Source organism: Camelus dromedarius, chromosome 11 (genome assembly GCF_036321535.1).
Source record: "Camelus dromedarius isolate mCamDro1 chromosome 11, mCamDro1.pat, whole genome shotgun sequence".
NCBI classification, from domain to species: domain Eukaryota; kingdom Metazoa; phylum Chordata; class Mammalia; order Artiodactyla; family Camelidae; genus Camelus; species Camelus dromedarius.
This window is the reverse complement of record NC_087446.1, coordinates 70,356,697-70,428,785: the sequence shown is the minus strand read 5'-3', so window position 1 is coordinate 70,428,785 and position 72,089 is coordinate 70,356,697.

Here is a 72,089-nt window from a genome sequence, read left to right as displayed (position 1 = left end):
TCCATACATATATATGGGTAGGTACTAGCTCCAATTCTGTTTTACATTGAAAACTGCAGGAATTTCAAAACGGCACTAGGAAACAGACTGAGAAACCAGAGTAAAAGTTTCTCCTGCAACCCGATCCCTTTGTGCTAGATGAACGAACGTCTATCCACATGCTCAGTTCTGAGAGATAATTGTGTTTGAAAGCCTTCCTTCAACTAGCTTGTTGGGAACACAAAGTTTGTTTTCAGTTGCAAACTCCACTCCATAAATGTATAAGGGGAGGTACTAGCTCCAACTCTGTTTTACAGTGAAAATTGCAGGAAATTCAAACAGGCACTAGGAAACAGACTGAGGAACCAGAGTAAAAATTTGTCTTTGAACCCGTTCCTTTTGTGCTAGATGAACGAACTTCTCTCCACATGTTCAGTTCTGAGAGATAAGTGTGTGTGAAAGCCGTACTTCACCTAGCTTGTTGGAAACACAAAGTTTCTTTTCAGTTGCAAACTCCACTCCATACATATATATGGGGAGGTACTAGATCCAACTCGGTTTACAGTGCAAACTGCATTAACTTCAAACCGGCACTAGGAAGCAGACTGAGAATCCAGAGAAATATATTCTCCTGCAACCCGTTCCCTATGTGCTAGATGAACGAAGGCTTCTAGACATGTTAATTTCTGAGAGATGAGTGTGTGTGAAAGCCGTCCTTCACATTGCTTGTTGGGAACACAAAGTTTCTTTTCAGTTACAAACTGCAATCCTTACATATATAAGGGGAAGTACTAGCACCAACTCGGGTTTACAGTGAAAACTGCAGGAAATTCAAACCGGCACTATGAAACAGAGTGAGAAACCAGAGTAAAAATTTCTCCTGCAACCCGTTCCATTTGTGCTAGACGAACTCACGTCTCTCCACATGCACAGTTCTGAGAGATAAGTGTGTGTGTATGCCGTCCTTCACCTAGCTTGTTGGGAACACAAAGTTTCTTTTCAGTTGCAAACCCAAATCCATACATATAAATGGGGAGGTACGAGCACCAACTGTGTTTTACACTGAAAAATGCAGGGACTTCAAACCGGCACTAGGAAACAGACTGAGAAACCAGAGGAAATTTTTCTCCTGCAACCAGTTCCACTTGTGCTAGATGAACGAACGTTTCTCCACATGCTCAGTTCTGAGAGATAAGTGTGTGTGAAAGCCGTCCTTCACCTAGCTTGTTGGGAACACAAAGTTTCTTTTCAGTTGCAAAATACAATCCATACATATATAAGGGGTGGTACTAGCTCCAACACTGTTTTACCGTGAAAACTGCAGGAACTTCAAACCGGCACTAGGAAACAGACTGAGAAACCAGAGTAAAACTTTCTCCTGCAACCCGTTCCATTTGTGCTAGATGAACGAACGTCTCTCCACATGCTCAGTTCTGAGAGATAAGTGTGTGTGAAAGCCGTCCTTCACTTAGCTTCTTGGGAACACAAAGTTTCTTTTCAGTTGCAAACTACACTCCATACATATATATGGGGAGGTACTAGCTCCAACTCCTTTTTACAGTGAAAACAGCAGGATCTTCAAACCGGCACTAGGAAACAGACTGAGAAACCAGAGTAAAATTTCTCTTGCAAACCGTTCCCTTTGTGCTAGATGAATGAACGTCTCTCCACATGCTCAGTTCTGAGAGATAAGTGTGTGTGAAAGCCGTCCTTCACCTAGCTTGTTTTAGAACACAAAGTTTCTTTTCAGTTGCAAACCCCACTCCATATATATATATGGGGAGGTACAAGCTCCAACTCGGTTTTACAGTGAAAACTGCAGGAAATTCACACTGGCACTAGGAAACACACTGAGAAACCAGAGTAATAGTTTCTCCTGCAAACCGTTCCCTTTGTGCTAGATGAACGAAAGTCTCTCCACATGCTCAGTTCTGAGAGGTAAGTGTGTGTGAAAGCCGTCCTTCACCTAGCTTGTTGGGAACACAAAGTTTCTGTTCAGTGGCAATCTCCACTCCATACATATATATGGGGAGGTAATAGCTCCAGTCGGTTTTACACTGAAAACTGCAGGAAATTCAAACCGGCACTTGGAAACAGTCTGAGAACCCAGAGTAAAATTTCTCCTGCAACCCGTTCCCTTTGTGCTAGATGAACGAACGTCTCTCCACATGCTCAGTTCTGAGAGATAAGTGTGTGTGAAAGCCGTCCTTTACCTAGCTTGTTGGGAACACAAAGTTTCTTTTCAGTTGAAAACTCCACTCCTTACATATATATGGGTAGGTACTAGCTTCAACTCGGTTTTACAGTGAAAACAGCAGGAACTTCAAACCGGCACTAGGAAACAGACTGAGAAACCAGAGTAAAATTTTCTCCTGCAAACCGTTCCCTTTGTGCTAGATGAACGAACGTCTCTTCACATGCTCAATTCTGAGAGATAATTTTGTATGAAAGCCGTCCTTCACCTATCTTGTTGGGAACAAAATGTTTCTTTTAACTTGCAAAATCCACTCCATACATATATATGGGTAGGTACTAGCTCAGTCGGTTTTACAGTGAAAACTGCAGGAAATTCAAACCGGCCCTAGGAAACAGACTCAGAAACCAGAGTAAAACTTTCTCCTGCAACCCGTTCCATTTGAGCTAGATGAACGAAAGTCTCTCCGCATGCTCAGGTCTGAGAGATAAGTGTGTGTGAAAGACGTCCTTCTCATAGCTTTTTGGGAACACAAAGTTTCTTTTCAGTTGCAAACTCCACTCCATACTTATAAATGGGGAGGTACTACCTCCAACTCGGTTTTACAGTGAAAACTGCAGGGACATCAAACCGGCACTAGGAAACAGACTGAGAAAAAAAGGAAAATATTCTCCTGCAACCCGTTCCATTTGTGCTAGATGAACGAACGTTTCTCCACATGCTCAGTTCTGAGAGATAAGTGTGTGTGAAAGCCGTCCTTCACCTAGCTTGTTGGGAACACAAAGTTTCTTTTCACTTGCAAAATCCACTCCATACATATATATGGGTAGGTACTAGCTCCAATTCTGTTTTACATTGAAAACTGCAGGAATTTCAAAACGGCACTAGGAAACAGACTGAGAAACCAGAGTAAAAGTTTCTCCTGCAACCCGATCCCTTTGTGCTAGATGAACGAACGTCTATCCACATGCTCAGTTCTGAGAGATAATTGTGTTTGAAAGCCTTCCTTCAACTAGCTTGTTGGGAACACAAAGTTTGTTTTCAGTTGCAAACTCCACTCCATAAATGTATAAGGGGAGGTACTAGCTCCAACTCTGTTTTACAGTGAAAATTGCAGGAAATTCAAACAGGCACTAGGAAACAGACTGAGGAACCAGAGTAAAAATTTGTCTTTGAACCCGTTCCTTTTGTGCTAGATGAACGAACTTCTCTCCACATGTTCAGTTCTGAGAGATAAGTGTGTGTGAAAGCCGTACTTCACCTAGCTTGTTGGAAACACAAAGTTTCTTTTCAGTTGCAAACTCCACTCCATACATATATATGGGGAGGTACTAGATCCAACTCGGTTTACAGTGCAAACTGCATTAACTTCAAACCGGCACTAGGAAGCAGACTGAGAATCCAGAGAAATATATTCTCCTGCAACCCGTTCCCTATGTGCTAGATGAACGAAGGCTTCTAGACATGTTAATTTCTGAGAGATGAGTGTGTGTGAAAGCCGTCCTTCACATTGCTTGTTGGGAACACAAAGTTTCTTTTCAGTTACAAACTGCAATCCTTACATATATAAGGGGAAGTACTAGCACCAACTCGGGTTTACAGTGAAAACTGCAGGAAATTCAAACCGGCACTATGAAACAGAGTGAGAAACCAGAGTAAAAAGTTCTCCTGCAACCCGTTCCATTTGTGCTAGATGAACTCACGTCTCTCCACATGCACAGTTCTGAGAGATAAGTGTGTGTGTATGCCGTCCTTCACCTAGCTTGTTGGGAACACAAAGTTTCTTTTCAGTTGCAAACCCAAATCCATACATATAAATGGGGAGGTACGAGCACCAACTGTGTTTTACACTGAAAAATGCAGGGACTTCAAACCGGCACTAGGAAACAGACTGAGAAACCAGAGGAAATTTTTCTCCTGCAACCAGTTCCACTTGTGCTAGATGAACGAACGTTTCTCCACATGCTCAGTTCTGAGAGATAAGTGTGTGTGAAAGCCGTCCTTCACCTAGCTTGTTGGGAACACAAAGTTTCTTTTCAGTTGCAAAATACAATCCATACATATATAAGGGGTGGTACTAGCTCCAACACTGTTTTACCGTGAAAACTGCAGGAACTTCAAACCGGCACTAGGAAACAGACTGAGAAACCAGAGTAAAACTTTCTCCTGCAAACCGTTCCATTTGTGCTAGATGAACGAACGTCTCTCCACATGCTCAGTTCTGAGAGATAAGTGTGTGTGAAAGCCGTCCTTCACTTAGCTTCTTGGGAACACAAAGTTTCTTTTCAGTTGCAAACTACACTCCATACATATATATGGGGAGGTACTAGCTCCAACTCCTTTTTACAGTGAAAACAGCAGGATCTTCAAACCGGCACTAGGAAACAGACTGAGAAACCAGAGTAAAATTTCTCTTGCAAACCGTTCCCTTTGTGCTAGATGAATGAACGTCTCTCCACATGCTCAGTTCTGAGAGATAAGTGTGTGTGAAAGCCGTCCTTCACCTAGCTTGTTTTAGAACACAAAGTTTCTTTTCAGTTGCAAACCCCACTCCATATATATATATGGGGAGGTACAAGCTCCAACTCGGTTTTACAGTGAAAACTGCAGGAAATTCACACTGGCACTAGGAAACACACTGAGAAACCAGAGTAATAGTTTCTCCTGCAAACCGTTCCCTTTGTGCTAGATGAACGAACGTCTCTCCACATGCTCAGTTCTGAGAGGTAAGTGTGTGTGAAAGCCGTCCTTCACCTAGCTTGTTGGGAACACAAAGTTTCTGTTCAGTGGCAATCTCCACTCCATACATATATATGGGGAGGTAATAGCTCCAGTCGGTTTTACACTGAAAACTGCAGGAAATTCAAACCGGCACTTGGAAACAGTCTGAGAACCCAGAGTAAAATTTCTCCTGCAACCCGTTCCCTTTGTGCTAGATGAACGAACGTCTCTCCACATGCTCAGTTCTGAGAGATAAGTGTGTGTGAAAGCCGTCCTTTACCTAGCTTGTTGGGAACACAAAGTTTCTTTTCAGTTGAAAACTCCACTCCATACATATATATGGGTAGGTACTAGCTCAGTCGGTTTTACAGTGAAAACTGCAGGAAATTCAAACCGGCCCTAGGAAACAGACTCAGAAACCAGAGTAAAACTTTCTCCTGCAACCCGTTCCATTTGAGCTAGATGAACGAAAGTCTCTCCGCATGCTCAGGTCTGAGAGATAAGTGTGTGTGAAAGACGTCCTTCTCATAGCTTTTTGGGAACACAAAGTTTCTTTTCAGTTGCAAACTCCACTCCATACTTATAAATGGGGAGGTACTACCTCCAACTCGGTTTTACAGTGAAAACTGCAGGGACATCAAACCGGCACTAGGAAACAGACTGAGAAAAAAAGGAAAATATTCTCCTGCAACCCGTTCCATTTGTGCTAGATGAACGAACGTTTCTCCACATGCTCAGTTCTGAGAGATAAGTGTGTGTGAAAGCCGTCCTTCACCTAGCTTGTTGGGAACACAAAGTTTCTTTTCAGATGCAATCTCCACTCCATACATATATATGGGGAGGTACTATCTCCAACACGGATTTACAGTGAAAACTGCAGGAACTTCAAAGCGACACTAGGGAACAGACTGAGAAACCAGAGTAAAAGTTTCTCCTGCAACCTGTTCCATTTTTGCTAGATGAACGAACGTCTCTAAACATGCTAATTTCTGAGAGATATATGTGTGTGAAAGCCGTACTTCACCTAGCTTGTTGGGAACACAAAGTTTCTTTTCACTTGCAAACTCCACTCCATACATATATATGGGGAGGTACTACCTCCAACTCGGTTTTACAGTGAAAACTGCAGGATTTTCAAACCGGCACTAGGAAACAGACTGAGAAACCATAGTAAAAGATTCTCCTGCAACCCGTTCCCTTTGTGCTAGATGAATGAACGTCTCTCCACATGCTCAGTTCTGAGAGATTAGTGTGTATGAAAGCCGTCTTTCACCTAGCTTGTTGGGAACACAAAGCTTCTTTTCAGTTGTAAACTCCCCTCCATACATATATATGGGTAGGTACTAGCTCCAAATTGGTTTTACAGTGAAAAATTCAGGAAATTCAAACCGGCACTAGGAAACAGACTGAGAATCCAGAGAAAAAGTTTCTTCTGCAACCCTTTCCCTTTGTGCTAGATGAACGAACGTCTCTCGACATGCTCAGATCGGAGTGATAAGTGTGTGTGAATGCCGTCCTTCACCTAGCTTGTTGGGAACACAAAGTTTCTTTTCAGTTGCAAATTCCACTCAATACATATATATGGGAAGGTACTAGCTCCAACTCAGTTTTACAATGAAAACTGCAGGAAATTCAAAACGGCACTAGGAAACAGACTGAGAAACCAGAGTAAAAATTTCACCTGCAACACATTCCCATTGTGCTAGTTGAACGAACGTCTCTCCACATGCTCATTTCTGAGAGATAAGTTTGTGTGAAAGCTTTCCTTCACCTATCTTGTTGGGAACACAAAGTTTCTTTTCAGTTGCAAACTCCACTCCATACATATATATGGGGAGGTACGAGGTCCAACTCGGTTTTACAGTGAAAACTGCAGGGACTTCAATCCGGCACTAGGAAACAGACTGAGAAACCAGAGTAAAAGTTTCTCCTGCAACCAGTTCCCTTTGTGCTAGATGAACGAACGTCTCTCCACATGCTCAGTTCTGAGAGATAAGTGTGTGTGAAAGCCGTCCTTCAACTATCTTGTAGGGAACACAAAGTTTCTGTTCAGTTGCAAACTCCAATCCATACATATATATGGGGAGGTACTAGCTCCAAATCGGTTTTACAGTGAAAACTGCAGGGACTTCAAACCGGCAATAGGAAACAGACTGAGAAACCAGAGTAAAATATTCTCCTGCAACCCGTTCCCTTTGTGCTAGATGAATGAACGTCTCTCCACATGCTCAGTTCTGAGAGATTAGTGTGTGTGAAAGCCGTCCTTCACCTAGCTTGTTGGGAACACAAAGTTTCTTTACAGTTGCAAACTCCAATCCATATATAAAAATGGGGAGGTACGAGCACCAACTCGGTTTTACACTGAAAACTGCAGGGACTTCAAACCGGCACTAGGAAACAGAATGAGAAACCAGAGTAAATGTTTCTCCTGCAACCAGTTCCATTTGTGCTAGATGAATGAACGTTTCTCCACATGCTCAGTTCTGAGAGATAAGTGTGTGTGAAAGCCGTCCTTCACCTAGCTTGATGGGAACACAAAGTTTCTTTTCACTTGCAAACTCCACTCCTTACATATATATGGGGAGGTACAAGCTCCAACTCGTTTTTACAGTGAAAACTGCAGGAACTTCAAACAGGCACTAGGAAACAGTCTGAGAAACCAGAGTAAATGTTTCTCCTGCAACCCGTTCCCATTGTGCTAGATGAACGAACGTCTCTCCACATGCTCAGTTCTCAGAGATAAGTGTGTGTGAAAGCCGTACTTCAACTAGCTTGTTGGGAACACAAAGTTTTTTTTCAGTTGCGATCTCCACTCCATACATGTATATGGGGTGGTACTAGCTCCAACTCGGTTTTACTGTGAAAACTGCAGAAACTCAAACCGGCACTAGGAAACAGTCTGAGAAACCAGAGTAAAAATTTCCCCTGCAACCCGTTCCATTTGTGCTAGATGAACGAACGTCTCTCCACTTGCTCAATTCTGAGAGGTAAGTGTGTGTGAAAGCCGTACTTCACCTAGCTTGTTGGGAACACAAAGTTTCTTTTCACTTGCAAAATCCACTCCATACATATATATGGGTAGGTACTAGCTCCAATTCTGTTTTACATTGAAAACTGCAGGAATTTCAAAACGACACTAGGAAACAGACTGAGAAACCAGAGTAAAAGTTTCTCCTGCAACCCGATCCCTTTGTGCTAGATGAACGAACGTCTATCCACATGCTCAGTTCTGAGAGATAATTGTGTTTGAAAGCCTTCCTTCAACTAGCTTGTTGGGAACACAAAGTTTGTTTTCAGTTGCAAACTCCACTCCATAAATGTATAAGGGGAGGTACTAGCTCCAACTCTGTTTTACAGTGAAAATTGCAGGAAATTCAAACAGGCACTAGGAAACAGACTGAGGAACCAGAGTAAAAATTTGTCTTTGAACCCGTTCCTTTTGTGCTAGATGAACGAACTTCTCTCCACATGTTCAGTTCTGAGAGATAAGTGTGTGTGAAAGCCGTACTTCACCTAGCTTGTTGGAAACACAAAGTTTCTTTTCAGTTGCAAACTCCACTCCATACATATATATGGGGAGGTACTAGATCCAACTCGGTTTACAGTGCAAACTGCATTAACTTCAAACCGGCACTAGGAAGCAGACTGAGAATCCAGAGAAATATATTCTCCTGCAACCCGTTCCCTATGTTCTAGATGAACGAAGGCTTCTAGACATGTTAATTTCTGAGAGATAAGTGTGTGTGAAAGCCGTCCTTCACATTGCTTGTTGGGAACACAAAGTTTCTTTTCAGTTACAAACTGCAATCCTTACATATATAAGGGGAAGTACTAGCACCAACTCGGGTTTACAGTGAAAACTGCAGGAAATTCAAACCGGCACTATGAAACAGACTGAGAAACCAGAGTAAAAATTTCTCCTGCAACCCGTTCCATTTGTGCTAGATGAACTCACGTCTCTCCACATGCACAGTTCTGAGAGATAAGTGTGTGTGAAAGCCGTCCTTCACCTAGCTTGTTGGGAACACAAAGTTTCTTTTCAGTTGCAAACTCCAATCCATACATATAAATGGGGAGGTACGAGCACCAACTGTGTTTTACACTGAAAAATGCAGGGACTTCAAACCGGCACTAGGAAACAGACTGAGAAACCAGAGGAAATTTTTCTCCTGCAACCAGTTCCACTTGTGCTAGATGAACGAACGTTTCTCCACATGCTCAGTTCTGAGAGATAAGTGTGTGTGAAAGCCGTCCTTCACCTAGCTTGTTGGGAACACAAAGTTTCTTTTCAGTTGCAAAATACAATCCATACATATATATGGGGTGGTACTAGCTCCAACACTGTTTTACAGTGAAAACTGCAGGAACTTCAAACCGGCACTAGGAAACAGACTGAGAAACCAGAGTAAAACTTTCTCCTGCAAACCGTTCCATTTGTGCTAGATGAACGAACGTCTCTCCACATGCTCAGTTCTGAGAGATAAGTGTGTGTGAAAGCCGTCCTTCACTTAGCTTCTTGGGAACACAAAGTTTCTTTTCAGTTGCAAACTACACTCCATACATATATATGGGGAGGTACTAGCTCCAACTCCTTTTTACAGTGAAAACAGCAGGATCTTCAAACCGGCACTAGGAAACAGACTGAGAAACCAGAGTAAAATTTCTCTTGCAAAACGTTCCCTTTTGCTAGATGAATGAACGTCTCTCCACATGCTCAGTTCTGAGAGATAAGTGTGTGTGAAAGCCGTCCTTCACCTAGCTTGTTTTAGAACACAAAGTTTCTTTTCAGTTGCAAACCCCACTCCATATATATATATGGGGAGGTACAAGCTCCAACTCGGTTTTACAGTGAAAACTGCAGGAACTTCACACTGGCACTAGGAAACACACTGAGAAACCAGAGTAATAGTTTCTCCTGCAAACCGTTCCCTTTGTGCTGGATGAACGAACGTCTCTCCACATGCTCAGTTCTGAGAGGTAAGTGTGTGTGAAAGCCGTCCTTCACCTAGCTTGTTGGGAACACAAAGTTTCTGTTCAGTGGCAATCTCCACTCCATACATATATATGGGGAGGTAATAGCTCCAGTCGGTTTTACACTGAAAACTGCAGGAAATTCAAACCGGCACTTGGAAACAGTCTGAGAACCCAGAGTAAAATTTCTCCTGCAACCCGTTCCCTTTGTGCTAGATGAACGAACGTCTCTCCACATGCTCAGTTCTGAGAGATAAGTGTGTGTGAAAGCCGTCCTTCACCTAGCTTGTTGGGAACACAAAGTTTCTTTTCAGTTGAAAACTCCACTCCTTACATATATATGGGTAGGTACTAGCTTCAACTCGGTTTTACAGTGAAAACAGCAGGAACTTCAAACCGGCACTAGGAAACAGACTGAGAAACCAGAGTAAAATTTTCTCCTGCAAACCGTTCCCTTTGTGCTAGATGAACGAACGTCTCTTCACATGCTCAATTCTGAGAGATAAGTTTGTATGAAAGCCGTCCTTCACCTAGCTTGTTGGGAACAAAATGTTTCTTTTAACTTGCAAAATCCACTCCATACATATATATGGGTAGGTACTAGCTCAGTCGGTTTTACAGTGAAAACTGCAGGAAATTCAAACCGGCCCTAGGAAACAGACTCAGAAACCAGAGTAAAACTTTCTCCTGCAACCAGTTCCATTTGTGCTAGATGAACGAACGTCTCTCCACATGCTCAGTTCTGAAAGATAAGTTTGTGTGAAAGCCGTCATTCACCTAGCTTGTTGGGAACACAACGTTTCTTTTCAGATGCAATCTCCAGTCCATACAATTATATGGGGAGGTACTAGCTCCAAATAGGTTTTACAGTTAAAACTGCAGGAACTTCAAACCGGCACTAGGAAACAGACTGAGAAACCAGAGTAAATATTTCTCCTGCAACCCGTTCCATTTGAGCTAGATGAACGAATGTCTCTCCACATGCTCAGGTCTGAGAGATAAGTGTGTGTGAAAGACGTCCTTCTCATAGCTTTTTGGAAACACAAAGTTTCTTTTCAGTTGCAAACTCCACTCCATACTTATAAATGGGGAGGTACGAGCTCCAACAAGGTTTTACAGTGAAAACTGCAGGGACATCAAACCGGCACTAGGAAACAGACTGAGAAAAAAAGGAAAATATTCTCCTGCAACCTGTTCCATTTGTGCTAGATGAACGAACGTTTCTCCACATGCTCAGGTCTGAGAGATAAGTGTGTGTGAAAGCCGTCCTTCACCTAGCTTGTTGGGAACACAAAGTTTCTTTTCAGATGCAATCTCCACTCCATACATATATATGGGGAGGTACTATCTCCAACACGGATTTACAGTGAAAACTGCAGGAACTTCAAAGCGGCACTAGGGAACAGACTGAGAAACCAGAGTAAAAGTTTCTCCTGCAACCTGTTCCATTTTTGGTAGATGAACGAATCTCTCTCCACATGCTAATTTCTGAGAGATATATGTGTGTGAAAGCCGTACTTCACCTAGCTTGTTGGGAACACAAAGTTTCTTTTCACTTGCAAACTCCACTCCATACATATATATGGGGAGGTACTACCTCCAACTCGGTTTTACAGTGAAAACTGCAGGATTTTCAAACTGGCACTAGGAAACAGACTGAGAAACCAGAGTAAAAGATTCTCCTGCAACCCGTTCCCTTTGTGCTAGATGAACGAACGTCTCTCCACATGCTCAGTTCTGAGAGATTAGTGTGTATGAAAGCCGTCTTTCACCTAGCTTGTTGGGAACACAAAGCTTCTTTTCAGTTGTAAACTCCCCTCCATACATATATATGGGTAGGTACTAGCTCCAAATTGGTTTTACAGTGAAAAATTCAGGAAATTCAAACCGGCACTAGGAAACAGACTGAGAATCCAGAGAAAAAGTTTCTTCTGCAACCCTTTCCCTTTGTGCTAGATGAACGAACGTCTCTCGACATGCTCAGTTCGGAGTGATAAGTGTGTGTGAATGCCGTCCTTCACCTAGCTTGTTGGGAACACAAAGTTTCTTTTCAGTTGCAAACTCCAATCCATATATAAAAATGGGGAGGTACGAGCACCAACTCGGTTTTAAACTGAAAACTGCAGGGACTTCAAACCGGCACTAGGAAACAGAATGAGAAACCAGAGTAAATGTTTCTCCTGCAACCAGTTCCATTTGTGCTAGATGAACGAACGTTTCTCCACATGCTCAGTTCTGAGAGATAAGTGTGTGTGAAAGCCGTCCTTCACCTAGCTTGATGGGAACACAAAGTTTCTTTTCAGATGCAATCTCCACTCCATACATATATATGGGGAGGTACTAGCTCCAACACGGATTTACAGTGAAAACTGCAGGAACTTCAAAGCGGCACTAGGGAACAGACTGAGAAACCAGAGTAAATATTCTCCTGCAACCCGTTCCCTTTGTGCTAGATGAACGAACGTCCCTCCACATGCTCAGTTCTGGGAGATTAGTGTGTCTGAAAGCCGTCTTTCACCTAGCTTGTTGGGAACACAAAGTTTCTTTTCAGTTGTAAACTCCCCTCCATACATATATATGGGTAGGTACTAGCTCCAAATTGGTTTTACAGTGAAAACTTTAGGAAATTCAAACCGGCACTAGGAAACAGACTGAGAATCCAGAGAAAAAGTTTCTTCTGCAACCCGTTCCATTTGTGCTAGATGAACGAACGTCTCTCGACATGCTCAGTTCTGAGTGATAAGTGTGTGTGAAAGCCGTCCTTCACCTAGCTTGTTGGGAACACAAAGTTTCTTTTCAGTTGCAAATTCCACTCAATATATATATATGGGAATGTACTAGCTCCAACTCGGTTTTACAATGAAAACTGCAGGAAATTCAAAACGGCACTAGGAAACAGACTGAGAAACCAGAGTAAAAATTTCTCCTGCAACCCTTTCCCATTGTGCTAGTTGAACGAACGTCTCTCCACATGCTCATTTCTGAGAGATAATTATGTGTGAAAGCAGTCCTTCACCTAGCTTGTTGGGAACACAAAGTTTCTTTTCAGTTGCAAACTCCACTCCATACATATAAATGGGGAGGTACGAGGTCCAACTCGGTTTTACAGTGAAAACTGCAGGGACTTCAATCCGGCACTAGGAAACAGACTGAGAAACCAGAGTAAAAGTTTCTCCTGCAACCAGTTCCCTTTGTGCTAGATGAACGAACGTCTCTCCACATGCTCATTTCTGAGAGATAAGTGTGTGTGAAAGCCCTCCTTCAACTATCTTGTAGGGAACACAAAGTTTCTGTTCAGTGGCAATCTCCACTCCGTACATATATATGGGGAGGTACTAGATCCAGTCGGTTTTACAGTGAAAACTGCAGGGAATTGAAACAGGCACTAGGAAACAGACTGAGAAACCAGAGAAAAACATTCCCTGCAACCCGTTAATTTTGTGCTAGTTGAACGAACGTCTCTCCACATGCTCAGTTCTGAGAGATAAGTGTTTGTGAAAGCCGAACTTCACCTACCTTGTTGGGAACACAAAGTTACTTTTCAGTTGCAAACTCCATTCCATACATATATATGGGGAGGTACTAGCTCCAACTCTGTTTTACAGTGAAAACTGCAGGAAATTCAAACCGGCACTAGGAAGCAGACTGAGAAACCAGAGTAAAAATGTCTCCTGCAACCCGTTCCCTTTTGTTAGTTGAACGAACGTCTCTCCACATGCTCAGTTCTGAGAGATAAATGTGAGTGAAAGCCGTCCTTCAACTAGCTAGTTGGGAACACAAAGTTTCTTTTCATTTGCAAACTCCACTCCATACATATAAATGGGGAGCTACGAGCTCCAACTCGGTTTTACAGAGAAAACTGCAGGGAATTGAAACAGGCACTAGGAAACAGACTGAGAAACCAGAGAAAAAGATTCCCTGCAACCCGTTAATTTTGTGCTAGTTGAACGAACGTCTCTCCACATGCTCAGTTCTGAGAGTTAAGTGTGTGTGAAAGCCGTCCTTCAACTAACTTGTTGGGAACACAAAGTTTCTTTTCAGTTGCAAACTCCACTCCATACATATAAATGGGGAGGTACGAGGTCCAACTCGGTTTTACAGTGAAAACTGCAGGGACTTCAATCCGTCACTAGGAAACAGACTGAGAAACCAGAGTAAAAGTTTCTCCTGCAACCAGTTCCCTTTGTGCTAGATGAACGAACGTCTCTCCACATGCTCAGTTCTGAGAGATAATTGTGTGTGAAAGCCGTCCTTCACCTTGCTTGTTGGGAACACAAAGTTTCTTTTCAGTTGCAAACTCCACTCCATACATATATATGGGGAGGTACTAGCTCCAACTCGATTTTACAGTGAAAACTGCAGGAACTTCAAACCGGCACTAGGAAACAGACTGAGAATCCAGAGTAAATGTTTCTCCGCAACGCGTTCCCTTTGTGCTAGATGAACGAACGTCTCTCCACATGCTCATTTCTGAGAGATAAGTGTGTGTGAAAGCCGTCCTTCACTAGCTTGTTGGGAACACAAAGTTTCTTTTCACTTGCAAACTCCACTCCATACATATATATGGGGAGGTACTACCTCCAACTCGGTTTTACAGTGAAAACTGCAGGAACATCAAACCGGCACTAGGAAACAGAATGAGAAACAAGAGTAAAATTTCTCCTGCAACCCGTTCCCTTTGTGCTAGATGAACGTACGTCCCTCCACATGCTCAGTTCTGAGAGATAAGTGTGTGTGAAAGCCGTCCTTCACACAGCTTGTTGGGAACACAAAGTTTCTTTTCACTTGCACACTCCAATCCATACATATATATGGGGAGGTACTAACTCCAACTCGGTTTTACAGTGAAAACTGCAGGAACTTCAAACCGGCACTAGGAAACAGACTGAGAAACCAGAATAAAAGTTTCTCCTGCAAACCGTTACCTTTGTGCTAGATGAACGAACGTCTCTCCACATGCTCAGTTCTGAGAGATAATTGTGTGTGAAAGCAGTCCTTCACCTAGCTTGTTGGGAACACACAGATTCTATTCAGTTGCAAACCCCACTCCATACATATATATGGGCAGGTACTAACTCCAACTCGGTTTTACAGTGAAAAGTGCAGGAACTTCAAACCGGCACTAGAAAACAGACTGAGAAACCAGAGTAAAAGTTTCTCCTGCAACCCTTTCCCTTTGTGCTAGATGAACGAACGTCTCTCCCCATGCTCAGTTCTGAGAGATAAGTGTGTGTGAAAGCCGTCCGTCACCAAGATTGTTGGGAACACAAAGATCCTTTCCAGTTGCAAACTCCATTCCATACATATATATGGGGAGGTACTAGCCCCAAATCTGTTTTACAGTGAAAACTGCAGGAAATTCAAACCGGCTCTAGGAAGCAGACTGAGAAACCAGAGTAAAATTTTCTCCTACAAACCGTTCCCTTCGTACTAGATGAACCAACGTCTCTCCACATGCTCAGTTCTGAGAGATAAGTGTGTGTGAAAGCCGTACTTCACCTAGCTTGTTGGGAACACAAAGTTACTTTTCACTTGAAAACTCCACTCCATACATATATATTGGGAGGTACTATCTCCAAATTGGTTTTACAGTGCAAATTGCGTTAACTTCAAACCGGCCCTAGGAAGCAGACTGAGAATCCAGAGTAAAAGTTTCTCCTACAAACCGTTCCCTTTGTGCTAGATGAACGAACATCTCTCCACATGCTCATTTCTGTGAGATATGTGTGTGTGAAAGCCGTACTTCACATAGCTTGTTGGGAACACAAAGTTTCTTTTCAGTTGCAAACTCCACTCCATACATATATATGGGGAAGTACTAGCTCCAAATCGGTTTTACAGTAAAAATGAAGGAACTTCAAACCGGCACTAGGAAACAGCCTGAGAAACCAGAGTAAAAGTTTCTCCTGCAAACCGTTCACTTTGTGCTAGATGAACGAACGTCTCTCCATATGCTCAGTTCTGAGAGATAAGTGGGTGTGAAAGCCGTCCTTCACCTAGCTTGTTGGGAACACACAGTTTCTTTTAAGTTGCAAACTCTACTCCATACATATATATGGGGAGGAAATAGCACCAACACTGTTTTACAGTGAAAACTGCAGGAACTTCAAACCGGCACTAGGAAACAGACTGAGAAACCAGAGTAACAGTTTCTCCTTCAACCCGTTCCCTTTGTGCTAGATGAACGTACGTCTCTCCACATGCTCAGTTCTGAGAGATATGTGTGTGTGAAACCGTACTTCACATAGCTTGTTGGGAACACAAAGTTTCTTTTCACTTGAAAACTCCACTCCATACATATATATGGGGATGTACTAGCTCCAACTCGGTTTTACAGTGCAAATTGCGTTAAATGAAACCGGCTCTAGGAAGCAGATTGAGAAACCAGAGTAAAAGATTCTCCTACAAACCTTTCCCTTTGTGTTAGATGAACAAACGTCTCTCCACATGCTCAGTTCTGAGAGATAAGTGTGTGTGAAAGCCGTCCTTCAACTAGCTTGTTGGGAACACAAAGTTTCTTTTCAGTTGCAAACTCCACTCCATACATATAAATGGGGAGGTAATTGCTCCAACTCGTTTTTACAGTGAAAACTGCAGGAACTTCAAACCGGCACTAGGAAACAGACTGAGAAACCAGAGTAAAAGTTTCCCCTGCAACCTGTTCCGTTTGTGATAGATGAACGAACGTCTCTCCACATGCTCAGTTCGGAGAGATAAGTGTGTGTGAAAGCCGTCCTTCACCTAGCTTGCTGGGAACACAAAGTTTCTTTTCAGTTGCAAACTCCACTCCATACATATATATGGGGAGGTACTATCTCCAACTCGGTTTTACAGTGCAAATTGCGTTAACTTCAAACCGGCTCTAGGAAGCAGACTGAGAAACCAGAGTAAAAGTTTCTCCTACAAACCGTTCCCTTTGTGCTAGATGAACGAACGTCTCTCAACATGCTCAGTTCAGAGAGATAAGTGTGTTTGAAAGCCGTCCTTCACCTAGCTTGTTGGGAACACAAAGTTTCTTTTCACTTGAAATCTCCACTCCATACATATATAAGGGAAGGTACTAGCTCCAACTCGTTTTTACAGTGAAAACTGCAGTAACTTCAAACCGGCACTAGGAAACAGACTGAGAAACCAGAGTAAAAGTATTTCCTGCAACCCGTTCCCTTTGTGATAGATGAACGAACGTCTCTCCACATGCTCATTTCTGAGAGATATGTGTGTTTGAAAGCCGTCCTTCACATAGCTTGTTGGGAACACAAAGTTTCTTTTCACTTGAAAACTCCACTCCATACATATATATGGGCAGTTACAAGTTCCAACTCGGTTTTACAGTGCAAATTGCGTTAATTTTTAACCGGCTCTAGGAAGCAGATTGAGAAACCAGAGTAAAAGTTTCTCCTACAAACCGTTCCCTTTGTGCTAGATGAACGAACGTCTCTCCACATGCTCAGTTCTTAGAGATAAGTGTGTGTGAAAGACGTCCTTCACCTAGCTTGTTAGGAACACAAAGTTTCTTTTCAGTTGCAAACTCCACTCAATACATATAAATGGGGAGGTAATAGCTCCAACTCGTTTTACAGTGAATACTGCAGGAACTTCAAACCGGCACTAGGAAACAGACTGAGTAACCAGAGTAAAAGTTTATCCTGCAACCCGTTCCCTTTTTGCTAGATGAACGAACGTCTCACCACATGCTCAGTTCTGAGAGATAAGTGTGTGTGAAAGCCGTCCTTCACCTAGCTTATTGGGAACACAAATTTTCTTTTCACTTGAATACTCCACTCCATAATTTTATATGGGGAGGTACTAGCACCAAATCGGTTTTACAGTGCAAATTGCGTTATCTTCAAACCGGCTCTAGGAAGCTGACTGAGAATCAAGTGTAAAAGTTTCTCCTGCAAACCGTTCCCTTTGTGCTAGATGAACCAACGTCTCTCCACATGCTCAGTTCTGAGAGATAACTGTGTGTGAAAGCCGTCCTTCAACTAGCTTGTTGGGAACACAAAGTTTCTTTTCAGTTGCAAATTCCACTCCATACGTATAAATGGCGAGCTACGAGCTCAACTCGGTTTTACAGTTAAAACTGAAGGGACTTGAAACAGGCATTAAGAAACAGACTGAGAATCCAGAGAAAAAGATTCCCCTGCAACCCGTTCCCTTTCTGCTAGATGAACGAACGTCTCTCCACATGCTCAGTTCTGAGAGATAAGTGTGTGTGAAAGCCGTCCTTCACCTAGCTTGTTGGGAACACAAAGTTTCTTTTCAGTGGCAAACTCCACTCCATACATATAAATGGGGAGGTACGAGCTCCAACTCGGTTTTGCAGTGAAAACTGCAGGAAATTCAAACCGGCAATAGGAAACAGACTGAGAAACCAAAGTAAAAGTTTCCACTGCAACCATTTCCCTTTGTGCTAGATGAACGAACGTCTCTCCACATTCTCAGTTCTGAGAGATAAGTGTGTGTGAAAGCCGTCTTTCACCTAGCTTGTTGGGAACACAAAGTTTCTTTTCAGTTGCAATCTCCACTCCATACATATATACGGGGAGGGTCTAGCTCCAACTCGGTTTAACCGTGAAAACTGCAGGAACTTCAACCCGGCACTAGGAAACAAGCAGAGAAAACAGGGTAAAAGTTTCCCCTGCAACCCGTTCAGTTTGTGCTAGATGAACGAACGTCTCTCAACATGCTGAGTTCTGAGTGATAAGTTTTTGTGAAAGCCGTCCTTCACCTAGCTTGTTGGGAACACAAAGTTTCTTTTCAGTTGCCATCTCCTGTCCATACATATATATGAGGAGGTACTAGCTAAAACTCGGTTTTACAGTGAAAACTGCAAGAACTTCAAACCGGCACTAGGAAACAGACTGAGAAATCAGAGTAATAGTTTCTCCTGCAACCCGTTCCCTTTGTGCTAGATGAATGAACGTCTCTACACCTGCTCAGTTCTGAGAGATAATTGTGTGTGAAAGCCGTCCTTCACCTAGCTTGTTCGGAACACAAAGTTTCTTTTCAGTTGCAAACTCCACTCCATACATATATATGGGGAGGTACTAGCTCCAACTCAGTTTTACTGTGAAAACTGCAGGAACTTCAAACCAGCACTAGGAAACAGACTTAGAATCCAGAGTAAAGTATCTTCTGCAAACCTTTCCCATTGTGCTAGATGAACGAACGTCTCTCCACATGCTCAGTTCTGAGAGATTAGTGTGTGTGAAAGCCTTCCTTCTCCTAGCTTATTGGGATCACAAAGTTTCTTTTAACTTGCAAACTCCACTCCATACCTATATATGGGGTGGTACTATCTCCAACTCGGTTTTACAGTGAAAACTGCAGGAACTTCAAACCGGCACTAGGAAACAGACTGAGAAACCAGAGAAAAATATCTTCCTGCATTCCGTTCCATTTGTGCTAGATGAAAGAACGTCTATCCACATGCTAAGTTCTGAGAGATAACTGTGTGTGAAAGCCGTCCTTCAACTAGCTTGTTGGGAACACAAAGATTCTTTACAGTTGCAAACTCCAATCCATACATATATAAGGGGATGTACTAGGTCCAACTCGGTTTTACAGTGAAAACTGCAGGAAATTCACACCGGAACTAGGAAACAGACTTAGAAAACAGAGTAAAAGTTTCTCCTGCAAACAGTTCCCTTTGTGCTAGATGAACGAAAGTCTCTCCCCATGCTCAGTTCTGAGAGATATGTGTGTTTGAAAGCCGTCCTTCACATAGCTTGTTGGGAACACAAAGTTTCTTTTCACTTGAAAACTCCACTCCATACATATATATGGGCAGTTACAAGTTCCAACTCGGTTTTACAGTGCAAATTGCGTTAATTTTTAACCGGCTCTAGGAAGCAGATTGAGAAACCAGAGTAAAAGTTTCTCCTACAAACCGTTCCCTTTGTGCTAGATGAACGAACGTCTCTCCACATGCTCAGTTCTTAGAGATAAGTGTGTGTGAAAGACGTCCTTCACCTAGCTTGTTAGGAACACAAAGTTTCTTTTCAGTTGCAAACTCCACTCAATACATATAAATGGGGAGGTAATAGCTCCAACTCGTTTTACAGTGAATACTGCAGGAACTTCAAACCGGCACTAGGAAACAGACTGAGAAACCAGAGTAAAAGTTTATCCTGCAACCCGTTCCCTTTTTGCTAGATGAACGAACGTCTCACCACATGCTCAGTTCTGAGAGATAAGTGTGTGTGAAAGCCGTCCTTCACCTAGCTTATTGGGAACACAAATTTTCTTTTCACTTGAAAACTCCACTCCATAATTTTATATGGGGAGGTACTAGCACCAAATCGGTTTTACAGTGCAAATTGCGTTATCTTCAAACCGGCTCTAGGAAGCTGACTGAGAAACAAGTGTAAAAGTTTCTCCTGCAAACCGTTCCCTTTGTGCTAGATGAACCAACGTCTCTCCACATGCTCAGTTCTGAGAGATAACTGTGTGTGAAAGCCGTCCTTCAACTAGCTTGTTGGGAACACAAAGTTTCTTTTCAGTTGCAAATTCCACTCCATACGTATAAATGGCGAGCTACGAGCTCAACTCGGTTTTACAGTTAAAACTGAAGGGACTTGAAACAGGCATTAAGAAACAGACTGAGAATCCAGAGAAAAAGATTCCCCTGCAACCCGTTCCCTTTCTGCTAGATGAACGAACGTCTCTCCACATGCTCAGTTCTGAGAGAAAAGTGTGTGTGAAAGCCGTCCTTCACCTAGCTTGTTGGGAACACAAAGTTTCTTTTCAGTGGCAAACTCCACTCCATACATATAAATGGGGAGGTACGAGCTCCAACTCGGTTTTGCAGTGAAAACTGCAGGAAATTCAAACCGGCAATAGGAAACAGACTGAGAAACCAAAGTAAAAGTTTCCACTGCAACCATTTCCCTTTGTGCTAGATGAACGAACGTCTCTCCACATTCTCAGTTCTGAGAGATAAGTGTGTGTGAAAGCCGTCTTTCACCTAGCTTGTTGGGAACACAAAGTTTCTTTTCAGTTGCAATCTCCACTCCATACATATATACGGGGAGGGTCTAGCTCCAACTCGGTTTAACCGTGAAAACTGCAGGAACTTCAACCCGGCACTAGGAAACAGGCAGAGAAAACAGGGTAAAAGTTTCCCCTGCAACCCGTTCACTTTGTGCTAGATGAACGAACGTCTCTCAACATGCTGAGTTCTGAGTGATAAGTTTTTGTGAAAGCCGTCCTTCACCTAGCTTGTTGGGAACACAAAGTTTCTTTTCAGTTGCCATCTCCTGTCCATACATATATATGAGGAGGTACTAGCTAAAACTCGGTTTTACAGTGAAAACTGCAAGAACTTCAAACCGGCACTAGGAAACAGACTGAGAAATCAGAGTAATAGTTTCTCCTGCAACCCGTTCCCTTTGTGCTAGATGAATGAACGTCTCTACACCTGCTCAGTTCTGAGAGATAATTGTGTGTGAAAGCCGTCCTTCACCTAGCTTGTTCGGAACACAAAGTTTCTTTTCAGTTGCAAACTCCACTCCATACATATATATGGGGAGGTACTAGCTCCAACTCAGTTTTACTGTGAAAACTGCAGGAACTTCAAACCAGCACTAGGAAACAGACTTAGAATCCAGAGTAAAGTATCTTCTGCAAACCTTTCCCATTGTGCTAGATGAACGAACGTCTCTCCACATGCTCAGTTCTGAGAGATTAGTGTGTGTGAAAGCCTTCCTTCTCCTAGCTTATTGGGATCACAAAGTTTCTTTTAACTTGCAAACTCCACTCCATACCTATATATGGGGTGGTACTATCTCCAACTCGGTTTTACAGTGAAAACTGCAGGAACTTCAAACCGGCACTAGGAAACAGACTGAGAAACCAGAGAAAAATATCTTCCTGCATTCCGTTCCATTTGTGCTAGATGAAAGAACGTCTATCCACATGCTAAGTTCTGAGAGATAACTGTGTGTGAAAGCCGTCCTTCAACTAGCTTGTTGGGAACACAAAGATTCTTTACAGTTGCAAACTCCAATCCATACATATATAAGGGGATGTACTAGGTCCAACTCGGTTTTACAGTGAAAACTGCAGGAAATTCACACCGGAACTAGGAAACAGACTTAGAAAACAGAGTAAAAGTTTCTCCTGCAAACAGTTCCCTTTGTGCTAGATGAACGAAAGTCTCTCCCCATGCTCAGTTCTGAGAGATATGTGTGTGTGAAAGCCGAACTTCACCTAGCTTGTTGGGAACACAACGTTTCTTTTCAGTTGCAAAATCCAGTCCCTACATATATAAGGGGAGGTTAAAGCTCCAACTCTGTTTTAAGGTGTAAACTGCAGGAACTTCATACAGGCACTAGGAAACAGACTGAGAATCCAGAGTAAAAGTTTCTCCTGCAACCCGTACCCTTTGTGCTAGATGAACGAACGTCTCTCCACATGCTCAGTTCTGAGAGATAAGTGCGTGTGAAAGCCGTCCATCACATAGCTTGTTGGGAACACAGAGTTTCTTTTCACTTGCAAACTCCACTCCATACATATATATGGGGAGTTACTAGCTCCAACTCTGTTTTACAGTGCAAACTGCATTAACTTCAAACCTGCAGAAGGAAGCAGACTTTGAAACCAGAGTAAAAGTTTCTCCTGTAACCCGATACTTTTGTGCTAGATGAAAGAACGTCTCTCCGCATGCTCAGTTCTGAGAGATAAGTGTGTGTGAAAGCCGTCCTTCAACTAGCTTGTTGGGAACACAAAGTTTCTTTTCACTTGCAAACTCCACTCCTTACATATATATGGGGAGGTACTAGCTCCAACTCGGTTTTACAGTGAAAATTGCAGGAACTTCAAACCGGCACTAGGAAACAGACTGAGAAACCAGAGTAAAAGTTTCTCCTGCAACCCGTTCCCTTTGTGCTAGATGAACGAACGTCTCTCCCCATGCTCAGTTCTGAGAAATAAGTGTGTGTGAAAGCCGACCTTCACCTAGCTTGTTGGGAACACAAAGTTTCCTTTCAGTTGCAAACTCCACTCCATACATATATAAGGGGAGGTACAAGCTCCAACTCGTTTTTACAGTGAAAACTGCAGGAACTTCAAACAGGCACTAGGAAACAGTCTGAGAAACCAGAGTAAATGTTTTTCCTGCAACCCGTTCCCATTGTGCTAGATGAACGAACGTCTCTCCACATGCTCAGTTCTCAGAGATAAGTGTGTGTGAAAGCCGTCCTTCAAATAGCTTGTTGGAACACAAAGTTTTTTTTCATTTGCGATCTCCACTCCATACATATATATGGGGTGGTACTAGCTCCAACTCGGTTTTACTGTGAAAACTGCAGGAAACTCAAACTGGCACTAGGAAACAGTCTGAGAAACCAGAGTAAAAATTTCCCCTGCAACCCGTTCCATTTGTGCTAGATGAACGAACGTCTCTCCACTTGCTCAATTCTGAGATGTAAGTGTGTGTGAAAGCCGTACTTCACCTAGCTTGTTGGGAACACAAAGTTTCTTTTCACTTGCAAAATCCACTCCATACATATATATGGGTAGGTACTAGCTCCAATTCTGTTTTACATTGAAAACTGCAGGAATTTCAAAACGGCACTAGGAAACAGACTGAGAAACCAGAGTAAATGTTTCTCCTGCAACCCGATCCCTTTGTGCTAGATGAACGAACGTCTATCCACATGCTCAGTTCTGAGAGATAATTGTGTTTGAAAGCCTTCCTTCAACTAGCTTGTTGGGAACACAAAGTTTGTTTTCAGTTGCAAACTCCACTCCATAAATGTATAAGGGGAGGTACTAGCTCCAACTCTGTTTTACAGTGAAAATTGCAGGAAATTCAAACAGGCACTAGGAAACAGACTGAGGAACCAGAGTAAAAATTTGTCTTTGAACCCGTTCCTTTTGTGCTAGATGAACGAACTTCTCTCCACATGTTCAGTTCTGAGAGATAAGTGTGTGTGAAAGCCGTACTTCACCTAGCTTGTTGGAAACACAAAGTTTCTTTTCAGTTGCAAACTCCACTCCATACATATATATGGGGAGGTACTAGATCCAACTAGGTTTACAGTGCAAACTGCATTAACTTCAAACCGGCACTAGGAAGCAGACTGAGAATCCAGAGAAATATATTCTCCTGCAACCCGTTCCCTATGTGCTAGATGAACGAAGGCTTCTAGACATGTTAATTTCTGAGAGATGAGTGTGTGTGAAAGCCGTCCTTCACATTGCTTGTTGGGAACACAAAGTTTCTTTTCAGTTACAAACTGCAATCCTTACATATATAAGGGGAAGTACAAGCACCAACTCGGGTTTACAGTGAAAACTGCAGGAAATTCAAACCGGCACTATGAAACAGACTGAGAAACCAGAGTAAAAATTTCTCCTGCAACCCGTTCCATTTGTGCTAGATGAACTCACGTCTCTCCACATGCACAGTTCTGAGAGATAAGTGTGTGTGAAAGCCGTCCTTCACCTAGCTTGTTGGGAACAAAAAGTTTCTTTTCAGTTGCAAACTCCAATCCATACATATAAATGGGGAGGTACGAGCACCAACTGTGTTTTACACTGAAAAATGCAGGGACTTCAAACCGGCACTAGGAAACAGACTGAGAAACCAGAGGAAAATTTTCTCCTGCAACCAGTTCCACTTGTGCTAGATGAACGAACGTTTCTCCACATGCTCAGTTCTGAGAGATAAGTGTGTGTGAAAGCCGTTCTTCACCTAGCTTGTTGGGAACACAAAGTTTCTTTTCAGTTGCAAAATACAATCCATACATATATAAGGGGTGGTACTAGCTCCAACACTGTATTACAGTGAAAACTGCAGGAACTTCAAACCGGCACTAGGAAACAGACTGAGAAACCAGAGTAAAACTTTCTCCTGCAAACCGTTCCATTTGTGCTAGATGAACGAACGTCTCTCCACATGCTCAGTTCTGAGAGATAAGTGTGTGTGAAAGCCGTCCTTCACTTAGCTTCTTGGGAACACAAAGTTTCTTTTCAGTTGCAAACTACACTCCATACATATATATGGGGAGGTACTAGCTCCAACTCCTTTTTACAGTGAAAACAGCAGGATCTTCAAACCGGCACTAGGAAACAGACTGAGAAACCAGAGTAAAATTTCTCTTGCAAACCGTTCCCTTTGTGCTAGATGAATGGACGTCTCTCCACATGCTCAGTTCTGAGAGATAAGTGTGTGTGAAAGCCGCCTTCACCTAGCTTGTTTTAGAACACAAAGTTTCTTTTCAGTTGCAAACCCCACTCCATATATATATATGGGGAGGTACAAGCTCCAACTCGGTTTTACAGTGAAAACTGCAGGAACTTCACACTGGCACTAGGAAACACACTGAGAAACCAGAGTAATAGTTTCTCCTGCAAACCGTTCCCTTTGTGCTAGATGAACGAAAGTCTCTCCACATGCTCAGTTCTGAGAGGTAAGTGTGTGTGAAAGCCGTCCTTCACCTAGCTTGTTGGGAACACAAAGTTTCTGTTCAGTGGCAATCTCCACTCCATACATATATATGGGGAGGTAATAGCTCCAGTCGGTTTTACACTGAAAACTGCAGGAAATTCAAACCGGCACTTGGAAACAGTCTGAGAACCCAGAGTAAAATTTCTCCTGCAACCCGTTCCCTTTGTGCTAGATGAACGAAAGTCTCTCCACATGCTCAGGTCTGAGAGATAAGTGTGTGTGAAAGACGACCTTCTCATAGCTTTTTGGGAACACAAAGTTTCTTTTCAGTTGCAAACTCCACTCCATACTTATAAATGGGGAGGTACGAGCTCCAACAAGGTTTTACAGTGAAAACTGCAGGGACATCAAACCGGCACTAGGAAACAGACTGAGAAAAAAAGGAAAATATTCTCCTGCAACCCGTTCCATTTGTGCTAGATGAACGAACGTTTCTCCACATGCTCAGGTCTGAGAGATAAGTGTGTGTGAAAGCCGTCCTTCACCTAGCTTGTTGGGAACACAAAGTTTCTTTTCAGATGCAATCTCCACTCCATACATATATATGGGGAGGTACTATCTCCAACACGGATTTACAGTGAAAACTGCAGGAACTTCAAAGCGGCACTAGCGAACAGACTGAGAAACCAGAGTAAAAGTTTCTCCTGCAACCTGTTCCATTTTTGCTAGATGAACGAACGTCTCTCCACATGCTAATTTCTGAGAGATATATGTGTGTGAAAGCCGTACTTCACCTAGCTTGTTGGGAACACAAAGTTTCTTTTCACTTGCAAACTCCACTCCATACATATATATGGGGAGGTACTACCTCCAACTCGGTTTTACAGTGAAAACTGCAGGATTTTCAAACCGGCACTAGGAAACAGACTGAGAAACCAGAGTAAAAGATTCCCCTGCAACCCGTTCCCATTGTGCTAGATGAACGAACGTCTCTCCACATGCTCAGTTCTGAGAGATTAGTGTTTATGAAAGCCGTCTTTCACCTAGCTTGTTGGGAACACAAAGCTTCTGTTCAGTTGCAAACTCCAATCCATACATATATATGGGGAGGTACTAGCTCCAAATCGGTTTTACAGTGAAAACTGCAGGGACTTCAAACCGGCAATAAGAAACAGACTGAGAAACCAGAGTAAAATTTTCTCCTGCAACCCGTTCCCTTTGTGCTAGATGAATGAACGTCTCTCCACATGCTCAGTTCTGAGAGATTAGTGTGTGTGAAAGCCGTCCTTCACCTAGCTTGTTGGGAACACAAAGTTTCTTTTCAGTTGCAAACTCCAATCCATATATAAAAATGGGGAGGTACGAGCACCAACTCGGTTTTACACTGAAAACTGCAGGGACTTCAAACCGGCACTAGGAAACAGAATGAGAAACCAGAGTAAATGTTTCTCCTGCAACCAGTTCCATTTGTGCTAGATGAATGAAAGTTTCTCCACATGCTCAGTTCTGAGAGATAAGTGTGTGTGAAAGCCGTCCTTCACCTAGCTTGATGGGAACACAAAGTTTCTTTTCACTTGCAAACTCCACTCCTTACATATATATGGGGAGGTACAAGCTCCAACTCGTTTTTACAGTGAAAACTGCAGGAACTTCAAACAGGCACTAGGAAACAGTCTGAGAAACCAGAGTAAATGTTTCTCCTGCAAACCGTTCCCATTGTGCTAGATGAACGAACGTCTCTCCACATGCTCAGTTCTCAGAGATAAGTGTGTGTGAAAGCCGTCCTTCAACTAGCTTGTTGGGAACACAAAGTTTTTTTTCAGTTGCGATCTCCACTCCATACATATATATGGGTTGGTACTAGCTCCAACTCGGTTTTACTGTGAAAACTGCAGGAAACTCAAACCGGCACTAGGAAACAGTCTGAGAAACCAGAGTAAAAATTTCCCCTGCAACCCGTTCCATTTGTGCTAGTTGAACGAACGTCTCTCCACTTGCTCAATTCTGAGAGGTAAGTGTGTGTGAAAGCCGTACTTCACCTAGCTTGTTGGGAACACAAAGTTTCTTTTCACTTGCAAAATCCACTCCATACATATATATGGGTAGGAACTAGCTCCAATTCTGTTTTACATTGAAAACTGCAGGAATTTCAAAACGACACTAGGAAACAGACTGAGAAACCAGAGTAAAAGTTTCTCCTGCAACCCGATCCCTTTGTGCTAGATGAACGAACGTCTATCCACATGCTCAGTTCTGAGAGATAATTGTGTTTGAAAGCCTTCCTTCAACTAGCTTGTTGGGAACACAAAGTTTGTTTTCAGTTGCAAACTCCACTCCATAAATGTATAAGGGGAGGTACTAGCTCCAACTCTGTTTTACAGTGAAAATTGCAGGAAATTCAAACAGGCACTAGGAAACAGACTGAGGAACCAGAGTAAAAATTTGTCTTTGAACCCGTTCCTTTTGTGCTAGATGAACGAACTTCTCTCCACATGTTCAGTTCTGAGAGATAAGTGTGTGTGAAAGCCGTACTTCACCTAGCTTGTTGGAAACACAAAGTTTCTTTTCAGTTGCAAACTCCACTCCATACATATATATGGGGAGGTACTAGATCCAACTCGGTTTACAGTGCAAACTGCATTAACTTCAAACCGGCACTAGGAAGCAGACTGAGAATCCAGAGAAATATATTCTCCTGCAACCCGTTCCCTATGTGCTAGATGAACGAAGTCTTCTAGACATGTTAATTTCTGAGAGATAAGTGTGTGTGAAAGCCGTCCTTCACATTGCTTGTTGGGAACACAAAGTTTCTTTTCAGTTACAAACTGCAATCCTTACATATATAAGGGGAAGTACTAGCACCAACTCGGGTTTACAGTGAAAACTGCAGGAAATTCAAACCGGCACTATGAAACAGACTGAGAAACCAGAGTAAAAATTTCTCCTGCAACCCGTTCCATTTGTGCTAGATGAACTCACGTCTCTCCACATGCACAGTTCTGAGAGATAAGTGTGTGTGAAAGCCGTCCTTCACCTAGCTTGTTGGGAACACAAAGTTTCTTTTCAGTTGCAAACTCCAATCCATACATATAAATGGGGAGGTACGAGCACCAACTGTGTTTTACACTGAAAAATGCAGGGACTTCAAACCGGCACTAGGAAACAGACTGAGAAACCAGAGGAAATTTTTCTCCTGCAACCAGTTCCACTTGTGCTAGATGAACGAACGTTTCTCCTCATGCTCAGTTCTGAGAGATAAGTGTGTGTGAAAGCCGTCCTTCACCTAGCTTGTTGGGAACACAAAGTTTCTTTTCAGTTGCAAAATACAATCCATACATATATATGGGGTGGTACTAGCTCCAAAACTGTTTTACAGTGAAAACTGCAGGAACTTCAAACTGGCACTAGGAAACAGACTGAGAAACCAGAGTAAAACTTTCTCCTGCAAACCGTTCCATTTGTGCTAGATGAACGAACGTCTCTCCACATGCTCAGTTCTGAGAGATAAGTGTGTGTGAAAGCCGTCCTTCACTTAGCTTCTTGGGAACACAAAGTTTCTTTTCAGTTGCAAACTACACTCCATACATATATATGGGGAGGTACTAGCTCCAACTCCTTTTTACAGTGAAAACAGCAGGATCTTCAAACCGGCACTAGGAAACAGACTGAGAAACCAGAGTAATAGTTTCTCCTGCAAACCGTTCCCTTTGTGCTAGATGAACGAAAGTCTCTCCACATGCTCAGTTCTGAGAGGTAAGTGTGTGTGAAAGCCGTCCTTCACCTAGCTTGTTGGGAACACAAAGTTTCTGTTCAGTGGCAATCTCCACTCCATACATATATATGGGGAGGTACTAGCTCCAACAGGGATTTACAGTGAAAACTGCAGGAACTTCAAAGCGGCACTAGGGAACAGACTGAGAAACCAGAGTAAATATTCTCCTGCAACCCGTTCCCTTTGTGCTAGATGAACGAACGTCCCTCCACATGCTCAGTTCTGGGAGATTAGTGTGTCTGAAAGCCGTCTTTCACCTAGCTTGTTGGGAACACAAAGTTTCTTTTCAGTTGTAAACACCCCTCCATACATATATATGGGTAGGTACTAGCTCCAAATTGGTTTTACAGTGAAAACTTCAGGAAATTCAAACCGGCACTAGGAAACAGACTGAGAATCCAGAGAAAAAGTTTCTTCTGCAACCCGTTCCCTTTGTGCTAGATGAACGAACGTCTCTCGACATGCTCAGTTCTGAGTGATAAGTGTGTGTGAAAGCCGTCCTTCATCTAGCTTGTTGGGAACACAAAGTTTCTTTTCAGTTGCAAATTCCACTCAATATATATATATGGGAAGGTACTAGCTCCAACTCGGTTTTACAATGAAAACTGCAGGAAATTCAAAACGGCACTAGGAAACAGACTGAGAAACCAGAGTAAAAATTTCTCCTGCAACCCTTTCCCATTGTGCTAGTTGAACGAACGTCTCTCCACATGCTCATTTCTGAGAGATAATTATGTGTGAAAGCAGTCCTTCACCTAGCTTGTTGGGAACACAAAGTTTCTTTTCAGTTGCAAACTCCACTCCATACATATAAATGTGGAGGTACGAGGTCCAACTCGGTTTTACAGTGAAAACTGCAGGGACTTCAATCCGGCACTAGGAAACAGACTGAGAAACCAGAGTAAAAGTTTCTCCTGCAACCAGTTCCCTTTGTGCTAGATGAACGAACGTCTCTCCACATGCTCATTTCTGAGAGATAAGTGTGTGTGAAAGCCCTCCTTCAACTATCTTGTAGGGAACACAAAATTTCTGTTCAGTGGCAATCTCCACTCCGTACATATATATGGGGAGGTACTAGATCCAGTCGGTTTTACAGTGAAAACTGCAGGGAATTGAAACAGGCACTAGGAAACAGACTGAGAAACCAGAGAAAAACATTCCCTGCAACCCGTTACTTTTGTGCTAGTTGAACGAACGTCTCTCCACATGCTCAGTTCTGAGAGATAAGTGTTTGTGAAAGCCGACCTTCACCTACCTTGTTGGGAACACAAAGTTACTTTTCAGTTGCAAACTCCATTCCATACATATATATGGGGAGGTAGTAGCTCCAACTCGGTTTTACAGTGAAAACTGCAGGAACTTCAAACCGGCACTAGGAAACAGACTGAGAAACCAGAGTAAAAGTTTCTCCTGCAACCCGTTCCCTTTGTGCTAGATGAACGAACGTCTCTCCACATGCTCAGTTCTGAGAGATATGTGTGTGTGAAAGCCGTCCGTCACCAAGCTTGTTGGGAACACAAAGTTTCTTTTCAGTTGCAAACTCCATTCCATACATATATATGTGGAGGTACAAGCTCCAACTCTGTTTTACAGTGAAAAATGCAGGAAATTCAAACCGGCACTAGGAAACAGACAGAGAAACCAGAGAAAAATGTGTCCTGCAACCCGTTCCCTTTTTGCTAGTTGAACGAACGTCTCTCCACATGCTCAGTTCTGAGAGATAAATGTGTGTGAAAGCCGTCCTTCAACTAGCTAGTTGGGAACACAAAGTTTCTTTTCATTTACAAACTCCACTCCATACATATAAATGGGGAGCTACGAGCTCCAACTCGGTTTTACAGAGAAAACTGCAGGGAATTGAAACAGGCACTAGGAAACAGACTGAGAAACCAGAGAAAAAGATTCCCTGCAACCCGTTACTTTTGTGCTAGTTGAACGAACGTCACTCCACATGCTCAGTTCTGAGAGATAAGTGTGTGTGGAAGCCGTCCTTCAGCTAACTTGTTGGGAACACAAAGTTACTTTTCAGTTGCAAACCACACTCCATACATATAAATGGGGAGGTACGAGCTCCAACTCGGTTTTACAGTGAAAATTTCAGGAAATTCAAACCGGCACTAGGAAACAGACTGAGAAACCAGAGTAAAATTTCTCCTGCAAACAGTTCCCTTTGTGTTAGATGAACGAACGTCTCTCCACATGCTCAGTTCTGAGAGATAAGTGTGTGTGAATGCCGTCCTTCACTAAGCTAGTTGGGAACACAAAGTTACTTTTCAGTTGCAAACTCCACTCTATACATATATATGGGGAGGTACTAGCTCCAAATCGGTTTTACAGTGCAAATTGCGTTAATTTCAAACCGGCTCTAGGAAGCAGACTGAGAAACCAGAGTAAAAGTTTCTCCTACAAAACGTTCCTTTTGTGCTAGATGAACGAACGTCTCTCCACATGATCAGTTCTGAGATATATGTGTGTGTGAAAGGCGTCCTTCAGCTAGCTTGTTGCGAACACAAAGTTTCTTTTCAGTTGCAAACTCCACACCATACATATAAATGGGCAGCTACGAGCTCCAACTCTGCTTTACAGTGGAAACTGCAGGGACTTCAAACCGGCACTTGGAAACAGACTGAGAAACCAGAGTAAAAGTTTCTCCTGCAACCAGTTCCCTTTGTGCTAGATGAAAAAACGTCTTTCCACATGCTCAGATCTGAGAGATAAGTGTGTGTGAAAGCCGTCTTTCACCTAGCTTGTTGGGAACACAAAGATTCTTTTCCGTTGCAAAATCCACTCCATACATATATAAGGGGAGGTTCTAGCTCCAACTCGATTTTACCGAGAAAACTACAGGAACTTCAAACCGGCACTAGGAAACAGACTGAGAAACCAGAGTAAATATTTCTCCTGCAACCCGTTCCCTTTGTGCTAGATGAACGAACGTCTCTACACATGCTGAGTTCTGAGAGATATGTGTGTGTGAAAGCCGTCCTTCACATAGCTTGTTGGGAACACAAGGTTTCTTTTCACATGAAAACTCCACTCCATACATATATATGGGGAGGTACTAGCTCCAACTCGGTTTTACAGTGCAAATTGCGTTAACTTTAAACCGGCTCTAGGAAGCAGATTGAGAAACCAGAGTAAAAGTTTCTCCTACAAACCGTTCCCTTTGTGCTACATGAACGAACGTCTCTCCACATGCTCAGTTCTGAGAGATATGTGTGTGTGAATGCCGTCCTTCACCTAGCTTGTTGGGAAAACAAAGTTTCTTTTCAGTTGCAAAATCCACTCCATACATATAAATGGGGAGCTACGAGCTCCAACTCGGTTTTACAGTTAAAACTGAAGGGACTTGAAACAGGCATTAAGAAACAGACTGAGAAACCAGAGAAAAAGTTTCCCCTGCAACCCGTTCCCTTTGTGCTAGATGAACGAACGTCTCTCCACATGCTCAGTTCTGAGAGATAAGTGTATGTGAAAGCCGTCCTTCAGTTAGCTTGTTGGGAACACAAAGTTTCTTTTCACTTTCAATCTCCACTCCATACAAATATATGGGGAGGGACTAGCTCCAACTCGTTTTTACAGTGAAAATTGGAGGAAATTCCAACCGGCACTAGGAAACAGTCTGAGAATCCAGAGTAAAAATTTCTCCTGCAACCCGTTCGGTTTGTGCTAGATGAACGAACGTTTCTCCACATGCTCAGTTCTGAGAGATAAGTGTGTGTGAAAGCCGTCCTTCACCTACCTTGTTGGGAACACAAAGTTTCTTTTCATTTGCAATCTCCACTCCATACATATATATGGGGAGGTACGAGCTCCAACTCGGTTTTACAGTGAAAACTGCAGGAAATTCAAACCCGCACTACGAAACAGACTTAGAAACCAGAGAAAAAGTTTCCCCTGCAAACCATTCCCTTTGTGCTAGATGAAAGAATGTCTAACCACATGCTCAGTTCTGAGAGATATGTGTGTGTGAAAGCCGTCCTTCCCCTAGCTTGTTGGGAACACAAAGTTTCTTTTCAGGTGCAAACTCCACTCCATACATATATAAGAGGAGGTACTAGCTCCAACTCGGTTTTACAGTGCAAACTGCATTAACATCATACCGGCACTAGGAAGCAGACTGAGAAACCAGAGTAAAAGTTTCCCCTGCAACCAGTTCCCTTTGTGCTAGATGAACGAACGTCTCTCCACATGCTCAGTTCTGAGAGATAAGTGTGTGTGAAAGCCGTCCTTCACATAGCTTGTTGGGAACACAAAGTTTCTTTTCAGTTGCAATCTCCACTCCATACATATATATGGGGAGGTAATAGCTCCAACTCGGTTTTACAGTGAAAACTGCAGGAAATTCAAACCGGCACTACGAAACAGACTTAGAAACCAGAGTAACATTTTCCCCTGCAAACCGTTCCATTTGTGCTGGATGAACGAACGTCTCTCCACATGCTCAGTTCTGACAGATATGTGTGTGTGAAAGCCGTCCTTCCCCTAGCTTGTTGGGAACACAAAGTTTTTTTTCAGTTGCAAACCCCAATCCATACATATATATGGGGAGGTACTAGCTCCAACATGGTTTTACAGTGAAAACTGCAGGAACTTCAAACCTGCACTAGGAAACAAAATGAGAAACCAGAGGAATAGTTTCTCTTGCAACCGGATCCATTTGTGCTTCATGAACGAACGTCTCTCCACATGCTCAATTCTGAGAGATAAGTGTGTGTGAAAGCCGTCTTTCACCTAGCTTGTTGGGAACACAAAGTTCCTTTTCAATTGCAAACTCCACTCCATATATATATATGTGGAGGTACTAGCTCCAACTCGGTTTTACAGTGAAAACTGCAGGAACTTCAAACCGGCAAAAGGAAACAGACTGAGAAACCAGAGTAAATGTTTTTCCTGCAACCCGTTCCCTTTGTGCTAGATGAACGAACGTCTAACCACATGCTCAGTTCTGAGAGATAAGTGGGTGTGAGATCCGTACCGCACCTAGCTTAGTGGGAACTCAAAGTTTCTTTTCACTTGCAAACTCCACTCCATACATATATATGGGGAGGTACTAGCTCCAACTCGGGTTTACAGTGAAAACTGCAGGAAATTCAAACAGGCGCTGGGAAACAGACTGAGAAACCAGAGTAAAACTTTCTCCTGCAACCCGTTCCCTTTGTGCTAGATGAACGAAAGTCTCTCCACATGCTCAGTTCTGAGAGATAAGTGTGTGTGAAATCCGTCCTTCAACTAGCTTGTTGGGAACACAAAGTTTCTTTTCACTTGCAAACTCCTCTCCTTACATATATATGGGGAGGTACAAGCTCCAACTCGGTTTTACAGTGAAAACTGCAGGAACTTCAAACCGGCAAGAGGAAACAGACTGAGAAACCAGAATAAAGATTCTCCTGCAATCCGTTCCCTTTGTGCTAGATGAATGAACGTCTCACCACATGCTCAGTTGTGAGAGATAAGTGGGTGTGAAAGCCGTACCTCACCTAGCTTGGTGGGAACACAAAGTTTCTTTTCAATTGCAAACTCCACTCCATACATATATAAGGGGAGGTACTAGCTCCAACTCGGTTTTACAGTGCAAACTGCATTAACTTCATACCGGCACTAGGAAGCAGACTGAGAAACCAGAGTAAAAGTTTCCCCTGCAACCCGTTCCCTTTTTGCTAGATGAACGAACGTCTCTCCACATGCTCAGTTCTGAGAGATAAGTGTGTGTGAAAGCCGTCCTTCACCTAGCTTGTTGGGAACACAAAGTTTCTTTTCAGTTGCAATCTCCACTCCATACATATATATGGGGAGGTAATAGCTCCAACTCGGTTTTACAGTGAAAACTGCAGGAAATTCAAACCGGCACTACGAAACAGACTTAGAAACCAGAGTAACATTTTCCCCTGCAAACCGTTCCATTTGTGCTGGATGAACGAACGTCTCTCCACATGCTCAGTTCTGACAGATATGTGTGTGTGAAAGCCGTCCTTCCCCTAGCTTGTTGGGAACACAAAGTTTCTTTTCAGTTGCAAACCCCAATCCATACATATATATGGGGAGGTACTAGCTCCAACATGGTTTTACAGTGAAAACTGCAGGAACTTCAAACCTGCACTAGGAAACAAAATGAGAAACCAGAGGAATAGTTTCTCTTGCAACCGGATCCATTTGTGCTTCATGAACGAACGTCTCTCCACATGCTCAATTCTGAGAGATAAGTGTGTGTGAAAGCCGTCTTTCACCTAGCTTGTTGGGAACACAAAGTTCCTTTTCAATTGCAAACTCCACTCCATATATATATATGGGGAGGTACTAGCTCCAACTCGGTTTTACAGTGAAAACTGCAGGAACTTCAAACCGGCAAAAGGAAACAGACTGAGAAACCAGAGTAAATGTTTTTCCTGCAACCCGTTCCCTTTGTGCTAGATGAACGAACGTCTAACCACATGCTCAGTTCTGAGAGATAAGTGGGTGTGAGATCCGTACCGCACCTAGCTTAGTGGGAACTCAAAGTTTCTTTTCACTTGCAAACTCCACTCCATACATATATATGGGGAGGTACTAGCTCCAACTCGGGTTTACAGTGAAAACTGCAGGAAATTCAAAAAGGCGCTGGGAAACAGACTGAGAAACCAGAGTAAAACTTTCTCCTGCAACCCATTCCCTTTGTGCTAGATGAACGAAAGTCTCTCCACATGCTCAGTTCTGAGAGATAAGTGTGTGTGAAATCCGTCCTTCAACTAGCTTGTTGGGAACACAAAGTTTCTTTTCACTTGCAAACTCCACTCCTTACATATATAAGGGGAGGTACAAGCTCCAACTCGGTTTTACAGTGAAAACTGCAGGAACTTCAAACCGGCAAGAGGAAACAGACTGAGAAACCAGAATAAAGATTCTCCTGCAATCCGTTCCCTTTGTGCTAGATGAATGAACGTCTCACCACATGCTCAGTTCTGAGAGATAAGTGGGTGTGAAAGCCGTACCTCACCTAACTTTGTGGGAACACAAAGTTTCTTTTCAATTGCAAACTCCACTCCATACATATATAAGGGGAGGTACTAGCTCCAACTCGGTTTTACAGTGCAAACTGCATTAACTTCATACCGGCACTAGGAAGCAGACTGAGAAACCAGAGTAAAAGTTTCCCCTGCAACCCGTTCCCTTTGTGCTAGATGAACGAACGTCTCTCCACATGCTCAGTTCTGAGAGATAAGTGTGTGTGAAAGCCGTCCTTCACCTAGCTTGTTGGGAACACAAAGTTTCTTTTCAGTTGCAATCTCCACTCCCTACATATATATGTGGAGGTAATAGCTCCAACTCGTTTTTACAGTGAAAACTGCAGGAAATTCAAACCGGCACTACGAAACAGACTTAGAAACCAGAGTAACAGTTTCCCCTGCAAACCGTTCCATTTGTGCTGGATGAACGAACGTCTCTCCACATGCTCAGTTCTGAGAGATAAGTTGGTGTGAAAGCCGTACCTCACCTAGCTTGTTGGGAACACAAAGTTTGTTTTCAGTTGCAATCTCCACTCCATACATATATATGGGGAGGTACGAGCTCCAACTCGGTTTTACAGTGAAAACTGCAGGAAATTCAAACCGGCACTACGAAACAGACTTAGAAACCAGAGTAAAAGTTTCCCCTGAAAACCGTTCCCTTTGTGCTAGATGAACGAACGTCTCTCCACATGCTCAGTTCTGAGAGATATGTGTGTGTGAAAGCCGTAATTCCCCTAGCTTGTTGGGAACACAAAGTTTCTTTTAAAGTGCAAACTCCACTCCATACATATAGAAGGGGAGGTACTAGCTCCAACTCGGTTTTACAGTGCAAACTGCATTAACTTCATACCGGCACTAGGAAGCAGACTGAGAAACCAGAGTAAAAGTTTCCCCTGCAACCCGTTCCCTTTGTGCTAGATGAACGAACGTCTCTCCACATGCTCAGTTCTGAGAGATAAGTGTGTGTGAAAGCCGTCCTTCACCTAGCTTGTTGGGAACACAAAGTTTCTTTTCAGTTGCAATCTCCACTCCATACATATATATGGGGTGGTAATAGCTCCAACTCGGTTTTACAGTGAAAACTGCAGGAAATTCAAACCGGCACTACGAAACAGACTTAGAAACCAGAGTAACATTTTCCCCTGCAAACCGTTCCATTTGTGCTGGATGAACGAACGTCTCTCCACATGCTCATTTCTGAGAGATATGTGTGTGTGAAAGACGTCCTTCAGCTAGCTTGTTGGGAACACAAAGTTTCTTTTCAGTTGCAAACCCAATCCATACATATATATGGGGAGGTACTAGCTCCAACATGATTTTACAGTGAAAACTGCAGGAACTTCAAACCTGCACTAGGAAACAGAATGAGAAACCAGAGAAATAGTTTCTTTTGCAACCGGATCCATTTGTGCTTCATGAACGAACGTCTCTCCACATGATCAATTCTGAGAGATAAGTGTGTGTGAAAGCCGTCTTTCACCTAGCTTGTTGGGAACACAAAGTTTCTTTTCAGTTGCAATCTCCACTCCATACATATATATGGGGAGGTAATAGCTCCAAGTCGTTTTTACAGTGAAAACTGCAGGAAATTCAAACCGGCACTACGAAACAGACTTAGAAACCAGAGTAACAGTTTCCCCTGCAAACCGTTCCATTTGTGCTGGATGAACGAACGTCTCTCCACATGCTCAGTTCTGAGAGATAAGTGGGTGTGAAAGCCGTACCTCACCTAGCTTGTTGGGAACACAAACTTTGTTTTCAGTTGCAATCTCCTCTCCATACATATATATGGGGAGGTACGAGCTCCAACTCGGTTTTACAGTGAAAACTGCAGGAAATTCAAACCGGCACTACGAAACAGACTTAGAAACCAGAGTAAAAGTTTCCCCTGCAAACCGTTCCCTTTGTGCTAGATGAACGAACGTCTCTCCACATGCTCAGTTCTGAGAGTTATGTGTGTGTGAAAGCCGTCCTTCCCCTAGCTTGTTGGGAACACAAAGTTTCTTTTCAGGTGCAAACTCCACTCCATACATATATAAGGGGAGGTACTAGCTCCAACTCGGTTTTACAGTGCAAACTGCATTAACTTCATACCGGCACTAGGAAGCAGACTGAGAAACCAGAGTAAAAGTTTCCCCTGCAACCCGTTCCCTTTGTGCTAGATGAACGAACGTCTCTCCACATGCTCAGTTCTGAGAGATAAGTGTGTGTGAAAGCCGTCCTTCACCTAGCTTGTTGGGAACACAAAGTTTCTTTTCAGTTGCAATCTCCACTCCATACATATATATGGGGTGGTAATAGCTCCAACTCGGTTTTACAGTGAAAACTGCAGGAAATTCAAACCGGCACTACGAAACAGACTTAGAAACCAGAGTAACATTTTCCCCTGCAAACCGTTCCATTTGTGCTGGATGAACGAACGTCTCTCCACATGCTCAGTTCTGAGAGATATGTGTGTGTGAAAGGCGTCCTTCAGCTAGCTTGTTGGGAACACAAAGTTTCTTTTCAGTTGCAAACCCAATCCATACATATATATGGGGAGGTACTAGCTCCAACATGATTTTACAGTGAAAACTGCAGGAACTTCAAACCTGCACTAGGAAACAGGATGAGAAACCAGAGAAATAGTTTCTCTTGCAACCGGATCCATTTGTGCTTCATGAACGAACGTCTCTCCACATGCTCAATTCTGAGAGATAAGTGTGTGTGAAAGCCGTCTTTCACCTAGCTTGTTGGGAACACAAAGTTCCTTTTCAATTGCAAACTCCACTCCATACATATATATGGGGAGGTACTAGCTCCAACTCGGTTTTACAGTGAAAACTGCAGGAACTTCAAACCGGCAAAAGGAAACAGACTGAGAAACCAGAGTAAAAGTTTCTCCTGCAACCCGTTCCCTTTGTGCTAGATGAACGAACGTCTAACCACATGCTCAGTTCTGAGAGATAAGTGGGTGTGTGATCCGTACCGCACCTAGCTTAGTGGGAACACAAAGTTTCTTTTCACTTGCAAACTCCACTCCATACATATATATGGGGAGGTACTAGCTCCAACTCGGTTTTACAGTGAAAACTGCAGGAACTTCAAACAGGCGCTGGGAAACAGACTGAGAAACCAGAGTAAAACTTTCTCCTGCAATCCGTTCCCTTTGTGCTAGATGAACGAACGTCTCTCCACATACTCAGTTCTGAGAGAAAAGTGTGTGTGAAAGCCGTCCTTCACTTAGCTTGTTTGGAACCCAAAGTTTCTTTTCACATGCAAACTCCACTCCTTAAATATATATGGGAGGTACTAGTTCCAACTCGGTTTTACAGTGGAAACTGGAGGAACTTCAATCCGGCACTAGGAAACAGACTGAGAAACCAGAGTAAAAGTTTCTCCTGCAACCCGTTCCATTTGTGCTAGATGAACGAACGTCTCTCAACATGCTCAGTTCTGAGAGATAAGTGGGTGTGAAAGCCGTACCTCACCTAGCTTGGTGGGAACACAAAGTTTCTTTTCAATTGCAAACTCCACTCCATACATATATATGGGGAGGTACTAGCTCCAACTCGGTTTTACATTGAAAACTGCAGGAACTGCAAACCGGCACTACGAAACAGACTGAGAAACCAGAATAAAGATTCTCCTGCAACCCGTTCCCTTTGTGCTAGATGAATGAACGTCTCACCACATGCTCAGTTCTGAGAGATAAGTGGGTGTGAAAGCCGTACCTCACCTAGCTTGGTGGGAACACAAAGTTTCTTTTCAATTGCAACTCCAATCCATACATATATATGGGGAGGTACTAGCTCCAACTCGGTTTTACAGTTAAAACTTCAGGAACTGCAAACCGGCACTAGGAAACAGACTGAGAATCCATAGTAAAATTTCTCCTGCAACCCGTTCCATTGTGCTAGATGAACGAACGTCTCAACACATGCTCAGTTCTGAGAGATAAGTGGGTGTGAAAGCCGTACCTCACCTAGCTTGTTGGGAACACAAAGTTTCTTTTCAATTGCAAATTCCAATCAATACATATATATGGGTTGGTACTAGCTCCAACTCGGTTTTGCAGTGAAAACTGCAGGAACTTCAAAACGGCGCTAGGAAACAAACTGAAAAACCAGAGTAATAGTTTCTCCTGCAACCCGTCCCTTTGTGCTAGATGAACGAACGTCTCTCCACATGCTCAGTTCTGAGAGATAAGTGTGTGTGAAAGCCGTCCTTCACATAGCTTGTTGGGAACACAAAGATTCTTTTCACTTGCAAACTCCACTCCATACATATATATGGGGAGGTACTAGCTCCAACTCGGTTTTACAGTGACAACTGCTGGAAATTCAAACCGGCACAAGAAACAGACTGAGAAACCAGAGTAAAAGTTTCTCCTGCAAACCGTTCCCTTTGTGCTAGATGAACGAACGTCTCTCCACATGCTCAGTCCTGAGAGATTAGTGTGTGTGAAAACCGTCCTTCACATAGCTTGTTGGGAACACAAAGTAACTTTTCACTTGCAAACTCCACTCCGTACATATATATGGGGAGGTACTAGATCCATCACGGTTTTACAATGAAAACTGCAGGAAATTCAAACCGTCTCTAGGAAAAGACTGAGAAACCAGAGAAAAAGTTTCTCTTGCAACCCGTTCCATTTGTGCTAGATGAACGAACGTCTCTCCACATGCTCAATTCTGAGAGATAAGTGTGTGTGAAAGCCGTACTTCAAATAGCTTGTTGGGAACACAGAATTTGTTTTCACTTGCAAACTCCACTCCATACATATATATGGGGATGTACTAGATCCAACTCTGTTTTACAGTGAAAACTGCGGGAACTTCTTACCGGCGCTAGGAAAGAGACTGAGAAACCAGAGTAAAAGTTTCTCCTTCAACCCGTTCCATTTGTGCTAGATGAACGAACGTCTCTCCACATGCACAGTTCTAAAAGATAAGGGTGTTTGAAAGCCGTCGTTCACCTAGCTTGTTGGGAACACAAAGTTTCTTTTCAGTTGCAAACTCCACTCCATACATATATATGGGGAGGTACTAGCTCCAACTCGGTTTTACAGTGAAAAATGCAGGAAATTAAAACCGGCACTAGGAAACTGACTGAGAAACCAGAGTAAAAGTATCCCCTGCAACCCGTTCCTTTTATGCTAGATGAACGAACGTCTCTCCACATGCTCAGTTCTGAGAGATAAGTGAGTGTGAAAGCCCTACTTCACCTAGCTTGTTGGGAACACAAATTTTCTTTTCAGCTGCAAACTCCACTCCAAACATATATATGGGAAGGTACTAGCTCCAACTCGGTTTTACAGTGCAAACTGCAGGAAATTCAAACCGGCACTAGGAAACAGACTGAGAAACCAGATTAAAAGTATCTCCTGCAACCCGTTCCCTTTGTGCTAGATGAACGAACTTCTCTCCACATGCTCAGTTCTGAGAGATAACTGTGTGTGAAAGCCGTCCTTCACCTAGCTTATTGGTATCACAAAGTTTCTTTTCACTTACAAACTCCACTCCATACATATATATGGCGAGGTACAAGCTCCAACTCGGTTTTACAGTGAAAACTGCAGGAAATTCAAACCGGCGCTAGGAAACAGACTGAGAAACCAGAGTAAAAGTTTCTCCCGCAACTCGTTCCCTTTGTGCTAGATGAACGAACGTCTCTCCACATGCTCAGTTCTGAGAAATAAGTGTGTGTGAAAGCCGTCCTTCACCTAGCTTGTTTGGAACACAAAGTTTCGTTTCACTTGCAAACACCAATCCATATATATATATGGGGAGGTTCTAGCTCCAACTCGGTTTTACAGTGAAACCTGCAGGAACGTCAAACCGGCACTAGGAAACAGACTGAGAATCCAGAGTAAAAGTTTCTCCTGCAAACAGTTCCATTTGTGCTAGATGAACGAACGTCTCTCCACATGCTCAGTTCTGCGAGATTAGTGGGTGTGAAAGCCGTCCTTCACCAAGCTTGTTGGGAACACAAAGTTTCTTTTCACTTGCAAACTCCACTCCTTACATATATATGGGGAGGTACTAGCTCCAACTCGATTTTACAGTGAAAACTGCAGGAACTTCAAACCGGCAAGAGGAAAAAGACTGAGAAACCAGAGTAAAAGTCTCTCCTGCAACCCGTTCCCTTTGTGCTAGATGAACGAACGTCTCAACACATGCTGAGTTCTGAGAGATAAGTGGGTGTGAGTGCCGTACCGCACCTAGATTAGAGGGAACAAAAAGTTTCTTTTCATTTGCAAACTCCACTCCATACATATTAATGGGGAGCTACGAGCTCCAACTCGGTTTTACAGTGAAAACTGCAGGGAATTGAAACAGGCACTAGGAAACAGACTGAGAAACCATAGAAAAAGTCTCACTGCAACCCGTTACTTTTGTGCTAGTTGAACGAACGTCTCTCCACATGCTCAGTTCTGAGAGATAAGTGTGTGTGAAAGCCGTTCTTCACCTACCTTGTTGGGAACACAAAGTTATTTTTCAGTTGCAAACTCCATTCCATACATATATATGGGGAGGTACTAGCTCCAACTCTGTTTTACAGTGAAATCTGCAGGAAATTCAAACCGGCACTAGGAAGCAGACTGAGAAACCAGAGTAAAAATGTCTCCTGCAACCCGTTCCCTTTTTGCTAGTTGAACGAACGTCTCTCCACATGCTCAGTTCTGAGAGATAAATGTGTGTGAAAGCCGTCCTTCACCTAGCTTGTTGGGAACACAAAGTTTCTTTTCAGTTGCAAACTCCAATCCATACATATATATGGGGAGGTAATAGCTCCAACTCAGTTTTACAGTGAAAAATGCAGGAACTTCAAACCGGCACTAGGAAACAGACTGAGAAACCAGAGTAAATGTTTCTCCTGCAACCCTTTCCCTTTGTGCTAGATGAACGAACGTCTCTCCACATGCTCACTTCTGAGAGATAAGTGTGTGTGAAAGCCGTCCTTCACCTAGCTTGTTGGGAACACAAAGTTTCTTTTCACTTGCAAACTCCAATCCATACATATATATGGGGAGGTACTAGCTCCAAATTGGTTTTACAGTGAAAACTTCAGGAACTTCAAACCGGCACTAGGAAACAGACTGAGAAACCAGAGTAAAGTTTCCCCTGCAACCCGTTCCTTTTGTGCTAGATGAACGAACGTATCTCCACATGCTCAGTTCTGAGAGATAAGTGTGTGTGAAAGCCGTCCTTCACCTAGCTTGTTGGGAACACAAAGTTTCTTTTCACTTGAAAACTCCACTCCATACATATATATGGGGAGGTACTAGCTCCAACTCGGTTTTACAGTGCAAATTGCGTTAACTTCAAACCGGCTCTAGGAAGCAGACTGAGAAACCAGAGTAAAAGTTTCTCCTACAAACCGTTCCCTTTGTGCTAGATGAACGAACGTCTCTCCACATGCTCAGTTCTGAGAGATAAGTGTGTGTGAAAGCCGTCCTTCACCTAGCTTGTTGGGAACACACAGTTTCTTTTCACTTGAAAATTCCACTCCATACATATATATGGGGAGGAACAAGCTCCAACTCGTTTTTACAGTGAAAACTGCAGGAACTTCAAACCGGCACTAGGAAACAGAGTGAGAAACAAGAGTAAAAGTTTCTCTTGCAAACCGTTCCCTTTGTCCTAGATGAACGAACGTCTCTCCACATGCTCAGTTCTGAGAGATAAGTGTGTGTGAAAGCCGTCCTTCACCTAGCTTGTTGGGAACACAAAGTTTCTTTTCAGTTGCAATCTCCAATCCATACATATATATGGGGAGGTAATAGCTCCAACTCGGTTTTACAGTAAAAACTGCAGGAAATTCAAACCAGCACTACGAAACAGACTAAGAAACCAGAGTAAAAGTTTCCCCTGCAAACCGTTCCATTTGTGCTAGATGAAAAAACGTCTTTCCACATGCTCAGATCTGAGAGATAAGTGTGTGTGAAAGCCGTCCTTCACCTAGCTTGTTGGGAACACAAAGATTCTTTTCCGTTGCAAAATCCACTCCATACATATATAAGGGGAGGTACTAGCTCCAACTCGATTTTACAGAGAAAACTGCAGGAACTTCAAACCGGCACTAGGAAACAGACTGAGAAACCAGAGTAAAAGTTTCTCCTGAAAACCGTTCCCTTTGTGCTAGATGAACGAACGTCTCTCCACATGCTCAGTTCTGAGAGATATGTGTGTGTGAAAGCCGTCCTTCACCTAGCTTGTTGGGAACACAAAGTTTCTTTTCACTTGCAAACTCCACTCCATATATATATATGGGGAGGTACTAGCTCCAACTCGGTTTTACAGTGATAACTGCAGGAACTTCAAACCGGCACTACGAAACAGACTGAGAAACCAGAGTAAAAGTTTCCCCTGCACACCGTTCCCTTTGTGCTAGATGAACGAACGTCTCTCCACATGCTCAGTTCTGAGAGATAAGTGTGTGTGAAAGCCGTCCTTCACCTAGCTTGTTGGGAACACACAGTTTCTTTTCACTTGAAAATTCCACTCCATACATATATATGGGGAGGAACAAGCTCCAACTCGTTTTTACAGTGAAAACTGCAGGAACTTCAAACCGGCACTAGGAAACAGAGTGAGAAACAAGAGTAAAAGTTTCTCTTGCAAACCGTTCCCTTTGTCCTAGATGAACGAACGTCTCTCCACATGCTCAGTTCTGAGAGATAAGTGTGTGTGAAAGCCGTCCTTCACCTAGCTTGTTGGGAACACAAAGTTTCTTTTCAGTTGCAATCTCCAGTCCATACATATATATGGGGAGGTAATAGCTCCAACTCGGTTTTACAGTAAAAACTGCAGGAAATTCAAACCAGCACTACGAAACAGACTGAGAATCCAGAGTAAAAGTTTCTCCTGCAAACAGTTCCATTTGTGCTAGATGAACGAACGTCTCTCCACATGCTCAGTTCTGCGAGATTAGTGGGTGTGAAAGCCGTCCTTCACCAAGCTTGTTGGGAACACAAAGTTTCTTTTCACTTGCAAACTCCACTCCTTACATATATATGGGGAGGTACTAGCTCCAACTCGATTTTACAGTGAAAACTGCAGGAACTTCAAACCGGCAAGAGGAAAAAGACTGAGAAACCAGAGTAAAAGTCTCTCCTGCAACCCGTTCCCTTTGTGCTAGATGAACGAACGTCTCAACACATGCTGAGTTCTGAGAGATAAGTGGGTGTGAGTGCCGTACCGCACCTAGATTAGAGGGAACAAAAAGTTTCTTTTCATTTGCAAACTCCACTCCATACATATTAATGGGGAGCTACGAGCTCCAACTCGGTTTTACAGTGAAAACTGCAGGGAATTGAAACAGGCACTAGGAAACAGACTGAGAAACCATAGAAAAAGTCTCACTGCAACCCGTTACTTTTGTGCTAGTTGAACGAACGTCTCTCCACATGCTCAGTTCTGAGAGATAAGTGTGTGTGAAAGCCGTTCTTCACCTACCTTGTTGGGAACACAAAGTTATTTTTCAGTTGCAAACTCCATTCCATACATATATATGGGGAGGTACTAGCTCCAACTCTGTTTTACAGTGAAATCTGCAGGAAATTCAAACCGGCACTAGGAAGCAGACTGAGAAACCAGAGTAAAAATGTCTCCTGCAACCCGTTCCCTTTTTGCTAGTTGAACGAACGTCTCTCCACATGCTCAGTTCTGAGAGATAAATGTGTGTGAAAGCCGTCCTTCACCTAGCTTGTTGGGAACACAAAGTTTCTTTTCAGTTGCAAACTCCAATCCATACATATATATGGGGAGGTAATAGCTCCAACTCAGTTTTACAGTGAAAAATGCAGGAACTTCAAACCGGCACTAGGAAACAGACTGAGAAACCAGAGTAAATGTTTCTCCTGCAACCCTTTCCCTTTGTGCTAGATGAACGAACGTCTCTCCACATGCTCAGTCCTGAGAGATTAGTGTGTGTGAAAACCGTCCTTCACATAGCTTGTTGGGAACACAAAGTAACTTTTCACTTGCAAACTCCACTCCGTACATATATATGGGGAGGTACTAGATCCATCACGGTTTTACAATGAAAACTGCAGGAAATTCAAACCGTCTCTAGGAAAAGACTGAGAAACCAGAGAAAAAGTTTCTCTTGCAACCCGTTCCATTTGTGCTAGATGAACGAACGTCTCTCCACATGCTCAATTCTGAGAGATAAGTGTGTGTGAAAGCCGTACTTCAAATAGCTTGTTGGGAACACAGAATTTGTTTTCACTTGCAAACTCCACTCCATACATATATATGGGGATGTACTAGATCCAACTCTGTTTTACAGTGAAAACTGCGGGAACTTCTTACCGGCGCTAGGAAAGAGACTGAGAAACCAGAGTAAAAGTTTCTCCTTCAACCCGTTCCATTTGTGCTAGATGAACGAACGTCTCTCCACATGCACAGTTCTAAAAGATAAGGGTGTTTGAAAGCCGTCGTTCACCTAGCTTGTTGGGAACACAAAGTTTCTTTTCAGTTGCAAACTCCACTCCATACATATATATGGGGAGGTACTAGCTCCAACTCGGTTTTACAGTGAAAAATGCAGGAAATTAAAACCGGCACTAGGAAACTGACTGAGAAACCAGAGTAAAAGTATCCCCTGCAACCCGTTCCTTTTGTGCTAGATGAACGAACGTCTCTCCACATGCTCAGTTCTGAGAGATAAGTGAGTGTGAAAGCCCTACTTCACCTAGCTTGTTGGGAACACAAATTTTCTTTTCAGCTGCAAACTCCACTCCAAACATATATATGGGAAGGTACTAGCTCCAACTCGGTTTTACAGTGCAAACTGCAGGAAATTCAAACCGGCACTAGGAAACAGACTGAGAAACCAGATTAAAAGTATCTCCTGCAACCCGTTCCCTTTGTGCTAGATGAACGAACTTCTCTCCACATGCTCAGTTCTGAGAGATAACTGTGTGTGAAAGCCGTCCTTCACCTAGCTTATTGGTATCACAAAGTTTCTTTTCACTTACAAACTCCACTCCATACATATATATGGCGAGGTACAAGCTCCAACTCGGTTTTACAGTGAAAACTGCAGGAAATTCAAACCGGCGCTAGGAAACAGACTGAGAAACCAGAGTAAAAGTTTCTCCCGCAACTCGTTCCCTTTGTGCTAGATGAACGAACGTCTCTCCACATGCTCAGTTCTGAGAAATAAGTGTGTGTGAAAGCCGTCCTTCACCTAGCTTGTTTGGAACACAAAGTTTCGTTTCACTTGCAAACACCAATCCATATATATATATGGGGAGGTTCTAGCTCCAACTCGGTTTTACAGTGAAACCTGCAGGAACGTCAAACCGGCACTAGGAAACAGACTGAGAATCCAGAGTAAAAGTTTCTCCTGCAAACAGTTCCATTTGTGCTAGATGAACGAACGTCTCTCCACATGCTCAGTTCTGCGAGATTAGTGGGTGTGAAAGCCGTCCTTCACCAAGCTTGTTGGGAACACAAAGTTTCTTTTCACTTGCAAACTCCACTCCTTACATATATATGGGGAGGTACTAGCTCCAACTCGATTTTACAGTGAAAACTGCAGGAACTTCAAACCGGCAAGAGGAAAAAGACTGAGAAACCAGAGTAAAAGTCTCTCCTGCAACCCGTTCCCTTTGTGCTAGATGAACGAACGTCTCAACACATGCTGAGTTCTGAGAGATAAGTGGGTGTGAGTGCCGTACCGCACCTAGATTAGAGGGAACAAAAAGTTTCTTTTCATTTGCAAACTCCACTCCATACATATTAATGGGGAGCTACGAGCTCCAACTCGGTTTTACAGTGAAAACTGCAGGGAATTGAAACAGGCACTAGGAAACAGACTGAGAAACCATAGAAAAAGTCTCACTGCAACCCGTTACTTTTGTGCTAGTTGAACGAACGTCTCTCCACATGCTCAGTTCTGAGAGATAAGTGTGTGTGAAAGCCGTTCTTCACCTACCTTGTTGGGAACACAAAGTTATTTTTCAGTTGCAAACTCCATTCCATACATATATATGGGGAGGTACTAGCTCCAACTCTGTTTTACAGTGAAATCTGCAGGAAATTCAAACCGGCACTAGGAAGCAGACTGAGAAACCAGAGTAAAAATGTCTCCTGCAACCCGTTCCCTTTTTGCTAGTTGAACGAACGTCTCTCCACATGCTCAGTTCTGAGAGATAAATGTGTGTGAAAGCCGTCCTTCACCTAGCTTGTTGGGAACACAAAGTTTCTTTTCAGTTGCAAACTCCAATCCATACATATATATGGGGAGGTAATAGCTCCAACTCAGTTTTACAGTGAAAAATGCAGGAACTTCAAACCGGCACTAGGAAACAGACTGAGAAACCAGAGTAAATGTTTCTCCTGCAACCCTTTCCCTTTGTGCTAGATGAACGAACGTCTCTCCACATGCTCACTTCTGAGAGATAAGTGTGTGTGAAAGCCGTCCTTCACCTAGCTTGTTGGGAACACAAAGTTTCTTTTCACTTGCAAACTCCAATCCATACATATATATGGGGAGGTACTAGCTCCAAATTGGTTTTACAGTGAAAACTTCAGGAACTTCAAACCGGCACTAGGAAACAGACTGAGAAACCAGAGTAAAGTTTCCCCTGCAACCCGTTCCTTTTGTGCTAGATGAACGAACGTATCTCCACATGCTCAGTTCTGAGAGATAAGTGTGTGTGAAAGCCGTCCTTCACCTAGCTTGTTGGGAACACAAAGTTTCTTTTCACTTGAAAACTCCACTCCATACATATATATGGGGAGGTACTAGCTCCAACTCGGTTTTACAGTGCAAATTGCGTTAACTTCAAACCGGCTCTAGGAAGCAGACTGAGAAACCAGAGTAAAAGTTTCTCCTACAAACCGTTCCCTTTGTGCTAGATGAACGAACGTCTCTCCACATGCTCAGTTCTGAGAGATAAGTGTGTGTGAAAGCCGTCCTTCACCTAGCTTGTTGGGAACACACAGTTTCTTTTCACTTGAAAATTCCACTCCATACATATATATGGGGAGGAACAAGCTCCAACTCGTTTTTACAGTGAAAACTGCAGGAACTTCAAACCGGCACTAGGAAACAGAGTGAGAAACAAGAGTAAAAGTTTCTCTTGCAAACCGTTCCCTTTGTCCTAGATGAACGAACGTCTCTCCACATGCTCAGTTCTGAGAGATAAGTGTGTGTGAAAGCCGTCCTTCACCTAGCTTGTTGGGAACACAAAGTTTCTTTTCAGTTGCAATCTCCAATCCATACATATATATGGGGAGGTAATAGCTCCAACTCGGTTTTACAGTAAAAACTGCAGGAAATTCAAACCAGCACTACGAAACAGACTAAGAAACCAGAGTAAAAGTTTCCCCTGCAAACCGTTCCATTTGTGCTAGATGAAAAAACGTCTTTCCACATGCTCAGATCTGAGAGATAAGTGTGTGTGAAAGCCGTCCTTCACCTAGCTTGTTGGGAACACAAAGATTCTTTTCCGTTGCAAAATCCACTCCATACATATATAAGGGGAGGTACTAGCTCCAACTCGATTTTACAGAGAAAACTGCAGGAACTTCAAACCGGCACTAGGAAACAGACTGAGAAACCAGAGTAAAAGTTTCTCCTGAAAACCGTTCCCTTTGTGCTAGATGAACGAACGTCTCTCCACATGCTCAGTTCTGAGAGATATGTGTGTGTGAAAGCCGTCCTTCACCTAGCTTGTTGGGAACACAAAGTTTCTTTTCACTTGCAAACTCCACTCCATATATATATATGGGGAGGTACTAGCTCCAACTCGGTTTTACAGTGATAACTGCAGGAACTTCAAACCGGCACTACGAAACAGACTGAGAAACCAGAGTAAAAGTTTCCCCTGCACACCGTTCCCTTTGTGCTAGATGAACGAACGTCTCTCCACATGCTCAGTTCTGAGAGATAAGTGTGTGTGAAAGCCGTCCTTCACCTAGCTTGTTGGGAACACACAGTTTCTTTTCACTTGAAAATTCCACTCCATACATATATATGGGGAGGAACAAGCTCCAACTCGTTTTTACAGTGAAAACTGCAGGAACTTCAAACCGGCACTAGGAAACAGAGTGAGAAACAAGAGTAAAAGTTTCTCTTGCAAACCGTTCCCTTTGTCCTAGATGAACGAACGTCTCTCCACATGCTCAGTTCTGAGAGATAAGTGTGTGTGAAAGCCGTCCTTCACCTAGCTTGTTGGGAACACAAAGTTTCTTTTCAGTTGCAATCTCCAGTCCATACATATATATGGGGAGGTAATAGCTCCAACTCGGTTTTACAGTAAAAACTGCAGGAAATTCAAACCAGCACTACGAAACAGACTGAGAATCCAGAGTAAAAGTTTCTCCTGCAAACAGTTCCATTTGTGCTAGATGAACGAACGTCTCTCCACATGCTCAGTTCTGCGAGATTAGTGGGTGTGAAAGCCGTCCTTCACCAAGCTTGTTGGGAACACAAAGTTTCTTTTCACTTGCAAACTCCACTCCTTACATATATATGGGGAGGTACTAGCTCCAACTCGATTTTACAGTGAAAACTGCAGGAACTTCAAACCGGCAAGAGGAAAAAGACTGAGAAACCAGAGTAAAAGTCTCTCCTGCAACCCGTTCCCTTTGTGCTAGATGAACGAACGTCTCAACACATGCTGAGTTCTGAGAGATAAGTGGGTGTGAGTGCCGTACCGCACCTAGATTAGAGGGAACAAAAAGTTTCTTTTCATTTGCAAACTCCACTCCATACATATTAATGGGGAGCTACGAGCTCCAACTCGGTTTTACAGTGAAAACTGCAGGGAATTGAAACAGGCACTAGGAAACAGACTGAGAAACCATAGAAAAAGTCTCACTGCAACCCGTTACTTTTATGCTAGTTGAACGAACGTCTCTCCACATGCTCAGTTCTGAGAGATAAGTGTGTGTGAAAGCCGTTCTTCACCTACCTTGTTGGGAACACAAAGTTATTTTTCAGTTGCAAACTCCATTCCATACATATATATGGGGAGGTACTAGCTCCAACTCTGTTTTACAGTGAAATCTGCAGGAAATTCAAACCGGCACTAGGAAGCAGACTGAGAAACCAGAGTAAAAATGTCTCCTGCAACCCGTTCCCTTTTTGCTAGTTGAACGAACGTCTCTCCACATGCTCAGTTCTGAGAGATAAATGTGTGTGAAAGCCGTCCTTCACCTAGCTTGTTGGGAACACAAAGTTTCTTTTCAGTTGCAAACTCCAATCCATACATATATATGGGGAGGTAATAGCTCCAACTCAGTTTTACAGTGAAAAATGCAGGAACTTCAAACCGGCACTAGGAAACAGACTGAGAAACCAGAGTAAATGTTTCTCCTGCAACCCTTTCCCTTTGTGCTAGATGAACGAACGTCTCTCCACATGCTCACTTCTGAGAGATAAGTGTGTGTGAAAGCCGTCCTTCACCTAGCTTGTTGGGAACACAAAGTTTCTTTTCACTTGCAAACTCCAATCCATACATATATATGGGGAGGTACTAGCTCCAAATTGGTTTTACAGTGAAAACTTCAGGAACTTCAAACCGGCACTAGGAAACAGACTGAGAAACCAGAGTAAAGTTTCCCCTGCAACCCGTTCCTTTTGTGCTAGATGAACGAACGTATCTCCACATGCTCAGTTCTGAGAGATAAGTGTGTGTGAAAGCCGTCCTTCACCTAGCTTGTTGGGAACACAAAGTTTCTTTTCACTTGAAAACTCCACTCCATACATATATATGGGGAGGTACTAGCTCCAACTCGGTTTTACAGTGCAAATTGCGTTAACTTCAAACCGGCTCTAGGAAGCAGACTGAGAAACCAGAGTAAAAGTTTCTCCTACAAACCGTTCCCTTTGTGCTAGATGAACGAACGTCTCTCCACATGCTCAGTTCTGAGAGATAAGTGTGTGTGAAAGCCGTCCTTCACCTAGCTTGTTGGGAACACACAGTTTCTTTTCACTTGAAAATTCCACTCCATACATATATATGGGGAGGAACAAGCTCCAACTCGTTTTTACAGTGAAAACTGCAGGAACTTCAAACCGGCACTAGGAAACAGAGTGAGAAACAAGAGTAAAAGTTTCTCTTGCAAACCGTTCCCTTTGTCCTAGATGAACGAACGTCTCTCCACATGCTCAGTTCTGAGAGATAAGTGTGTGTGAAAGCCGTCCTTCACCTAGCTTGTTGGGAACACAAAGTTTCTTTTCAGTTGCAATCTCCAATCCATACATATATATGGGGAGGTAATAGCTCCAACTCGGTTTTACAGTAAAAACTGCAGGAAATTCAAACCAGCACTACGAAACAGACTAAGAAACCAGAGTAAAAGTTTCCCCTGCAAACCGTTCCATTTGTGCTAGATGAAAAAACGTCTTTCCACATGCTCAGATCTGAGAGATAAGTGTGTGTGAAAGCCGTCCTTCACCTAGCTTGTTGGGAACACAAAGATTCTTTTCCGTTGCAAAATCCACTCCATACATATATAAGGGGAGGTACTAGCTCCAACTCGATTTTACAGAGAAAACTGCAGGAACTTCAAACCGGCACTAGGAAACAGACTGAGAAACCAGAGTAAAAGTTTCTCCTGAAAACCGTTCCCTTTGTGCTAGATGAACGAACGTCTCTCCACATGCTCAGTTCTGAGAGATATGTGTGTGTGAAAGCCGTCCTTCACCTAGCTTGTTGGGAACACAAAGTTTCTTTTCACTTGCAAACTCCACTCCATATATATATATGGGGAGGTACTAGCTCCAACTCGGTTTTACAGTGATAACTGCAGGAACTTCAAACCGGCACTACGAAACAGACTGAGAAACCAGAGTAAAAGTTTCCCCTGCACACCGTTCCCTTTGTGCTAGATGAACGAACGTCTCTCCACATGCTCAGTTCTGAGAGATAAGTGTGTGTGAAAGCCGTCCTTCACCTAGCTTGTTGGGAACACACAGTTTCTTTTCACTTGAAAATTCCACTCCATACATATATATGGGGAGGAACAAGCTCCAACTCGTTTTTACAGTGAAAACTGCAGGAACTTCAAACCGGCACTAGGAAACAGAGTGAGAAACAAGAGTAAAAGTTTCTCTTGCAAACCGTTCCCTTTGTCCTAGATGAACGATCGTCTCTCCACATGCTCAGTTCTGAGAGATAAGTGTGTGTGAAAGCCGTCCTTCACCTAGCTTGTTGGGAACACAAAGTTTCTTTTCAGTTGCAATCTCCAATCCATACATATATATGGGGAGGTAATAGCTCCAACTCGGTTTTACAGTAAAAACTGCAGGAAATTCAAACCAGCACTACGAAACAGACTAAGAAACCAGAGTAAAAGTTTCCCCTGCAAACCGTTCCATTTGTGCTAGATGAAAAAACGTCTTTCCACATGCTCAGATCTGAGAGATAAGTGTGTGTGAAAGCCGTCCTTCACCTAGCTTGTTGGGAACACAAAGATTCTTTTCCGTTGCAAAATCCACTCCATACATATATAAGGGGAGGTACTAGCTCCAACTCGATTTTACAGAGAAAACTGCAGGAACTTCAAACCGGCACTAGGAAACAGACTGAGAAACCAGAGTAAAAGTTTCTCCTGAAAACCGTTCCCTTTGTGCTAGATGAACGAACGTCTCTCCACATGCTCAGTTCTGAGAGATATGTGTGTGTGAAAGCCGTCCTTCACCTAGCTTGTTGGGAACACAAAGTTTCTTTTCACTTGCAAACTCCACTCCATATATATATATGGGGAGGTACTAGCTCCAACTCGGTTTTACAGTGATAACTGCAGGAACTTCAAACCGGCACTACGAAACAGACTGAGAAACCAGAGTAAAAGTTTCCCCTGCACACCGTTCCCTTTGTGCTAGATGAACGAACGTCTCTCCACATGCTCAGTCCTGAGAGATATGTGTGTGTGAAAGGCGTCCTTCAGCTAGCTTTTTGGGAACACAAAGATTATTTTCAGTTTCAAATTCCACACCATACATATAAATGGGCAGCTACGAGCTTCAACTCTGTTTTTTAGTGGAAACTGCAGGGACTTCAAACCGGCACTAGGAAACAGACTGAGAAACCAGAGTAAAAGTTTCTCTTGCAACCAGTTCCCTTTGTGCTAGATGAACGAACGTCTCTCCACATGCTCAATTCTGAGAGATAAGTGTCTGTGAAAGCCGTACTTCACCTAGCTTCTTGGGAATACAGAATTTGTTTTCACTTGCAAACTCCACTCCATACATATATATGGGGATGTACTAGCTCCAACACTGTTTTACAGTGAAAACTGCGGGAACTTCTTACCGGCGCTAGGAAACAGACTGAGAAACCAGAGTAAAAGTTTCTCCTTCAACCCGTTCCATTTGTGCTAGATGAACGAACGTCTCTCCACATGCACAGTTCTAAAAGATAAGGGTGTTTGAAAGCCGTCGTTCAACTAGCTTGTTGGGAACACAAAGTTTCTTTTCAGTTGCAAACTCCACTCCATACATATATATGGGGAGGTACTAGCTCCAACTCGGTTTTAGAGTGAATAATGCAGGAAATTAAAACTGGCACTAGGAAACAGACTGAGAAACCAGAGTAAAGTTTCCCCTGCAACCCGTTCCTTTTGTGCTAGATGAACGAACGTCTCTCCACATGCTCAGTTCTGAGAGATAAGTGTGTGTGAAAGGCGTCCTTCAGCTAGCTTGTTGGGAACACAAAGTTTCTTTTCACTTGAAAATTCCACTCCATACATATATATGGGGAGGAACAAGCTCCAACTCGTTTTTACAGTGAAAACTGCAGGAACTTCAAACCGGCACTAGGAAACAGAGTGAGAAACAAGAGTAAAAGTTTCTCTTGCAAACCGTTCCCTTTGTCCTAGATGAACGAACGTCTCTCCACATGCTCAGTTCTGAGAGATAAGTGTGTGTGAAAGCCGTCCTTCACCTAGCTTGTTGGGAACACAAAGTTTCTTTTCAGTTGCAATCTCCAATCCATACATATATATGGGGAGGTAATAGCTCCAACTCGGTTTTACAGTAAAAACTGCAGGAAATTCAAACCAGCACTACGAAACAGACTAAGAAACCAGAGTAAAAGTTTCCCCTGCAAACCGTTCCATTTGTGCTAGATGAAAAAACGTCTTTCCACATGCTCAGATCTGAGAGATAAGTGTGTGTGAAAGCCGTCCTTCACCTAGCTTGTTGGGAACACAAAGATTCTTTTCCGTTGCAAAATCCACTCCATACATATATAAGGGGAGGTACTAGCTCCAACTCGATTTTACAGAGAAAACTGCAGGAACTTCAAACCGGCACTAGGAAACAGACTGAGAAACCAGAGTAAAAGTTTCTCCTGAAAACCGTTCCCTTTGTGCTAGATGAACGAACGTCTCTCCACATGCTCAGTTCTGAGAGATATGTGTGTGTGAAAGCCGTCCTTCACCTAGCTTGTTGGGAACACAAAGTTTCTTTTCACTTGCAAACTCCACTCCATATATATATATGGGGAGGTACTAGCTCCAACTCGGTTTTACAGTGATAACTGCAGGAACTTCAAACCGGCACTACGAAACAGACTGAGAAACCAGAGTAAAAGTTTCCCCTGCACACCGTTCCCTTTGTGCTAGATGAACGAACGTCTCTCCACATGCTCAGTTCTGAGAGATAAGTGTGTGTGAAAGCCGTCCTTCACCTAGCTTGTTGGGAACACACAGTTTCTTTTCACTTGAAAATTCCACTCCATACATATATATGGGGAGGAACAAGCTCCAACTCGTTTTTACAGTGAAAACTGCAGGAACTTCAAACCGGCACTAGGAAACAGAGTGAGAAACAAGAGTAAAAGTTTCTCTTGCAAACCGTTCCCTTTGTCCTAGATGAACGAACGTCTCTCCACATGCTCAGTTCTGAGAGATAAGTGTGTGTGAAAGCCGTCCTTCACCTAGCTTGTTGGGAACACAAAGTTTCTTTTCAGTTGCAATCTCCAATCCATACATATATATGGGGAGGTAATAGCTCCAACTCGGTTTTACAGTAAAAACTGCAGGAAATTCAAACCAGCACTACGAAACAGACTAAGAAACCAGAGTAAAAGTTTCCCCTGCAAACCGTTCCATTTGTGCTAGATGAAAAAACGTCTTTCCACATGCTCAGATCTGAGAGATAAGTGTGTGTGAAAGCCGTCCTTCACCTAGCTTGTTGGGAACACAAAGATTCTTTTCCGTTGCAAAATCCACTCCATACATATATAAGGGGAGGTACTAGCTCCAACACGATTTTACAGAGAAAACTGCAGGAACTTCAAACCGGCACTAGGAAACAGACTGAGAAACCAGAGTAAAAGTTTCTCCTGAAAACCGTTCCCTTTGTGCTAGATGAACGAACGTCTCTCCACATGCTCAGTTCTGAGAGATATGTGTGTGTGAAAGCCGTCCTTCACCTAGCTTGTTGGGAACACAAAGTTTCTTTTCACTTGCAAACTCCACTCCATATATATATATGGGGAGGTACTAGCTCCAACTCGGTTTTACAGTGATAACTGCAGGAACTTCAAACCGGCACTACGAAACAGACTGAGAAACCAGAGTAAAAGTTTCCCCTGCACACCGTTCCCTTTGTGCTAGATGAACGAACGTCTCTCCACATGCTCAGTCCTGAGAGATATGTGTGTGTGAAAGGCGTCCTTCAGCTAGCTTTTTGGGAACACAAAGATTATTTTCAGTTTCAAATTCCACACCATACATATAAATGGGCAGCTACGAGCTTCAACTCTGTTTTTTAGTGGAAACTGCAGGGACTTCAAACCGGCACTAGGAAACAGACTGAGAAACCAGAGTAAAAGTTTCTCTTGCAACCAGTTCCCTTTGTGCTAGATGAACGAACGTCTCTCCACATGCTCAATTCTGAGAGATAAGTGTCTGTGAAAGCCGTACTTCACCTAGCTTCTTGGGAACACAGAATTTGTTTTCACTTGCAAACTCCACTCCATACATATATATGGGGATGTACTAGCTCCAACACTGTTTTACAGTGAAAACTGCGGGAACTTCTTACCGGCGCTAGGAAACAGACTGAGAAACCAGAGTAAAAGTTTCTCCTTCAACCCGTTCCATTTGTGCTAGATGAACGAACGTCTCTCCACATGCACAGTTCTAAAAGATAAGGGTGTTTGAAAGCCGTCGTTCAACTAGCTTGTTGGGAACACAAAGTTTCTTTTCAGTTGCAAACTCCACTCCATACATATATATGGGGAGGTACTAGCTCCAACTCGGTTTTAGAGTGAATAATGCAGGAAATTAAAACTGGCACTAGGAAACAGACTGAGAAACCAGAGTAAAGTTTCCCCTGCAACCCGTTCCTTTTGTGCTAGATGAACGAACGTCTCTCCACATGCTCAGTTCTGAGAGATAAGTGTGTGTGAAAGGCGTCCTTCAGCTAGCTTGTTGGGAACACAAAGTTTCTTTTCACTTGAAAACTCCACTCCATACATATATATGGGGAGGTACTAGCTCCAACTCGGTTTTACAGTGCAAATTGCGTTAACTTCATCCCGGTTCTAGGAAGCAGACGGAGAAACCAGAGTAAAAGTTTCTCCTGCAAACCGTTCCCTTTGTGCTAGATGAACGAACCTCTCTCCACATGCTCAGTTCTGAGAGATAAGTATGTGTGAAAGCCGTCATTCACCTAGCTTGTTTGGAACACAAAGTTTCTTTTCACTTGAAAACTCCACTCCATACATATATATGGGGAGGTACTAGCTCCAACACGGTTTTACAGTGCAAATTGCGTTAAATTCAAAACGGCTCTAGGAAGCGGACTGAGAAACCAGAGTAAAAGTTTCTCCTACAAAACGTTCCCTTTGTGCTAGATGAACGAACGTCTCTCCACATGCTCAATTCTGAGAGATAAGTGTGTGTGAAAGCCGTCTTTCACCTAGCTTGTTGGGAACACAAAGTTACTTTTCAGTTGCAAACCACACTCCATACATATAAATGGGGAGGTACGAGCTCCAACTCGGTTTTACAGTGAAAATTGCAGGAAATTCAAACCGGCACTAGGAAACAGACTGAGAAACCAGAGTAAAATTTCTACTGCACCCAGTTCCCTTTGTGTTAGATGAACGAACGTCTCTCCACATGCTCAGTTCTGAGAGATAAGTGTGTGTGAAAGCCGTCCTTCACTAAGCTAGTTGGGAACACAAAGTTTCTTTTCAGTTGCAAACTCCAAACCATACATATAAATGGGGAGCTACGAGCTCCAAATCGGTTTACAGTGAAAACTGCAGGGAATTCAAACCGGCACTAGGAAACTGACTGAGAAACCAGAGTAAATGTTTCTCCTGCAACCAGTTCCCTTTGTGCTAGATGAACGAACGTCTCTCCACATGCTCAGTTCTGAGAGATAAGTGTGTGTGAAAGCCGTCCTTCACCTAGCTTGTTGGGAACACAAAGTTTCTTTTCAGTTGCAAACTCCAATCCATACATATATATGGGGAGGTAATAGCTCCAACTCTGTTTTACAGTGAAAAATGCAGGAACTTCAAACCGGCACTAGGAAACAGACTGAGAAACCAGAGTAAATGTTTCTCCTGCAACCCTTTCCCTTTGTGCTAGATGAACGAACGTCTCTCCACATGATCACTTCTGAGAGATAAGTGTGTGTGAAAGCCGTCCTTCACCTAGCTTGTTGGGAACACAAAGATTCTTTTCACTTGCAAACTCCAATCCATACATATATATGGGGTGGTACTAGCTCCAACTCGGTTTTACAGTGAAAACTGCAGGAACTTCAAACCGGCACTAGGAAACAGACTGAGAAACCAGAGTAAAGTTTCCCCTGCAACCCGTTCTTTTTGTGCTAGATGAACGAACGTCTCTCCACATGCTCAGTTCTGAGAGATAAGTGTGTGTGAAAGCCGCCCTTCACCTAGCTTGTTGGGAACACAAAGTTTCTTTTCACTTGAAAACTCCATTCCATACATATATATGGGGAGGTACAAGCTCCAACTCGGTTTTACAGTGCAAATTGCGTTAACTTCATCCCGGTTCTAGGAAGCAGACTGAGAAACCAGAGTAAAAGTTTCTCCTGCAACCCGTTCCCTTTATGCTAGATGAACGAACCTCTCTCCACATGCTCAGTTCTGAGAGATTAGTATGTGTGAAAGCCGTCATTCACCTAGCTTGTTTGGAACACAAAGTTTCTTTTCACTTAAAAACTCCACTCCATACATATATATGGGGAGGTACTAGCTCCAACACGGTTTTACAGTGCAAATTGCGTGAAATTCAAAACGGCTCTAGGAAGCGGACTGAGAAACCAGAGTAAAAGTTTCTCCTACAAAACGTTCCCTTTGTGCTAGATGAACGAACGTCTCTCCACATGCTCAGTTCTGAGAGATAAGTGGGTGTGAAAGCCGTCCTTCACCTAGCTTGTTGAGAACACAAAGTTTCTTTTCAGTTTCAAACTCCACTCCATAAATATATATGGGGAGGTAATAGCTCCTACTCGTTTTTAGAGTGAAAACTGCAGGAACTTCAAACCGGCACTAGGAAACAGACTGAGAAACCAGAGTAAAAGTTTCTCCGGCAACCGGTTCAATTTGTGTTAGATGAACGAACATCTCTCCACATGCTCAGTTCTGAGATATAATTGTGTGTGAAAGCCGTCCTTCACCTAGCTTGTTGGGAACACAAAGTTCCTTTTCACTTCAAAACTCCACTCCATACATATATATGGGGAGGTACTAGCTCCAACTCGGTTTTACAGTGCAAATTGCGTTAACTTCAAACCGGCTCTAGGAAACAGACTGAGAATCCAGAGAAAAAGTTTCTCCTGCAACCCGTTCCCTTTGTGCTAGATGAACGAACGTCTCTCCACATGCTCAGTTCTGAGAGATAATGTGTGTGAAAGCCGTACTTCACCTAGCTTGTTGGGAACACAAAGTTTCTTTTCAGTTGCAAATTCCACTCCATACATATATATGGGGAGGTACTAGCTCCAACTCGGTTTTACAGTGAAAACTGCAGGAACTTCAACTCGGCACTAGGAAACAGACTGAGAAACCAGAGTAAAAGTTTCTCCTTCAAACCGTTCCATTTGTGGTAGATGAAAGAAAGTCTCTCCACATGCTCAGTTCTGAGAGATAAGTGTGTGTGAAAGCCGTCCTTCACCTAGCTTGTTGGGAACCCAATATTTCTTTTCAGTTGCAAACTCCACTCCATACATATATATGGGGATGTACTAGATCCAACTCCGTTTTACAGTGCAAACTGTAGGAACTTCATCCCGGCACTAGGAAACAGACTGAAAACCAGAGTAAAAGTTTCTCCTGCTACCCGTTCCCTTTGTGCTAGATGAACGAACGTCTCTCCACATGCTTAGTTCTGAGAGATAAGTGTGTGTGAAAGCCGTTCTTCACCTATCTTGTTGGGAACACAAAGTTTCTTTTCAGTTGCAAACGCCGCTCCATACATATATATGGGGAGGTAATAGCTCCAACTCGGTTTTACAGTGAAAACTGCAGGAACTTCCACCCGGCACTAGGAAACAGACTGAGAAACCAGAGAAAAATTTTCTCCTGCAACCCGTTCCCTTTGTGCTATATGAACGAACGTCTCTCCACATGCTCAGTTCTGAGAGATAAGTGTGTGTGAAAGCCGTCCTTCAACTAGCTTGTTGGGAACACAAAGTTTCTTTTCAGTTGCAAACTCCACTCCATACATATATATGGGGATGTACTAGATCCAACTCCGTTTTACAGTGCAAACTGTAGGAACTTCAACCCGGCACTAAGAAACAGACTGAGAAACCAAAGTAAAAGTTTCCCCTGCAACCCGTTCCCTTTGTGCTAGATGAACGAACTTCTCACCACATGCTCATTTCTGAGAGATAAGTGTGTGAAAGCCGTCCATCACCTAGATTGTTGGGAACACAAAGTTTCGTTTCAGTTGCAAACTCCACTCCATACATATATATAGTGAGGTACTAGCTCCAACACGGTTTTACAGTGAAAACTTCAGGAACTTCAAACCGGCACTAGGAAACAGACTGAGAAAATTGAGTAAAAGTTCTCCTGCAACCCGTTCCTTTGTGCTAGATGAACGAACGTCTCTCCACATGCTCAGTTCTGAGAGATAAGTGTGTGTGAAAGCCGTCCTTCAACTAGCTTGTTGGGAACACAAAGTTTCTTTTCAGTTGCAAACTCCACTCCATACATATATATGAGGAGGTACTAGCTCCAACTCGGTTTTACAGTGAAAACTGCAGGAACTTCAAACCGGCACTAGAAAACAGCCTGAGAATCCAGAGTAAAAGTTTCTCCTGCAAAACGTTCCCTTTGAGCTAGATGAACGAACGTCTCTCCACATGCTCAGTTCTGAGAAATAAGTGTGTCTGAAAGCCGTCCTTCACCTAGCTTGTTGGGAACCCAAAGATTCTTTTCAGTTGAAAACTCCACTCCATACATATATATGTGGATGTACTAGATCCAACACCGCTTTACAGTGCAAACTGTAGGAACTTCAACCCGGCACTAGGAAACAGACTGAGAAACCAGAGAAAAAGTTTCTCCTGCAACCCGTTACCTTTGTCCTAGATGAACGAACGTCTCTCCACATGCTCAGTTCTGAGAGATAAGTGTGTGTTAAAGCCGTACTTCACCTAGCTTGTTGGGAACACAAAGTTTCTTTTCAGTTGCAAATTCCACTCCATACATATATATGGGGAGGTACTAGCTCCAACTCGGTTTTACAGTGAAAACTGCAGGAACTTCAACTCGGCACTAGGAAACAGACTGAGAAACCAAAGTAAAAGTTTCTCCTTCAACCCGTTCCCTTTGTGGTAGATGAAAGAAAGTCTCTCCACATGCTCAGTTCTGAGAGATAAGTGTGTGTGAAAGCCGTCCTTCACCTAGCTTGTTGGGAACCCAAAGTTTCTTTTCAGTTGCAAACTCCACTCCATACATATATATGGGGATGTACTAGATCCAACTCCGTTTTACAGTGCAAACTGTAGGTACTTCATCCCGGCACTAGGAAACAGACTGAAAACCAGAGTAAAAGTTTCTCCTGCTACCCGTTCCCTTTGTGCTAGATGAACGAACGTCTCTCCACATGCTCAGTTCTGAGAGATAAGTGTGTGTGAAAGCCGTTCTTCACCTATCTTGTTGGGAACACAAAGTTTCTTTTCAGTTCCAAACGCCGCTCCATACGTATATATGGGGAGGTAATAGCTCCAACTCGGTTTTACAGAGAAAACTGCAGGAACTTCCACCCGGCACTAGGAAACAGACTGAGAAACCAGAGAAAAATTTTCTCCTGCAACCCGTTCCGTTTGTGCTATATGAACGAACGTCTCTCCACATGCTCAGTTCTGAGAGATATGTGTGTGTGAAAGCCGTCCTTCAACTAGCTTTTTGGGAACACAAAGTTTCTTTTCAGTTGCAAACTACACTCCATACATATATATGGGTATGTACTAGATCCAACTCCGTTTTACAGTGCAAACTGTAGGAACTTCAACCCGCCACTAAGAAACAGACTGAGAAACCAAAGTAAAAGTTTCCCCTGCAACCCGTTCCCTTTGTGCTAGATGAACGAACTTCTCACCACATGCTCATTTCTGAGAGATAAGTGTGTGAAAGCCGTCCTTCACCTAGCTTGTTGGGAACACAAAGTTTCTTTTCAGTTGCAAACTCCACTCCATACATATATATAGTGAGGTACTAGCTCCAACACGGTTTTACAGTGAAAACTTCAGGAAATTCAAACCGGCACTAGGAAACAGTCTGAGAAAATTGAGTAAAAGTTCTCCTGAAACCCGTTCCTTTGTGCTAGATGAACGAACGTCTCTCCACATGCTCAGTTCTGAGAGATAAGTGTGTGTGAAAGCCGTACTTCACCTAGCTTGTTGGGAACACAAAGTTTCTTTTCAGTTGCCAACTCCACTCCATACATATATATGGGGAGGTACAAGCTCCAACTCTCTTTTACAGTGAAAACTGCAGGAACTTCAAACCTGCACTAGGAAACAGACTGACAAAACAGAGTAAAAGTTTCTCCTGCAACCCGTTCACTTTGAGCTAGATGAACGAACGTCTCTCCACATGCTCAGTTCTGAGAGACATGTCTGTGTGAAAGCCTGCCTTCACCTAGCTTGTTGGGAACCCAAAGATTCTTTTCAGTTGCAAACTCCACTCCATATATATATATATGGAGGTACTAGCTCCAACACGGTTTTACAGTGAAAACTGCAGGAACTTCAAACCGGCACTAGGAAACAGACTGAGAAACCAGAGTAAAAGTTTCTCTTGCAACCCGTTCCATTTGTGCTAGATGAACGAACGTCTCTCCACATGCTTAGTTCTGAGAGATAAGTGTGTGTGAAAGCCGTTCTTCACCTAGCTTGTTGGGAACACAAAGTTTCTTTTCAGTTGCAAACGCCGCTCCATACATATATATGGGGAGGTAATAGCTCCAACTCGGTTTTACAGTGAAAACTGCAGGAACATCCACCCGGCACTAGGAAACAGACTGAGAAACCAGAGAAAAATTTTCTCCTGCAACCCGTTCCCTTTGTGCTATATGAACGAACGTCTCTCCACATGGTCAGTTCTGAGAGATAAGTGTGTGTGAAAGCCGTCCTTCAACTAGCTTGTTGGGAACACAAAGTTTCTTTTCAGTTGCAAACTCCACTCCTTACATATATATGGGGATGTACTAGATCCAACTCCGTTTTACAGTGCAAACTGTAGGAACTTCAACCCGGCACTAAGAAACAGACTGAGAAACCAAAGTAAAAGTTTCCCCTGCAACCCGTTCCCTTTGTGCTAGATGAACGAACTTCTCACCACATGCTCATTTCTGAGAGATAAGTGTGTGAAAGCCGTCCTTCACATAGATTGTTGGGAACACAAAGTTTCTTTTCAGTTGCAAACTCCACTCCATACATATATATAGTGAGGTACTAGCTCCAACACGGTTTCACAGTGAAAACTTCAGGAACTTCAAACCGGCACTAGGAAACAGACTGAGAAAATTGAGTAAAAGTTCTCCTGCAACCCGTTCCTTTGTGCTAGATGAACGAACGTCTCTCCACATGCTCAGTTCTGAGAGATAAGTGTGTGTGAAAGCCGTCCTTCAACTAGCTTGTTGGGAACACAAAGTTTCTTTTCAGTTGCAAACTCCACTCCATACATATATATGAGGAGGTACTAGCTCCAACTCGGTTTTACAGTAAAAACTGCAGGAACTTCAAACCGGCACTAGAAAACAGCCTGAGAATTCAGAGTAAAAGTTTCTCCTGCAAAACGTTCCCTTTGAGCTAGATGAACGAACGTCTCTCCACATGCTCAGTTCTGAGAGATAAGTGTGTCTGAAAGCCGTCCTTCACCTAGCTTGTTGGGAACCCAAAGATTCTTTTCAGTTGAAAACTCCACTCCATACATATATATGGGGATGTACTAGCTCCAACTCTGTTTTACAGTGAAAACTGCGGGAACTTCTTACCGGCGCTAGGAAACAGACTGAGAAACCAGACTAAAGTTTCTCCTTCAACCCGTTCCATTTGTGCTAGATGAACGAACTTCTCACCACATGCTCATTTCTGAGAGATAAGTGTGTGAAAGCCGTCCTTCACATAGATTGTTGGGAACACAAAGTTTCTTTTCAGTTGCAAACTCCACTCCATACATATATATGGGGAGGTACTAGCTCCAACTCGGTTTTACAGTGAAAAATGCAGGAAATTAAAACCGGCACTAGGAAACTGACTGAGAAACCAGAGTAAAAGTATCCCCTGCAACCCGTTCCTTTTGTGCTAGATGAACGAACGTCTCTCCACATGCTCAGTTCTGAGAGATAAGTGAGTGTGAAAACCCTACTTCACCTAGCTTGTTGGGAACACAAATTTTCTTTTCAGCTGCAAACTCCACTCCAAACATATATATGGGAAGGTACTAGCTCCAACTCGGTTTTACAGTGCAAACTGCAGGAAATTCAAACCGGCACTAGGAAACAGACTGAGAAACCAGAGTAAAAGTATCTCCTGCAACCCGTTCCCTTTGTGCTAGATGAACGAACTTCTCTCCACATGCTCAGTTCTGAGAGATAACTGTCTGTGAAAGCCGTCCTTCACCTAGCTTATTGGTATCACAAAGTTTCTTTTCACTTACAAACTCCACTCCATACATATATATGGCGAGGTACAAGCTCCAACTCGGTTTTACAGTGAAAACTGCAGGAAATTCAAACCGGCGCTAGGAAACAGACTGAGAAACCAGAGTAAAAGTTTCTCCCGCAACCCGTTCCCTTTGTGCTAGATGAACGAACGTCTCTCCACATGCTCAGTTCTGAGGGATAAGTGTGTGTGAAAGCCGTCCTTCACCTAGCTTGTTTGGAACACAAAGTTTCTTTTCACTTGCAAACACCAATCCATACATATATATGGGGAGGTTCTAGCTCCAACTCGGTTTTACAGTGAAAGCTGCAGGAACGTCAAACCGTCACTAGGAAACAGACTGAGAATCCAGAGTAAAAGTTTCTCCTGCAAACAGTTACATTTGTGCTAGATGAACGAACGTCTCTCCACATGCTCAGTTCTGCGAGATTAGTGGGTGTGAAAGCCGTCCTTCACCAAGCTTGTTGGGAACACAAAGTTTCTTTTCACTTGCAAACTCCACTCCTTACATATATATGGGGAGGTACTAGCTCCAACTCGATTTTACAGTGAAAACTGCAGGAACTTCAAACCGGCAAGAGGAAACAGACTGAGAAACAAGAGTAAAAGTCTCTCCTGCAACCCGTTCCCTTTGTGCTAGATGAACGAACGTCTCAACACATGCTAAGTTCTGAGAGATAAGTGGGTGTGAGAGCCGTACCGCACCTAGATTAGAGGGAACACAAAGTTTCTTTTCATTTGCAAACTCCACTCCATACATATTAATGGGGAGCTACGAGCTCCAACACGGTTTTACAGTGAAAACTGCAGGGAATTGAAACAGGCACTAGGAAACTGACTGAGAAACCATAGAAAAAGATTCACTGCAAACCGTTACTTTTGTGCTAGTTGAACGAACGTCTCTCCACATGCTCAGTTCTGAGAGATAAGTGTGTGTGAAAGCCGTTCTTCACCTACCTTGTTGGGAACACAAAGTTATTTTTCAGTTGCAAACTCCATTCCATACATATATATGGGGAGGTACTAGCTCCAACTCTGTTTTACAGTGAAATCTGCAGGAAATTCAAACCGGCACTAGGAAGCAGACTGAGAAACCAGAGTAAAAATGTCTCCTGCAACCCGTTCCCTTTTTGCTAGTTGAACGAACGTCTCTCCACATGCTCAGTTCTGAGAGATAAATGTGTGTGAATGCCGTCCTTCAACTAGCTAGTTGGGAACACAAAGTTTCTTTTCATTTGCAAACTCAACTCCATACATATAAATGGGGAGCTACGAGCTCCAACTCGGTTTTACAGAGAAAACTGCAGGGAATTGAAACAGGCACTAGGAAACAGACTGAGAAACCAGAGAAAAAGATTCCCTGCAACCCGTTATTTTTGTGCTAGTTGAACGAACGTCTCTCCACATGCTCAGTTCTGAGAGATAAGTGTGTGTGAAAGCCGTCTTTCACCTAGCTTGTTGGGAACACAAAGTTACTTTTCAGTTGCAAACCACACTCCATACATATAAATGGGGAGGTACGAGCTCCAACTCGGTTTTACAGTGAAAATTGAAGGAAATTCAAACCGGCACTAGGAAACACACTGAGAAACCAGAGTAAAATTTCTCCTGCAATCAGTTCCCTTTGTGTTTGATGAACGAACGTCTCTCCACATGCTCAGTTCTGAGAGATAAGTGTGTGTGAAAGCCGTCCTTCACTAAGCTAGTTGGGAACACAAAGTTTCTTTTCAGTTGCAAACTCCAAACCATACATATAAATGGGGAGCTACAAGCTCCAAATCGGTTTTACAGTGAAAACTGCAGGGAATTCAAACCGGCACTAGGAAACTGACAGAAAAACCAGAGTAAATGTTTCTCCTGCAACCAGTTCCCTTTGTGCTAGATGAACGAACGTCTCTCCACATGCTCAGTTCTGAGAGATATGTGTGTGTGAAAGCCGTCCTTCACCTAGCTTGTTGGGAACACAAAGTTTCTTTTCAGTTGCAAACTCCAATCCATACATATATATGGGGAGGTAATAGCTCCAACTCTGTTTTACAGTGAAAACTGCAGGAACTTCAAACCGGCACTAGGAAACAGACTGAGAAACCAGAGTAAAGTTTCCCCTGCAACCCGTTTCTTTTGTGCTAGATGAACGAACGTATCTCCACATGCTCAGTTCTGAGAGATAAGTGTGTGTGAAAGCCGTCCTTCACCTAGCTTGTTGGGAACACAAAGTTTCTTTTCACTTGAAAACTCCACTCCATACATATATATGGGGAGGTACTAGCTCCAACTCGGTTTTACAGTGCAAATTGCGTTAACTTCATCCCGGTTCTAGGAAGCACACTGAGAAACCAGAGTAAAAGTTTCTCCTGCAAACCGTTCCCTTTGTGCTAGATGAACGAACGTCTCTCCACATGCTCAGTTCTGAGAGATATGTGTGTGTGAAAGGCGTCCTTCAGCTAGCTTGTTGGGAACACAAAGTTTCTTTTCAGTTGCAAACTCCACACCATACATATAAATGGGCAGCTACGAGCTCCAACTCTGTTTTACAGTGAAAACTGCAGGGACTTCAAACGGGCACTTGGAAACAGATTGAGAAACCAGAGTAAAAGTTTCTCCTGCAACCAGTTCCCTTTGTGCTAGATGAAAAAACGTCTTTCCACATGCTCAGATCTGAGAGATAAGTGTGTGTGAAAGCCGTCCTTCACCTAGCTTGTTGGGAACACAAAGATTCTTTTCCGTTGCAAAATCCACTCCATACATATATAAGGGGAGGTACTAGCTCCAACTCGATTTTACAGAGAAAACTGCAGGAACTTCAAACCGGCACTAGGAAACAGACTGAGAAACCAGAGTAAAAGTTTCTCCTGAAAACCGTTCCGTTTGTGCTAGATGAACGAACGTCTCTCCACATGCTCAGTTCTGAGAGATATGTGTGTGTGAAAGCCGTCCTTCACCTAGCTTGTTGGGAACACAAAGTTTCTTTTCACTTGCAAACTCCACTCCATACATATATATGGGGAGGTACTAGCTCCAACTCGGTTTTACAGTGATAACTGCAGGAACTTCAAACCGGCACTACGAAACAGACTGAGAAACCAGAGTAAAAGTTTCTCCTGAAAACCGTTCCCTTTGTGCTAGATGAACGAACGTCTCTCCACATGCTCAGTTCTGAGAGATATGTGTGTGTGAAAGGCGTCCTTCAGCTAGCTTTTTGGGAACACAAAGTTTATTTTCAGTTTCAAATTCCACACCATACATATAAATGGGCAGCTACGAGCTTCAACTCTGTTTTTTAGTGGAAACTGCAGGGACTTCAAACCGGCACTAGGAAACAGACTGAGAAACCAGAGTAAAAGTTTCTCTTGCAACCAGTTCCCTTTGTGCTAGATGAACAAACGTCTCTCAACATGCTCAGTTCTGAGAGATTAGTGTGTGTGAAAACCGTCCTTCACATAGCTTGTTGGGAACACAAAGTAACTTTTCACTTGCAAACTACACTCCGTACATATATATGGGGAGGTACTAAATCCATCACGGTTTTACAATGAAAACTGCAGGAAATTAAAAACGTCTCTAGGAAAAAGACTGAGAAACCAGAGAAAAAGTTTCTCTTGCAACCCGTTCCATTTGTGCTAGATGAACGAACGTCTCTCCACATGCTCAATTCTGAGAGATAAGTGTGTGTGAAAGCCGTACTTCACCTAGCTTGTTGGGAACACAGAATTTGTTTTCACTTGCAAACTCCACTCCATACATATATATGGGGATGTACTAGCTCCAACACTGTTTTACAGTGAAAACTGCGGGAACTTCTTACCGGCGCTAGGAAACAGACTGAGAAACCAGAGTAAAAGTTTCTCCTTCAACCCGTTCCATTTGTGCTAGATGAACGAACGTCTCTCCACATGCACAGTTCTAAAAGATAAGGGTGTTTGAAAGCCGTCGTTCACCTAGCTTGTTGGGAACACAAAGTTTCTTTTCAGTTGCAAACTCCACTCCATACATATATATGGGGAGGTACTAGCTCCAACTCGGTTTTACAGTGAAAAATGCAGGAAATTAAAACCGGTACTAGGAAACAGACTGAGAAACCAGAGTAAAGTTTCCCCTGCAACCCGTTCCTTTTGTGCTAGATGAACGAACGTCTCTCCACATGCTCAGTTCTGAGAGATAAGTGTGTGTGAAAGCCGTCCTTCACCTAGCTTGTTGGGAACACAAAGTTTCTTTTCACTTGAAAACTCCACTCCATACATATATATGGGGAGGTACTAGCTCCAACTCGGTTTTACAGTGCAAATTGCGTTAACTTCATCCCGGTTCTAGGAAGCAGACTGAGAAACCAGAGTAAAAGTTTCTCCTGCAAACCGTTCCCTTTGTGCTAGATGAACGAACCTCTCTCCACATGCTCAGTTCTGAGAGATAAGTATGTGTGAAAGCCGTCATTCACCTAGCTTGTTTGGAACACAAAGTTTCTTTTCACTAGAAAACTCCACTCCATACATATATATGGGAAGTACTAGCTCCAAAACGGTTTTACTGTGCAAATTGCGTTAAATACAAAACGGCTCTAGGAAGCGGACTGAGAAAACAGAGTAAAAGTTTCTCCTACAAAACGTTCCTTTTGTGCTAGATGAACGAACGTCTCTCCACATGCTCAGTTCTGAGAGATAAGTGGGTGTGAAAGCCGTCCTTCACCTAGCTTGTTGAGAACACAAAGTTTCTTTTCAGTTTCAAACTCCACTCCATAAATATATATGGGGAGGTAATAGCTCCTACTCGTTTTTAGAGTGAAAACTGCAGGAACTTCAAACCGGCACTAGGAAACAGACTGAGAAACCAGAGTAAAAGTTTCTCCTGCAACCCGTTCCATTTGTGTTAGATGAACGAACGTCTCTCCACATGCTCAGTTCTGAGATATAATTGTGTGTGAAAGCCGTACTTCACCTAGCTTGTTGGGAACACAAAGTTTCTTTTCACTTGAAAACTCCACTCCATACATATATATGGGGAGGAACAAGCTCCAACTCGTTTTTACAGTGAAAACTGCAGGAACTTCAACCCGGCACTAGGAAACAGACTGAGAAACCAGAGTAAAAGTTTCTCTTGCAAACCGTTCCCTTTGTCCTAGATGAACGAACGTCTCTCCACATGCTCAGTTCTGAGAGATAAGTGTGTGTGAAAGCCGTCCTTCACCTAGCTTGTTGGGAACACAAAGTTTCTTTTCAGTTGCAATCTCCAATCCATACATATATATGGGAAGGTAATAGCTCCAACTCGGTTTTACAGTGAAAACTGCAGGAAATTCAAACCAGCACTACGAAACAGACTTAGAAACCAGAGTAAAAGTTTCCCCTGCAAACCGTTCCATTTGTGCTGGATGAACGAACGTCTCTCCACATGCTCAGTTCTGAGAGATATGTGTGTGTGAAAGGCGTCCTTCAGCTAGCTTGTTGGGAACACAAAGTTTCTTTTCAGTTGCAAACTCCACACCATACATATAAATGGGCAGCTACGAGCTCCAACTCTGTTTTACAGTGAAAACTGCAGGGACTTCAAACGGGCACTTGGAAACAGATTGAGAAACCAGAGTAAAAGTTTCTCCTGCAACCAGTTCCCTTTGTGCTAGATGAAAAAACGTCTTTCCACATGCTCAGATCTGAGAGATAAGTGTGTGTGAAAGCCGTCCTTCACCTAGCTTGTTGGGAACACAAAGATTCTTTTCCGTTGCAAAATCCACTCCATACATATATAAGGGGAGGTACTAGGTCCAACTCGATTTTACAGAGAAAACTGCAGGAAGTTCAAACCGGCACTAGGAAACAGAATGAGAAACCAGAGTAAAAGTTTCTCCTGAAAACCATTCCATTTGTGCTAAATGAACGAACGTCTCTCCACATGCTCAGTTCTGAGAGATATGTGTTTGTGAAGGCCGTACTTCACCTAGCTTGTTGGGAACACAAAGTTTCTTTTCAGTTGCAAACTCCAATCCATATATAAAAATGGGGAGGTACGAGCACCAACTCGGTTTTACACTGAAAACTGCAGGGACTTCAAACCGGCACTAGGAAACAGAATGAGAAACCAGAGTAAATGTTTCTCCTGCAACCAGTTCCATTTGTGCTAGATGAATGAACGTTTCTCCACATGCTCAGTTCTGAGAGATAAGTGTGTGTGAAAGCCGTCCTTCACCTAGCTTGATGGGAACACAAAGTTTCTTTTCACTTGCAAACTCCACTCCTTACATATATATGGGGAGGTACAAGCTCCAACTCGTTTTTACAGTGAAAACTGCAGTAACTTCAAACAGGCACTAGGAAACAGTCTGAGAAACCAGAGTAAATGTTTCTCCTGCAAACCGTTCCCATTGTGCTAGATGAACGAACGTCTCTCCACATGCTCAGTTCTCAGAGATAAGTGTGTGTGAAAGCCGTCCTTCAACTAGCTTGTTGGGAACACAAAGTTTTTTTTCAGTTGCGATCTCCACTCCATACATATATATGGGGTGGTACTAGCTCCAACTCGGTTTTACTGTGAAAACTGCAGGAAACTCAAACCGGCACTAGGAAACAGTCTGAGAAACCAGAGTAAAAATTTCCCCTGCAACCCGTTCCATTTGTGCTAGTTGAACGAACGTCTCTCCACTTGCTCAATTCTGAGAGGTAAGTGTGTGTGAAAGCCGTACTTCACCTAGCTTGTTGGGAACACAAAGTTTCTTTTCACTTGCAAAATCCACTCCATACATATATATGGGTAGGAACTAGCTCCAATTCTGTTTTACATTGAAAACTGCAGGAATTTCAAAACGACACTAGGAAACAGACTGAGAAACCAGAGTAAAAGTTTCTCCTGCAACCCGATCCCTTTGTGCTAGATGAACGAACGTCTATCCACATGCTCAGTTCTGAGAGATAATTGTGTTTGAAAGCCTTCCTTCAACTAGCTTGTTGGGAACACAAAGTT